We start from the raw sequence: 70,868 nt of genomic DNA, 5'->3' as shown, positions 1-70,868 counted from the left end.
TGCAGGCGGCTCAGTGTTTCATCGGTTCGAATCCTGGGCGCGGACATGGCACCGCTCATCAAGCCACGCTGAGGCAGCATCCCACATGCCACAACTAGAAGGACCCACAGCGGGGAATATACAGCTATGTACCGGGGGGCTTTGGGGAGAAAAACTAAAAAAATAAAATCTTTTAAAAAAAAAAATTAAAATGGCATGGTTAAAAATTGGGGATGACAATGCAATTGACAAGGAAATTTGGTTATTTCTGTAACATACAACATTTTAAGATAATAACTAGAATTATGACTGATAACATTATATGGGGACATATCAGATTTTTAGGAATTTCATATCATTTTCAGAATGCTTAATTAATAACATACATGCATACAAAGATATCCATAAAGGAAGCTTAGCATCACTTATGTGACAATGCTTCCCATGCAATCTAACATCCCAAATAAGCCTAATTAGTTTAATATCTCCCTTTTTATCGGAGGAGAGAACAAATTCTTTGAGAAGTCTCAGGGACTCACTGGAAATTCTCAAAGTTACCTTTGGGTCAAAAAAAGACCTTTATTTTTGAAATTGAATTTTGGGAATTTTGTCAAAAATATCAAAAGGTTTTAAAACACTTGGTCAAATAGGACCAAAGTTCACTGTGAAACAATGCTTAGCTATCCATTTAACCAAAGTGACAACAGAAGATTTTAAAGACAAACACAGAGTTAAGCAGTTTTTATTTATTTTTTTATTTTTTTGAGGAAGATTAGCTCTGAGCTAACTACTGCCAATCCTCCTCTTTTTGCTGAGGAAGACTGGCCCTGAGCTAACATCCATGCCCATCTTCCTCTACTTTATACGTGGGACGCCTATCACAGCATGGCTTTTGACAAGCGGTGCCATGTCCAAACCCAGGATCCGAACTGGCGAACGCCAGGCTGCCAAGAAGCAGAACATGGACACCTAACCTCTGCGTCACCAGGCTGGCCCCTAAGCAGTTTTTAAAAACCTTAGCTTTCTTAATAGAGATACTTCAGCTTTTTGAAAATAGGAAATTATTTTGACAAAACATAAAACTTTTACCTTTTAGGTAGACTTAATCAAAAGTCAAGAAAAACTTTTCATAATTTCTCTATCAAGAGCAGACTACAAATCCAAGGAAACTGTCCTTTAAGAGAGAAGAAACAAATTCTAATTTTGCGCCAGCTTACTTTTGATATTAAAACTCATTTATTTAATTAAATTCATTTCAACCTTAGCCAACTTTGTCATTCACAAAAGTCTTTTCTCAGGGTTCCTCTTCCACAAATCTTCTATAGCTTCTTTTCACATTCAGAATTTGTCCTTTCCTCTTTCCTATAACCAGTTTTACATTGGGACAAATTTACTTTCTTAACAAGCCAAACAAAAAATCTCCATTCATTATACCTTCTTTACTGAAAACACACATTTTCTCATAGCATAATTTTTTTAATGTGGCACATGTTTACTATACACCCAAGCATCCTTTGTTTCGGTGTAATAAGAAGCCAAAGGTAGATAAACCTATGTTTAGTGATTAATGTCTCAATTCTTATCCTCTTTGGAAATAATCTAGATATTCAATAAATTTTTATCCTTTTACTTAACTTAACAAAACTCTAAGATTTCAAGTTACCAATAGGTTTCAAAGTTATTTTTAAGTACATATAGTATAACACATAATTGTTGTTTAAAAGTTCACCAAAAAAATTTAGCTTACTTTCCTTTATTTAGTTTCCTTGTTCTCAATAAGTACGTTTAGATGGCCTACAAAAACTTCATGAGGCATTAGACAAAATCAGCTATCATTCTAAGTTGTTATTTTTATAGCTGACAAATTTTTTAACAGAGATAACATGAGCTTATTTGACTAATAAATCCAGGTAGAATAAAGGCTGTATGTCTGCATCATATCCAATACTAATAACTCTGGAAATGTGCCTATTTCAATCAAACCAACAAACTCGAGCTTTTATTTACCAAGGATTATTCTATATCACATTAACTTGAAAAATATTTGTCTTAGGTTCTGTCATATTTGTTTTTGAGAGTACCCTCAATTTATATAACACTCATTTGTTTTTAAGCCAATTAAACAAAGCTCTAATAAACTAGACTTGATAATACTATCCAGAGGTAGAAAATACATGCATATATAGACACACATAAACACACAGACAGATGAAACAGAGACCTTACAGCCTCTTTTTTAAAATTTTCCTTAGATTTTTTGGGCTGGGGTGCTTCCATAGCAGTCTGCATCTCCAAAAGCATCTTTCCTCCCTTGTTTTCCCTTCAGTCTTAGGAATCAGGGATGGTCTAGATAACAGTTCCCAGAGAGATTACAAGCTTTTTAAGACAAACAAGAGAGGTTAGTTGCTTATCAAAGGACTGAAATACCCATCCAATTACGTTATCCTTAATTTGTTTCTTTGCCTCTGGGTACATAGGTTTATTTTAGCTTAGGAAGGAAAACCTAGGGAAAAAATCCTAGCAGGCTCTGAATGTCAGCATCCAATTTGGCCAAATTTCTGATCATAAGTTACTAAATCACTTCAAATATCTTATCAAGTCTCAGCTGGGACAAACAGTAAATATTTCTGGCAATATTAAACAACTCCATTAACTTTTAATTTTAGTTTCCCCTTGATTGTTTAAGAGAATAATGTAGGGGCCGGCCCAGTGGTGCAGCAGTTAAGTTCGCACATTCCACTTTGGTGGCCCAGGGTTTGCCAGTTCGGATCCAGGTGCAGACATGGCACCACTTGGCAAGCCACGCTGTGGTAGGCATCCCACATGTAAAGTAGAGGAAGATGGGCATGGATGTTAGCTCAGGGCCAATCTTCCTCAACAAAAAGAGTAGGACTGGCAGCAGTTAACTCAGGGCTAATCTTCCTCAAAAACAAAACAAAACAAAACAGAATAACATAGTAGTTTACAAGAAAATCTCTCAGAGTCTCGTTAACTCCCAGAGAGGCCCACACAGGCTCTCCTTTGAAGGTAGATATGGGGCGTCTCTGTAAAGGCTTAACATAATGGACTTTTGTATACTCTTTTCTTTTAGGTACCTCTTACATCTTAAATTGTCATTAGTTTTTTGCAACAAAATTTTCAATAAGGCTATTTTGGAATTTTGAAGTCTTTGATTTTAAGTGCACTTCTTAAATGATTCTTTTCTAATTGGAACATTCTTTCTAATGGTCATGGTCATGGTCATCTAATGGTCAGTTTTTTAGGATCCTAGCCACAAATAAAGATTAACGCCCATTTCTGCCCAGCCATGTCTGGCCACAAATGGGGTGCAGCCCACATATCTGTCCGGCCATATTTTGGGGCCCCCAACTTGATGGCTACCAAGCCAAACTCTCAGGATATGAAAAAACTTTAATAAGATATTTCTGTTCTTTGTATACATTTACAGCTTCTGGGACTATAGTTTTTAAGCAGGTATGCTGGAAGGTGTCACACTTCATTCTTTAGAAATTAAAGATCTTATTTATGGTCTTAAATCTGCAGTTCTCAAATTTAGTGTGCAAGAAAGAAAAGTTTTGGAAGCTCAAAAGAGCCCCAGAGTGACCAATGTAATTTTAAATCATCTTTAGAATTATCAGTCCACTGGGACAAAAATTTACAAGAGGAAGGACTGTGGTTCTTAACTATAAACCAAGCTGGCATTCCCAAGGGAGGAATTTCTGGGGAACTTTTAGAAGTTTTACAAGATGAAATTCCCATGTTAAAGCATGCCCAGACAAAGAGACACCAGAGCAAGCTCCAGGTTCTTACCTGTGCATCTGACCCACTGGCTACAGCTGTTTGGACAAACAACACAAAGACAGAATTTGAGCACTCACCAGATGCGGAATAAACCCTCAAACAGCAGCAGCAATGACCAGCTCAACAGAAAAGCCCTTCCAAATGGCAATAGCCATGAGCCGCCATAAGGTGGCCCAAACAGGGAAACTCTTCCAGACGGCAATAAGCGTGAACAGGCTCGAAGACAATTGATTCCTGGTTGATCGACCTCAGATTGGGCTGTTGCCCCCAGAATCCCAAAAAAAGGCAATGACTTCAACCAAAAGGGAGGGATGTCTGAACTTAGAGGAGCTGCTGGCTGTCCATGGAAGCAGCTGGGCACACAGGGGGCTCTTCTTGGTACCAAACCTGTTTCCTGGGGATGCCAATCCATGAAAGGGAGACCTAAGTGGTCTCCCTTTTTGATGTCATATGTCAACCTGCAGAAACAGAAACCACTTTAAGAAGCAAAGCATTTATTGGGGATCAAAGAATGGCAATTTTGGGAGAACAGATTCGGGTAGAAACCCAAAGAGTGTCCTGTTAGTGAGTAAAAGTCAAGGGTTTTTGGGTCTGGCCCAGTGGTATAGTGGTTTAAGTTCACATGCTCCACTTCAGCAGCCCAGGGTTCACAGGTTCAGATCCCAAGAACAGACCCAGCACCACTCATCAAGTCACACTGTGGCAGCATCCCACATAAAATAGAGGACTGTTGGTACAGATGTTAGCTCAGTGACAATCTACCTCAAGAAAAAAGCAGAAGATTGGCTCAGGGTCTATCTTCCTCACCAAAAACAAAGCCAAGGGTTTTTAAAGGCATAGACGAGGAGTGATGTCAGCATCATGGCAGAGTGAGTTGTTCCCTTTGTCTCTCCCCTCTAAGTTATAACAGGTAAGACATCCATTGACTGACAAAGGACCCCCTGCACAGTGTACCACAATGCCTCAGAGATCCATACATCTATAAATCTGAAGATGGGTGGACTGGACCTCCAAGAGGCAGTGGAACTAGGGGAATAGTCCCCTCTCCCTCCCCCAGTGGCAGCAGTCCAAAATGCACATACTCCCAACAGTGGCGGTGGTGCCATGACCTGATGTTTCAAAAACTGTACTAGTGCTGGAGACCAGAGGTTGCAAGAGCAGCAAAAGTACTCACTGTTTAGCCACTCCCCCTCCCTCAGCAGTGGTGGAAAGTGGTGCCCGTGACCTGAAGCTTCAGGAAATACAGTGGTGCTGGCACAACAGCCGCCTCCCCTCCCCCAGCAGTGGTGATCCAAAACATAGATGCCCCAGGAGTGGCACTGGTGCCCTGAACTGAGGTTTCAAAAAGTACACTGGTTCTGGAGACCAGAGACTGCAAGAATAGAAGCAGCACTCACAGCTCAGCCCCAACCCCTTCCCCAGAAGTGACAGGTGGCATCTACATGCTGGACTTCGGAAGCCACAGCAATACCCATGACCCAGCACCCAGTGGTGGCATGCCTGACACTAGCCCTGCTAGCAGCAAGAGCAGCATACAAGACCCTGGGCCCCAGACAGCAGTAGCCACATCCATGAACCCAGCTCCTCCAGCAGCAGTGCTGTAAACACCCCCAGATAACCCAGAGGCAGCAGTTCAGGTGGTACATGTGGTAGCAGCACCTGAGCCTATGGAGAGCCCATGGAGAGCCAGTGGCAGAACACAAGACCCAGGGGACCCCAGAAGAAGCAGAGGAGCTCGCAGCCTTGTGATCTGCCTGGCCACACCCGTGACTGCAGTGACATGGTAAGCACCAAGGCACCAGCAACCACAGGGTCACAAGCAGCACAAGGAGGGCACTGACAATGCCTCTAGCAGAGGCACTGGAGGGTAGAAGGTGCAGCTCTCAAATTACAACCAGAAGCAGCTCAAAATCAAAGTAACCAAAGCCTTACCAAAATAACAAAGGTGGTTACTGCCACAAATGTGTCAGCAAAGGATAAATTCATCAAGCACCATGAAGAACTAGAATAAAACAGTAGAACAGAAAGAAAATGACAACTCTCCAGAAACCAAACTTGAAGTCACAGAAGATTGAGATCTAACTGACAGAGAATTCCAAACTGGCTGTCATGAAGGAGCTCAACAAGTTACAAGAGAACTCAGAAAGACAGTTCAATGACCTCATGAATAAAATTAATGAACAGGAGTACTTCACCAAAGAGGTTGAAACTCTAAAAAAAAAAAAACCAGAAATCCTGGAGAAGAAGAACATAATTAATGAGAGGAAAACAAAGTAGAAAGCATTGGAAATAGAGCAGACTATAGGGAAGAGAGAATTAGCAAGCTCAAAGATAGAAATCTGAAATGATTCAGGTGGAAGAAGAGAGAGAGCTAAGATTTTTTTTAAATGAATAAATTCTATGAGAAATATCCAACTCAATTAGGAAAAGCCACATAAGGATAATTGGTATCCCAGAAGGAGAAGAGAGAGAGAAAAGACCAGAGAACTTAGTCAAAGAATTAATGGCTGAGAACTTCCCAAACCCGGGGAAGGAAGTGGAATGCAAGTATGTGAAGCTAATAGAACTCCTAATTACATCAATGCAAAAAGACCTTCTCCAAGGCACATTACATGAAAACTGTCAAACGTCAATGACAAGGAAAGAATAATAAGGGCAGCCAGAGAGAAGAAGATACTGTACAAATGAACCCCCATCAGGCCATCAGCACATTTCTCAGCAAAAACTCTACAGGTTAGAAATAAGTGGAATGATATATGCAAAATGTTGAAAGACAAAAACTATCAGCCAAAAATACTCTATCCGGGCAGTTATCCTTTAGATATGAAGGCTTTCCAACACAAACAAGAGCTGAGGGAGTTCATCACCACTAGACCTGCCTTACAAAATGTCGAAAGGAGCCCTCCTACTGAAACGAAAAGGCAAAGGTTTACAAAGCTTTGCACAAGGTCATAAATAGACAGAAAGAATCAGAAAATTGCAACTCTATATCAGAATAGGTTAGTGAACAATTATAACATAAAGGATAAAGGGAAGGAAAACAGCAAAAGTAACTATAACCAAGGAAATTTGGTCAAAACTCACAACACAAAAAAGAATAATCTGTGACAACAAAAAATAGGAGGTAAAGAGGAAGGTGAACTTGCATCGGCTAATGGAGATAAGCAGCTATCAGCAGAAAAAGGACTATCTCATCTATGCGATCTTTTATACATAACACATGGTAACCACAAAACAAACAAATCAGAGCAGGGTTGCAAGTCATAAATAAAGAGGAAACTGAGAAAAACATCAAAGAAAACCACCAAACTGAAATGGCAGACAGACATAAAAGGGGGAAAAAATGGAAACACAGAACAACCAGAAAACAAAAGATAAAATGGCAGAACTGAGCCCTCTTATATCAATAACCACTCTAAATACAAGTGGATTGAATTCACCAATCAAAAGACATAGAGTGACTGGATGGCTTAACAAACAAGACTAAACAATATGCTGCCTCCAGGAAACCCATCTCAGCTCTAAAGACAAGCATAGGCTCAGAGTGAAGGGATGGAAGATAATACTCCAAGCAAATGGAAACCAAAAGAAAGTGGTTGTAGCTGTACTTATGGCTACATACTCAAACAAAATAGAGTTCAAGCCAAAAAAGATAACCACAGACAAAGATGGACATTACATAATGATAAAAGGGACATTCCACCAAGAAGACATAACACATTAACATATATGCACCCAACATAGAAGCATCAAAGTTTATAAAGCAACTATTAACAGACCTAAAAGGAGAAATTGACAGCAACACGATAATAGCAAGGGACTTTAATAACCCACCTACATCAGTGGATAGATCATCCAGACAGAAAGTCAACGCAGAACATTGGCCTTAAATGAAACACTAGACCATGTGGACTTAATGGATATACAGAACATTCCATCCAAAAGCAGCAGAAACACAATATTCAAGAATTTTGTGAATCATTCTCAAATATAGACCATATGCTGGGAAACACAACAATCCTCAATAAATTTAAGATGATATAAATCAGATTAAGCACCTTTTCTGACCACAATGGCATGAAACTAGAAATAAATTACAAGAAGAAAGCTGGAAAAGTCACAAATATGTGGAAACTAAACAACATCTTACTGAACAATTATTGGATCAATGAAGAAATCAAAGGAGAAATCAAAAAACACAAGGAGACCAATGAAAATGAAAATACAATGTGCCAAAACTTATGGGATGCAGCAAAAGCAGTACTAAGAGAGACGTTCATAGCAATACAGTCCTACCACAACAAACAACAGAAATCTCAAATAAACCCTAACACTGTACCTGAAAGGACTAGAAAAATAAGAACAAACAAAGCCCAAAGTCAGTAGAAGAAAAAAATAATAAAAGAGCAGAAATAAATGAAATAGAGACTAAACAAACAATAGAAAGGATCAATAAAACTAAGAGCTGGTTCTTTGAAAAGATAAACCAAATTGACAAACCCTTAGCCAGACTCACTAAGAAAAAAGAGAGAGGAGACTCAAATAAATAAAATCAGAATGAAAGAGGAGAAATTACAAAGGATACCATAGAAATACAAAGAACTATAAGACAATACTATGAAAAGCTATATGAAAACAAATTGGATAACCTAGAAGAAATGGATAAATTCTTAGAATCATACAACCTCCAAAAACTGAATCAAGAAGAAATAGAGAATCTGAATATACCACTAACAATTAAAGAGATTGAAACAGTCAGCAAAAACCTCCCATAAAACAAAAGTCCAGGACCAGACAGCTTCTCTGGTGAATTCTACCAAACATTCAAAGATGTAAAACACCCATCTTCCTCAAACCCTTCCAAAATTTTGAAGAAGATGGGTCTGTTCCTAACTCATTTTATGAGGCCTACATTACACTGATACCAAAACCAGACTAGGACAACACAAAAGAGGAAAATTATAGCCAATATCAGTCTTAAACATACATGCAAAAACTTTCAACAAGGGTGCCAGCCCTATAGCCAAGTGGTTAAGTTCACACACTCTGCTTCGGCAGCCCAGGGTTTTACCAGTTCAGATCCTGGGTGTGGACCTAGCACTACTCATCAAGCCATGCTGAAGTGGCATCGCACATAGCAGAACTAGAAGGACCTGCAACTAGAATATATGACTATGTACCGGGGGGCTTTGGGAGAAGAAGAAAAAAAAAGCTTCAACAAAATACTAGCAAATTCAATACAGCAATACATTAAAAAGACCATACACCATGATCGAGTGGGATTTATTCAAAGGATGCAGGTAAGGTTCAACATTGCAAATCAATGTGATATACCACATTAACAAAATGAAGAATAAAAATCACATGATCATCTCAATAGATGCAGAGAAATTATTTGACAAGATTCCACATCCATTTATGATTTAAAAAAAAAACTCAATAAAATGGGTATAGAAGGAAACTACCTCAACATGATAAAGGCCATATATGACAAACCTACTGACAACGTCATACTCAACTGTGAAAAACTGAAATCTATTCATCTAAGAACAGGAACAAGACAAGCATGCCGACTCTTGACACTCTTATTCAACACAGTATTGGAAGCCCTAGCCAGAGTAATCAGGCATGAAAAAGAAATGAAAGGGATTCAAATTGGAAAGGAAAAGTAAAACTGTCACTATTTCAGGATGACATGATTCTATGTATAGAAAACCCTAAAGAATCCACAAAAGAACTAATAGAAATAATTAATGAATACAGTAAAGTTGCAAGGTATGACATCAACAGACAAAAATCAGTTGCATTTCTACACACTAACAATGAACCAGCAGAAAGAGAAATCAAGAATACAATCCCTTTTACAATGGAAACAAAAAGAATAAAATACCTAGAAATAAATTTAACCAAGGAGAGAAAAGAACCATACACTGAAAACAGTAAAACATTATTGTTAGAAATTGAAGAAAACATAAATAAATGGAAAGATATTCCATGCTCATGGATTGGAAGAATAAACATAGTTAAAATGTTCATATTACCTAAAGCAATCTATGGATTCAATGCAATCCCAATCAGAATCCCAGTGACATTTTTCATAGAAATAGAACAAAAAATCCAAAATTTTTGTGGAACAACAAAAGATCCCAAACAGCCAAAGCAATCCTGAGAAAAAAGAACAAAGTTGGAGCTATCATACTACCTGATTTCAAGATATACTACAAAGCTATAGTAATCAAAACAGCAGGGGACTGGCAGAAAAACCGACACACAGATCAATGGAGCAGAAATAAGATCACACATCTTATGGACAGCTAATTTTCAACAAAGGAGCCAAGAACATACAATGGAGAAAGGAAAGTCTCTTCAATAAATGGTATTGGGAAAACTGGACAGCCACATGCAAAAGAATGAAAGTAGACTATTATCTTTATACCATATGCAAAAGTTAACTCAAAATGGATTAAAGACTTGAACGTGAGACCTAAAACTATAAAACTCCTGAAAGAAAACATAGGCAGGACTCTCTTTGACACTGGTCTTAGCAGTATCTTTTTGAATATCATGTCTCCTCAGGCAAGGGGAACAAAAGAAAAAATAAACAACTGGGACTACGTCAAACTAGAAAGCATCTGCATGGCAAAGGAAACCATGAACAAAATGAAAAGACAACCCACCAACTTGGAGAAAATATTTGCAACTCATATATCCAATAATGGGTTCATATCCAAAATATATAAAGAACTCATACACCTTAACAACAAAAAAACAAACAACACAATCGAAAAATTGGCAGAGGATATCAACATTTTTCCAAAGAAGATATACAGATGACCAACAGGCACACGAAAAGATGTTCAACATCACTAATTATCAGAGAAATGCAAACCAAAACTACCATGAGATACCTCTTCACACCCATCAGAATGGCTATTATTAAAGATTAGAAATAACAAGCATTTGAGAGGATGTGGAGAAAAAGGAACCCTCATGCACTGCTGGTGGGAATGTAAATTGGTGCAGCCACTCTGGAAAACGGTATGGAGATTTCCGAAAAAAAAATTAAAAATAGAAATACCATACAATTCAGCTATTCAACTTCCAAATATTTATCCAAAGAACATGAAAACACTAATTGGTAAATTATGTTCATTGCAGCATTATTCACCATAGCCAACTCTTGGAAGCAACCTAAGTGCCCATCAATGGATGAATGGGTAAAGAAGATGGGCCCATATATATACCAGGGAGTATCCCTCAGCCATAAAAAATGATGAAATCGTGCCATTTGCAACAACATGGATGGACCTTGAGGGTGTTATGCCAAGCAAAATAAGTCAGACGGAGAAAAGACAATTACCATGTGACTTCATTCATACGTGGAAGATAAACAAACAAACACGTAGATATGAAGAACAGTGTGGTGGGTACCAGAAAGGAAGGGCATAGGGAAGGGTAAAAGGGGTAAAGGGCCACATATGTACAGTGACAGATGGAAAGTAGACTTTTGGTGGTGAACACGATGCAGTCTATACAAAAGTCAAAATATAATGTGTACACCTGAAATTTATGTAAGGTTATACACCAAAGTGACCTCAGTAAAACAAAGTTTAAAAAAATAAATAAAATTAAAATTAAATAATTAAGAATACTAAAGGCAAAGAAGGGAGGTTATATTAGAAAGACTTGTCATTGCGGTTGGTGGCAGAGAGCTAGTTTTGGCTAAACATTGATCGACTGTTGGTTCTATCTTCAGAAAGGCCACAAGTCTCGGTCTTGGTAATCAGGATGTCCGTTCCCCTGCTGACTTCTCAAACAATTGCCTGTAAAAACAAGTGCCATTTTGGCCCAGTCCAAGTTGGCCTGGTCCAAGGTTCAGGACAGCAAAGCAGTTTCTCTGGAAAGGCTCCTCTATAGTCACTTTTGACAGCGCGCTGGGCCTTGGGATTTTCTGTCACCCTCACCATCACAGTGGTGTTGGTGATGGAGAAGGGGGTAGGGAGCTCTCACCAGAATCTGTCAACCAGGGTTCTTTACTTGTCTACCATGTATCTCTGAAATGAAACTGGAGTTGTAGGCAGCTGTCTAGCTGCTCACTCCTGCCAACCGCTGATCCTCTTCTGCCCCGCCTCCCTTTTTACTTTCATCCTGAGTCCACACTAGATGCTCACAGCCGATGGCTCTGCCGAAAGGGCACTCCTGCATTTATTCATTCAGCAAATGTCCGTCCAATGCCCACCGAGCCAGGCCCTGGCTCCGTCCTAGGACTGCAGAGCCGAGTCAAGCAGCGTCCCTGCCTGGAGGAGCCACAGCAGAGCAGAGGATTCACCCCGCAAAGTCAACAACTCTGGGCTGAGCAGAGGTTACACACCATCGGCCTTCATCACACTTCGCTCGGCACACACAAGGCTTCATTGTCAATGTTTTGATTTTCCTTTAAAATTACTTGACAAATTTATAAGTGGGACTTTTCACCTAAAAATTTAGATTTCCTGGACCTTCACGAGGTCCGGCAGCTCCTGGTCCACTTTCACGCGCTCCCGCCTTCTCTTGAGGCTGACTGCCGGCTGTCCTTTCAAGTTAGGACCACTCCCACTCCCCACAGCCTCCACCACTCCCTAGTGTCCCCAACCCAAGGCCCACGTGAGTTGCCACAAGCCACCCTCCTGGTGCTGCTCTTGTTCTCGGGCCCAGCCAGCTTCACCAGTTTCCTCCAGGCGCCTTAATCCTGCACGCTTGCCTCTGAGTTCCTTGGTCCACAGTGAAACGCGCTTCGATAGAGGCAGCAGAGGGCGCTGTGGGAGCACCCAGGAGAGGCGCCCCAGGCATCTGCCAGGACTGCCTAAAACCACAGAGATCTCCTAACAGCCTGAGGAGGGGGCACTCAGGATCAGCTGCTTGCCTTTGTCCGCACTTCCTCCATTAATTAGCTCAAATGATGGAGGGCTGACCCCTCAGGGAATGCACCTGAAGTTTCCTTTCAGGTATTGCTGGGCTGTGCCTGCACTGCTCATTCATTCACAGATGATTCCCTCTTTCATTCCAGCATGGCTTCAGCAAGCATTTCTTCAATACCTGCTGTGTGTTGGCACTGTGCAGGTCTCGTCCTCAGCTCCCCAGAGTTTACGTGGGATTTGAAATTCGGGTTATAAGATTGTGTCTCCCCCATGTATTGCGACTCTCTCACCAAGCTCCCCCAGCATCTGGCATGAGTGTCTGGCACATGGATGCTGCTCACCGAGACTTGTGTAAACGAATGAAAAGATAACTAAAAATAATACCTCTTATTTACTGAGTTCTTCCAGCTTTACACGTCTCAATTCTCAAGGTAGGTCCTTTTATTTTATTGATAAAGAAAGTGAGGCACGGAGTGGATAAGTAAATTGCCTAAGGTCACAAAGGCAGTCTGACTCTTAACCTCTTCCATGTGCCATCTCACAATGCAAGGCAGGACTTTTTCAGGGCCAAGGTGTAGCACACAGAGGGGCTGCCAGAGGGCAGAGCAGTCAGGAGTCGCTGGGGCAGCGAGGAAAGGCTTCATGAAGACTTGGAGAAAAAGACCAGTAGAGGTGGAAGAGGAGAACATCTTCCCTGACGGAAGGGGAGAGGCAGGAGGAAGCAAGAGGTTAAGGGAAGGTGCCTATAGTAGGTCCTAATACACACTTCCTGGGTTGAGGGCAGGGTGCCAGTGAGGAGCTGATCCTCCAGCAAATGTGAGGTCTCCCATGGGCCAAGCCCAGGGCCGTGTGCTGGGGAGGATATGAACGTAAATAAGAACTCCCCTTGAGGATCTACAGGCAATTATCAGACAAAAGCAAAATAGGTCGATAACTTCACTCCAAGGGATGTGGTCGTGCGGGAGCAATTGTCCAGGAGGAAGAGATTGTTTCCAATTGGGAAGAACACCGCAGGCTTCCTGGAAGAAGTAACATTCAAACTGAGCCCATAAAGGGTGGGCAGGACTGCACCCTAGGGTGGGGGAAGGCACTCCTGGGGGGAGAGCACCAGAGACAGAGCTGGAAATGCACGGTGGCAGGTGGCCCTGTGTGCCCCCAGGACGGAGGGCTGGAGGGGAGCCCAACTGAGCGGAGAGGGGCATTCCCAGAGGCTTGTAGACTGTGCAAAGCACCTCAGGTTTCTCCCCTGGAGAAGGCCAGGTCTTGCTCACCAAGAAGCTACAGAAAGAGAGTTGTCTTTTAGGTTGTACCTTCCTCAAGGGCGTGTGTGCCGAGTTGGGAGCAGGATATAGAACAGTAACACTCAGAACCTCTAGAAACACATTTGCCCTGGGGATCTCTGCCCAGATGCATGAGGGAGGGGTAATCCGGATGGCCCTTAACAAGGAACCAGGATACTCAGCCCTATTCCTGCTATATCATCAACCTTGCTCAGGTCCCTCTCTGGGCGTCAGTTTCACATCTGCAATACAAGGGGGTCGACCACCTGCGAGGGCCCTTCTAACCCCAACCGATATCCTATGAATCTGAGAACCCAAACCAACCCCTCGCCCTCTGAAGAGCACTTATCACGGAGCCAGGCAGGCTCAGAAAGGCTCAGCCATCCTCGTCGGGCTGCCCACGGGGGAGGCAGAATGGGTCGGGCACCCCAGGAGTCCACAACCCACCGCCAGCCCCAGGAGACCACAGGTGGGAAGGCACAACCTCAAAGCAGGCAGGCAGAGCGGGTGCCAGAGGAGAGGCGGCTGGCTGGCTTGCCCAGGGAGGGCAGGGTTCTAGTGGAGGGGAGGTGAACTAACCAACCAGCTTCCTCCCAAACCAGCTCCAGGCCAGGCCAGGAATTTCACAAAAAGGCAAAAGGAGCTATGTGAACATTTCCTGCCCTGACCCAGTCCTCTTCCTGCCAGTGACAGAGAGCTCAAGGTTACCACACTGCTCACCTATGAAGCAATCTTCCTGTAAGAGGGCTGAGTATCCAAGCCAGGGGCGGCCTATAAATGCAGGGCCCGCACCGCGCAGTCCAACCCTCTGTGTGGCTCTCGGCTTGGGTAAGTGAGCTGCCAGCGACCTTGGGCAGGAGGCAGCCTGCCTACTTTCCTTACTCCTCCCCCATCTTCCTTTCAAACCCTCTGCCAGGAAGCCCTCCTTGATTGACCTGCACACTCTAAAGCCTCCTTCACATTTTCTTAGGTCCTGTTCTGCTGAATCGTTCTGTCCTCAAATGCTCTGCTTCTTGGCATTCTCCAGATATTCTAAACACCGTTTCTCCGTGTGTGGACAGGGTCATCTCCAAGCTCAGTTGTGGCCCACATTTTCTTTTTTTCTGTGTCTACCCCTTCATTTCCTGGAGCAGCCAGTAGGAGGTGTCCAGGAAGCTTGACAGCCTTTTCTTCTAAGAAGCTGAACCCTTGCTTGTCCATCCTCAGACAGAGTGCAGAAAAATGGCGGAACTGTCCCAGATGGAGCGCGACATAGAGACCATCATCAATGTCTTCCACCAGTACTCTGTGCGACTGGGGCACCCGGACACCCTGAACCGGAAGGAATTCAAACAGCTGGTTCAAAAAGAGCTGGCGAACTTCCTCAAGGTAGGGCTGGACTCCTGGCAGGTCTGACCCGGCCTGGTGAGAGTCTGGGCTGAGCATGGAGGATGGGGTGCATCTGCAACTATCAAAGAGAAAATTCCAGCTCCTTCCACCCCTCCTCCAGAGGCAGCGGGGGCCCTGTCACTGGAAGTGCTGGAAGTTAGACTCCCGAGAGGGTCAGGAAAGACTGACTGACTGAGCATGTGCTCAGTGCTAGGTCTTGTCCTGGGCAGAGGCACATAGTGGCGAACAGAGACCCACTGTGCTGATGGGAGAGACACACAGCAGAGATTGTGACCAATGCAGAGCACAGATAAACCCGGTGCCCACCAGTGCCTGAAAGAAAACAAGTGAGGGTGCTGTGGGTGATTGGGGCTGGATGGGGAAAGGTGACTCCTTTGGTGGACAGGAAGGGCCCCGCTGAGGAGGCGACATTTGAGCTGAGAGGGGAATGCTGAGGAGGGAAGCAGCTGAGGACGACCCTTGGCAGAAGGCAAGGAGATGCTAAGCCTCAGCTGGGACCTGAGGAGAAGACCTGAGAGGGCTTTCTCATCCCAAGGGTCTCATGGGAATCACACGCTGGGGGAAGGACCCAGCCCAGCACTGCATGTACAAAGCACTCAGTACCCGTGAGTTTATTTCCCTGGTCTGAAAATGGTTAGGCAGTTGTAGGACAAAGGAGGATTAGTTCCACTGGATCTTATAGTCTTCTTTACAAATGTGGGGACTTTGGGGAAACTGAGGCCTGGACTAAGAAGGATGGGACATTGGGTCCCAGGCTCAGTTCGGATCCTGGAGCAGGTCAGCTTTCCCTGGAACCCCTCCCCACCTTGGAAAAGGTGGAGAATGCAGCACTAGGAGGTCTTGGGGATGCTGACAGCACCTATGAGGGGGCAGCTCAGAGAGCAGGACACTGGCTCAGGGCAGACAAGAGAGGGTACAGCCAAGAGGTTGTGTGGGCATGGCTTTCTGCCCTGTGACCCCTTCACCCGCCCCATCCCCCGACATCCTCTGCCAGAAGCAGAGTGACAGGCCCGGAGGGGAAGCTGGGACCTGGCCCATGGGCGGCTCAGGAGTGATGCTCTTCCTTGCAGCCATGGCTAAAGTGCAGGAAAGCAGAGCGTGTTGAAGCGCGGCAGGAGGGGAAGGGCTGCGCGATGAGCTGGCACCCCAGGTTCTGGGGAGGGGCCCTAGCTGAGTGTTACCTGCCAGTAGGTGGCAGACTTGGAACCAACTGGAGCTCCCTTCTGCCACACCTCAACCCTTCACCTCCTTGCGCCACCTTGCGTACTTTATCAGAGCCTTTGGGGTCAACGCAGCACCCACACTGCTCTCTGTCCCCACACAAGTTCAGAACCATCTTGTTTTCCTCAGGTGCTCCCCACTGTGCAGGTTGAAATGTGTCACTAATTAGTGACCCCAAGGGGGCAGGGAGGGGCAGGGACGAGGAGGGAGCCAAGTGGACAGGAGTGCGGGGAATGGGACCAGACCAGGCTCGAGAGTGGGATCAGAATGTGCATTTCCACCTTCTGCCCCCAAGCCTCGTCAATCTGCAAAAGCTGATGACCCTTCCAAGACAGTTTCCTCACGTCTTCCTTAAGGAAGATGCCAAGTCTCTGTTAACGTCATTATGAGGACCAAATGAGGGGACGTTTCTATCCTTACTGATTGTGTGACCTCGGGCAAGGCGCTTGACCTCAGTTCCTCTTCTGTAAACAGAGAGAATCACGGCGCCTGAGTTGTCTGCAAAATGAGCAGGAAAGTGTCCGGCACATGCTCAGTGTCTGCTACGCTGTGGGCGCTCAGCCATGGTCAGTTTTAACTTTGGAATTGAGGCCTAGGAGCCAGGTGTCCCTGTGCCTTTGCCATTGGGTCATCATTTGTGTTCCCTGTCCCCAGCCCTGGCCACATCGTGCCCTGACTGTCCTGTCTCCCCCTCCCCACAGAGTAAGAAGAAGGATGAGAAAGCCATAAATCATATCATGGAGGACCTGGATACCAATGAAGACAAGCAGCTGAGTTTCGAGGAGTTCATCATCCTGGTGGCCAGGCTGACGCATGCCTCCCATGAGAAGATGCACGAGCATGACCAAGGCCACGGCCACTGCCATGGGCCAGGCCTTGGGGAGAGTGGCCATGGTCACAGCCATGGTGGCCATGGCCACAGCCACGGAGGCCACGGCCACAGCCACTAATCTGGAGGCCAGGCCACCCTGCCCTGCCCAACTAGGGCACAGTGCTGTGTGCCATACACCTTAGCTGAAGGATGAAATAAAGTCTTCCTCCAAGCAAGTGTGCTGTGGGCTTCTTCTACCATCCCCTTCCCAACCCGGCCCTGCAGAGGTCTGGGACTTAGACAGCCCGGCCCCTTTACTGGGGCTCAAGCCCTTCCTTCAGTAATAACAAATGAGGAGCAGTGACAATGTGGGGCTGTCTTGAGCCCCTTGGGCTCACCTCCCCGACTGTTTCCTCAGCTGTGACTTCAGGTCCTAGTCACCCCGCCCCAGCTCAGGACAACCTGGCCAGCCTGTCAAAATGCCCACTGTCATCATAGAAAGCAAAATGAGAGTATCCTTTCCTCTCGGTTTGGGGCAGCTAAAGACTGCCAGTCATCGAGCCCCTATGTTCCAAATGAGGAAAGCAGGCCTGGAGTGGAGAAGGCACCAGTCGAGAGCCCACAGTGGTAGAGCTGGTCACGATGGCACAGAGAGAAAAGGGCGTGAATCCACCTTCTCCTGGGGCTGGATCTCCAGCTCCTTCTCCGGTGCTGAACGTGAAGGAAGGAGCAGCTGGCACGTTTCAGCTCTCCCACGCCGCCTGGTTTGATCGGGGCCCCAGGCTGCCTACTGTGGACCGAGGGGGTCCCTGTTCTGAGGGCGCAGGGCTCTGCTGCGGGTGCAGCAATTTGAGGGCTCTGACTCGAGGGCATGAGGGTGTTTCCAGGAACCACTAAGTGGGGAGCTTGGGGAGCGGACTTTAGAAGCCCCCAGGCCCTCCCCTGACTGACTTGGGGATGCAACCGCTGGAGAGACTCACTCTGACAGCCCTGTGCCCAAGCCTCATGTCCCGGGGTGGTCACCCCTTCTGCATGCAGCTTGGTACAGGGGGAAGAGAACTGACCAGAGACGGGGGAGCCTGGGTTCTTCCCGTGGCCTCACCAGGACGAGATGCTTCCAGTAGGGTGGGGAGGGAAGGTCCCCACCCCTCCCCCCCCACCTCCGCCAGCCTACTGATCACAATGTGCCCTAAATGTTCGTGATTCTGCCTCCCCACTAAACCAGGAACTCCATGAGGGCAAAGTGGGATCTGTCTTTGCTTTGTTCCCAGCACCTAGGGGAGTGGCGGGTAATGGCAGGTTCTCAGCAGCATTGCCGGTGCAGGTGTTCTGAAGCTCCCTCATCGCCGGGCTCAATTGTCAGGAGCAGGTGTGGAGAAGGAGGGAGGCAGAGGGTGGGCTCAAACCTGCAGATGGAAGGCTTCTGGGCACCATCACGGAACCTCAAACTGGAGGAGGGGCCGCGAGGTGCTGGGAATCCAGAGCCCCCAGGCTTTACTCAGTCCTCTGGCCTTCACGGTTGCACAGAGAAGCTTCTATTCCAAGAAAAGGGCTTGTCTTGAAAAACATTTCAATATCTTTGATTTAGCTCAGCCTGTCCCACCCCTATGACTCAGTGATTCTCCCCAGCACTGCCTCCGTGAAGTCTGCCCTGACCACCTCAAGTACATGGGTCATCCTCCTCCTCCAGGCCCCTAAAACTCTCTGACACGCCTACCATTGCACTTCCAGTGTGGAATTGTAACCCCTTATCTGCAAGTCTGACGATGGCCCTGAAGGCAGGGACTGTGGCTGACCTGCCCCATATCCCCAGGTGCCAGAGTGGAACACGCTCTCAGTGAGCTTTCTGGATGAGCAAGTGAAGTCGGGTGGTCCTAGGGCCTATGGAGCTGGAGGCTGTGTGGTGAGAGTGTGAGGTGGGGCAGTTTGGGCATTAGGAGGATGCCCTCAGCCTGGCCACCTCGAGGCTGGGAGAAGGTGGAGCAGCTGAGCAGCAGGACGACAGGCACAGAGCTTCTGAGATGCCAAGCTCTCCATCTGCCTCCTCTCTCTGCTGGCTCAGTCCCAGAGTAGGAGGTGGTTCTAGAGCCCAGGGGAAGGTCTGGCCAGAAGCCACTCTCACAGGCCCTCTGGGATCCCTTTAAACATAGTTCGAGAGAGCTGGTCAAGTTGACTTAACCACTGCCATCCCATTAGCCCTTCTGTTCCAAAACTCGGGTTCTGTTGAGTAGAGGGGAGCCGGCTCCACCCTGGGATGAGGAAGGAGAGTGTCGGTGTCCAGTTCGGATTCTCACTCCAGGTGAGAATGGCTGAGCACCCCTATGGTTCTTGAGTCCTTTTGGGAAGAAGACCTTTGGGGGATTCCCCGGCATCCTGGTGACTAAGGGACAGAGAACCTGTGGTGCATGCCGGCTTCCCAGTTCCTCTAAGGGGCGTTGCCCTGCTTGGCAGTGGAGCCTGAACCTCTGGATGCCTTTGTGGGAGGGGTGAGGAGGAACAGTGGCAGCCAGAGCTGCCAGACTCTGCCCAGACACCTCACGAAGCTCTGACTGTGCTCTGGGGCCTGGGTGTTGCGAGATGCTTCCAGAACTGGGGGGAGAGAGGAATTCTCTAGTCATTCACCTGTTTGTCCACTCATCCACTCACTCAACAGACATTACTTGTGGACTTACTGTATATGGTGTGTCACAGAGCCGTGTGAGGGGTGCCCAGGAGAAGTCAGGCCCCACCCTGTCATTAAGGAGTCCCAGGCCTGCAGGGCAGACAGCACATTCCTCAGATGATTCCAACGTGGAAAGTGAAAGGCCAGAGAGGGGTCACGTTTGGTGGGACTGTGAGGTGGGAAGGCTGTCCTGGAGTTGGGCTGCCTCCCCAAGGGGGCGAATATTCGAGCCCCATCAAGGCTGGTGGTGCTGGTGCCACAGCATCAACATGCAGGCGCCTGAGAAAGAGGAGGGCACGTGTGTAAAGGCCTGGAGGGGGGCAGATGTGGGGCTGGAGCAGGATGAGGAGCCCAGGGGCTGTTTGAGGGGGAGTCAGGAGATACAGAGGGGAGCAGGGCAGACCCCAGGCCAAGAGCCTACGCTTTCCGCAGGAGAACGGGGGGCAGAAGCACTGGAGCTCTTAGGGAGGACAATGATAGAGTCACACTTGTATTTTAGGAAAGTCTCTGCATCAGTGGTTTGTGGAACGGCTTTGGGGTGGGACTGAGACCACGGGCACTAGGCCCTGCAGCGGGCTACCACCACAGTCCCGGTGAGAGCCAGAGAGAGACCGGGGCGGCGCTTCTCAGAGAAGCCGAATGCAGCCAGATCCCAAGGTGCCCCAGGCCCATCTCAACTGGCAGGCGTGTCCTGCAACCCGACAGGAGAGAGGGAATTTGTGTTACTTGACAAGACCTTGCCGGGAAGAAAGCCCTCAGCTTTCACCAGCCCAGTGAAGCAATCTTACACAACCCTGACACAAGCCTGCTCTGAAGTAAACTTCAGAATCCAATCTCAATGTCCTGCCTCCACCTAAAAAGTTGTTGAAAACTTATGTTTTAGAAAGCTCTGTGTCATGGATTTTGACATTTCAGTTACCAAAGTGACAACGGGACTGAAACAACTGGTTGCTTAACCTGTTACCTCTGGGCCTGAAACAACAGGCCTGAACCAACCTCTCTGCCCCAAGCCTCACGTCAGCCCCAGGGCCATGTGGACCCAACCCCCGTCTTCAGACATCCCACCACACAAGAGACAGGGAAAGTGATCACCCAGGAGGGCCGGGGGCCTCTCTCTGTGAGCACCCCCAGGATGTCCCTTTCTACTGCGAGGTCTCCCATTTTTGCCCATGTGCCCAGAATTGACTGTACAGTGAGGAGGGGTTGTTGCCAAGCTGAGGTGAGACGAGGAGGACGGTGGCCCAGCAGCAGGCTCAGTCGGGTAGCAGGACTCTGGCACATGGCGTGGGGCAGCCCAGCCCAGTTGCAGTGTATTCCCTCCCTCTCCACTCCCTGCTCTCTCCCTTTCCTTGAGGATCTGTCCCCGTCTCTCCTGCCCTTCCTGCATTCTCTCTCTGAGCCTTTCCCTCACTTGCTGCCTTCTGCCCTCCTGGTCTTGGTGGTGAGGTGCCGTCCCAAGTAGCTGGGCTCCTTCCAGGGACGGAAATGCCTTTGAGAAGAAACTCCGGTCACATCTGACCAGAGATGCCTCTTCCAAATCAGAATTGGCTCAGCTTCCGAGGCACCTGTTCATAGTGGAAGGAGAACATCCCAAGGGGAAAATAGTAGAAGGGCCGAGGGTATCGAGTCTGGAAAACAGAGGCCAGAGGTCATGACAACTGCCTTCAAATATTGCCGAGGTCTGAGGAGAGGGGTCTGCTCCACAGCAGGGTCTCCCAAACCCTCTGAGGGCTCATCTGCTTCCCGCCTGGTCCCCCACCGACCCTACAATCATCTCACTTGCATTTTGTATCAGCTGTTCATTCCCTCAGTGAGAAAACAGTAACTCAGTTCAATTAAACCAACATGAGGCAGGTACTCATTCAGTCGGCTTATATTCCTGGAGGACCAAGTGCACGCAGGGCACTGTCCCAGGTGCTGGACCAGCGAGACAGGGCAACTCCCTGCTCTCTGGGAGCTTACATCTAGGGCAATGTCGGGCAGTAAAGAAGCCATGGAATCAAGACAGATAATTTCAGATGGTGACGAGGTCCATTAAGAAAATGAAAGCGGACTGACTGCTGGGTGAGGTGGGAACCGAGACAGGCCCTCCCCGGGAGGTACCAATGGAAATGAGGTTGAGGACAAGAAGCTTGGGAAACTTCTGGGGCATTTTAGCCAAGTAAGTGAGAATGGTATGACTTCTGTTTGGAGAGGATCATTCTGCTGCTGTGTGGAGCAGGAGTTGGGGGACCTGGAGCACAGGCTTGGGGACCAAATAAGATGCTGTTGCAGGATGTATGGAGCCTGATCTTTACGTCAAACACGAGGTCCCCTGCCCTCAAGGAGCCACCAGTCTAACAGGGACAACTGATGCTAAATAGATATTTTCTATACTTTGTTGTGGGCAGTGGTAGGTGATAAGCACAAGACGCCCTGGGAGCATGGGCAGGATGGGTGCTTTTTCCCCTACTTCATGGCTAGGGTGGAGGTGGGGTGGAGGGAAGGAGGGTTGAGGAAAGTCCCCAGATTAATGCTGTGTTGAGTTTTGAAAGGGCCGGTGTTGACCATCTCTACGCCCAGCGCTGTTGTAGGTAATGAGAGAAATCAGAGAAGCAGAGAAGCCAGGGCCTCGTCCTGCAGATCGTCACAGTCCAGTTGCTTTCCTTCAACTTTGAAGGCGTCGTATGTTGGCCAAGTTACAATGGCCAGTCCTAGCCGTTCTTGCCCCAGGGGCTTCTTGTAGCCATCCCATTGAATCCAGATCCTTCACCAGACTTCCAAAGCCCCAACAAGCAAGTTATCTTAGCTTGCCAGCAGCCTGCCTGAAATGTCTTCCTGAAGGGCAAGGTGTTGCACACACAGCAGCCAAGAGTGGCATTGTTGTCCCTTATCACAGAATAATGCCCTTGCACAGAGGGCTCTGTCAGACCAATGTCCCTGCAGGAGCCCGAGAGTGTGACAGGCAGGTAAGCCCCAGCATCCTTAAGTTGAAATCTCTGGATGGGAGGTGGCAATATGGTGGGTGGGTGAGATCCCTGGAGGATGTGACCTGTGGGTTGGGCCTTGGTGGACAAGCAGGAGTCCTAGAGCTAAAGGTGGGCCCAGCAGCCTGGCGGCTACAGCAGAGTAGACACTTCTGAAATGATCGTGAATGAGGAAAGAGAGGGCACTTCAGACAAAGAGAACAATGGGACAGCAGGCGCAGCATCTGAGAAGTCTGGAATTTCATGGGGAAAATGGAGCACATTCTGGAATGCTTGGAGACCCGGGCTCGTGGTGCACAGGAGGCTGATGGAGACGCTGGAGAGGACAGGTCCAGGCTCTGAGATCCTGTGCTTCTTACAGTCCTTGTGTCCATCTCCTTGTTTCATGGTTCTGCCGTGGTCAAGGGACAAGGCTCCGAGGGACTAGAGGTGACATAGCCCACATATGCCCTTTACAGATGGAGAGAAGGAGGGCAGAGCAGGGAGGGCACCTGCTCCAGCTCTCTGAGCCGTGAGGCAGGTGAGCTGGGCGTCTAGCCAAGCACAGTGGATTCCAAGCTGAGGACTCTCTTCCTGGCCTCAGGTGCCTCTGAGTGATACATTTTGACCAAGTTTGGGGGCCCTTACAATCTTTCTAAATATGATTTAAGTTCAATTTGTGGTTCATTTGGCTATTTTGAAACAAAATCGTGGCTGGTGAATGTTTTCCCAAATACTCTGGGTCTTGTTCTTGTTGGTTGGTTGTTGGTTTTCACCATCTGGAATACTATACACCTATCAGCAGGGTCACAGATATCTGTGAGGCATGAAGCAAGAACCCAGTTTGCAGGAAACAACTGGATCCAGTTTAAAGGTGTTTAGAGGACGACAGAGGCTCACGGCCCTGAGTTACTTGTGTAACACCGGTCAGCTCTAACCATCCAAGTTAGCCCTAAAAGTAACCTCAGTCTTTGCTTTGGTTTAAAATAACTTTTCCCTGTTGTGGCTGCAGCAGAGAGAGAGCTGACCCACTCTCACTATTGCCTCCTACATAAAGTAGTGTCTACCTCTTAATGCTAATGCTTGTCGAATGCTTACTCAGCATCAGGTGCTGTACTAAGTGCTTTCCAAGTGCTGGTAGATGATCTCATCTTCACATCAACTATAGGAGAGAGGTGCTACTCTTGTCCCATTTTATTGATGGGGAAACTGAGGCTTGGAGAATTTAAGTAACTTTATCAAGGTCTCACAATTAGAAAGTGGTAAAACTAGGATCTGAACCCAGAAATATAGCTTCTGTCCTCATACTCTTGGCCTCAACTCTTTAAGAGCCCAGGAATACCCTCCTTCCTACCCTTCTAGATCCTACTCAAAGTTTTCCTGTGTCCCATCCAAGTATCTAAGAATGTTAACACTGATGACACCTGGGTGTTCACCTACTCTAAACTCTTCAAAATGAATTTCTTGAATTCCTTTGAACTCTTCAAAAAAGAAGAAGACAGAGGTCCAGAGAGGCAAAGTGATTTGCCAAAAGTCACTCAGCAAGTGAGGGCTTTCCCTGAATGCCACCATATTCTCATTTGGTGATGGAACACTTCCAGGTTTGAGCTATTCCAAAATCACCTTCTCTGGGTCTTGAATTCCTTCATCTTCTAACAATCCCACTTCACCACATCTTCATCCTTTCCACCTGGCCCCACCCCCACGAGAGGGGTCTCCACAGGCTCCTCTTCCTCCTGTACTTTCCGTACTTCCCTCCTGCCTCGGCCTTGTCTCGGATCCACATCTCAGATGCAGTAGTTTCCTTGGGTGGGTGGTCCAGCAGACCTGCCTCCCCAGGCCTCCATGCTCAAGATTTGTCACGTCCTGTCCTCAGTTCTGAACTCCAGCCTCCCACGCATCATCTCCATAGGGCTTTGCACTCAATAAAATGAAAGACAAACCCAGTCCCTTCCCCAAAATAGAGCTCCCCTTCTCAGTTTTCCTCATTTCTGTCATACCTGGGCTCTAGCAAGTTACCTAATCTTTCTTAAATTTTGTCACAAACCTGCCCTCTGGCCTGTTCTTCCAGCTGAACAGGAGCCAGGGGGAGCAGCCACTGGAGGGTTGTGCCCTGGCTGCTGTTTCCATGGTGTCTTAGTCGGTTCCAGCTGCTATAACAAAGTGCCATAGACTGGGTGATTTAAACAACAGACATTTATTTCTCACTGTTCTAGAGGCTGGAAGTGTGATATCAGGACGCCAGCATGGTCAGGGTTGTGGTGAGGTGGTCTTCCTGGCTTGTGGACGACACCTTCTTGCTGTGTGCTCACATGTCCTTCTCTCAATGTGTGTTCATGGAGAGAGAGAAATCTTTCTCTTCTTCTTCATCTTGTAAGGGCACTAATCCCATCACAAGGGTTCCACTCTCATGACCTAGTCTAAACGTAATCATCTCCCAAGGCTTCATCTCCAAATACCACCATATTAGGGGGCTACGGCTTCAACATATGAGTGAGGGGAACACAAACATTCAGTCCTTAACATATGGGTACACTGACATCCCAACTAAATGGAGTGTGACCCCAAATGGTCACCCCACCTGTCCCAGAGCTGACTCAGCACCAGGCAGGGGTTGGAGGGCAGGAAGGCCCCCGATGACGTCTGCTGAATCAGACTGAATGCACCCATCACCAGGGCACACTGACCCAACACCTGTTCGTTGGGAAGATTATTCCTACCCTCGGAGGCCATGCTCCTTCCTCTCTCCCCCGGGACCATTTACAGGAACTCAAACCAATAGCCATATTGATTTCCATACGTTCATTCATGTAACAGATATTTACGAAAGCATACCGCATGACAGGCACAATGTTGATGCTAGTGACACAGCACCTGCTTTCAAACTCCCTAGTCCACTGGCAGAGAGAGACATTGCACATACATCACATCAGTGGCTACAGACTCACAACTGGAGAGCAGAGCCAGGAAGAAGAGCAGCGTGGTCCTAGGGGAACATTTTCCAAAGAACCTGGCCTAGACCAGAGTGGGGAGGAGGCCTGGCCAGAGAAGTCTTCCCTCCCCTTACCTGTGTTGCACAGAGCCAGCACTCTCTTCCCTCCTTCTGTCTCCCCTGTTCCTCCCAGTTCCTTCCTGTGCCTACCCACCCACCACCTTGAAAGAACCAAAGAAAGGCAGTCTTTACCATCCCATGCCCACGGAGTGGAAATTCTGCATCACTTTCCCCCTTTCAAAGTTCTACCCAAATTTCATAACCAAGTGTCTTCTCCTCCAAGACACCTAACTGACCCCATCCCCCAAGGCTGGACCACTTTCCCCTTCTCCACAACACCCTGTGCTTACTTCTGCCAAAAGACGCACGACACTGTACAGGGATTTCTGCTGACCCAGGTTCTCCTCACTGGAGCTGAGCATCTTCTTAAGGCAAGGACTTGGTTTTTCATTTCTGTATCTTTAGCATCCAACTCAGTGTCTTAAGGAAAAACCTTTGGAATAATCCTTGATTTCTCATTTCCCACCTTCAAATGTATCCAGAGCCTGACTGCCCCTCACCACCACCATGAGGACCACGCTAGCACAGCCCCCTCATCTCTCAGATGGTCTCAGGCTACACTTGAGTACTATCACTGTGAGCCACCTGTGACTATTGCCACTTGGAATGTGACCATAAGTGTGAGGCATGCTGTAAGTGTAAAATACACATTGGCTCTTAAAGGCTTGGACGAGGAGAAGAAATGCAAAAAATAACTCAATGATAATTTTTACATTGTTGAAGTGATGCTGTTTCTATTGGGATTATAAAATATATTGTTAAAAATAATTTCCTCTTCATTTTATGTTTTTTAATGTGGCTGAAAGTAAGTGTAAGATTATGTCTGTGGCCCACGTTGTATTTCTCTTGGCCAGCACTGCTCTGGGGAATCCCCTCGCTGGCCTTCTCGCTTCCTCTCTTCCCTGCCCCCTACAATCTCTTCTCCACAAGCAGCCTTTTGTGTTTTTTTTGTTGTTTTTTTTTTAAAGATTTTATTTTTTCCTTTTTCTCCCCAAAGCCCCCCGGTACATAGTTGTATATTCTTCGTTGTGGGTCCTTCTAGTTGTGGCATGTGGGATGCTGCCTCAGCGTGGTTTGATGAGCAGTGCCATGTCCGCGCCCAGGATTCGAACCAACGAAACACTGGGCCGCCTGCAGCGGAGCGCGCGAACTTAACCACTCGGCCACGGGGCCAGCCCACAAGCAGCCTTTTGAACCATAAATGAAATCATCTTGCTCCCTGGCTCAAAATCCCCCAGTGGCTCCTTAGCACATTTAGAATGAAGTCCCAAGTGCTCCCCAGGTCTGTAAGCCTCTCTCCCCTGCCCCCTGTTTCCTGCAGGTGCACAGCTCCCACCCCTCCGCATCTCAGTTGCCGACATGGCCTTTGCTGCTGCTCTTTGAGCAAGTCAAGCACGTGCTCCCCACAGGGCCTTAGCCTCTCTCTGCACGAACTTGGTCCCTAGAGCTCTGCAAACTGCTCTCCTTCAATTCTTTCAGATTTCTGCTCAAATACATTCCATGTTCCTCCCATTTAAACCAGCAGCCTTCTCCTCCCCTTTCCCTAACCTTATTCCCTACTGTAGCTGTCTTCATATCACTCATCGTCACCGACCATGTATCATATGATATATTTTTATTTGTTTGCTATTTGTTTATTTTCTATCCCCTCCCCAATAGAACGTAAGCCCCAAAGGACAAGGACTTTATGTCTTTGGTCTCCAGCTATCATCAATGCTCAGTGAATATTTATTGAGTGAATGAATAAATGAACAAATAGTAGACATTTAATAAGTAGTTAGTGAACAAATGAAGAAACAGAGCAGGAGGTCCCAAGGGTCTGAATGAGGCCCATCAGAACAGCACAAGGGAGGTGCGATCAAGCTGGGGACCACGGGCATGGAAAGAACAAAGTGCACAAACCCTGTAAAAAACATTTCAAAAGTACATTTATTAACGCTCACGTCCCTCAGGTGAGTCTGGGCTTTGATGAGGAGAAGGAAACATCTTCTTGGGGACATTTCTGGGAAAAAGCCTCTCAGAGCTTCTTACTCCTTGTGGATATCCTCGTGGGCAGTCTTCAGCACCTTGCACACCAGGACTACGAATTCATTAAAGCTGACCTGGCCATCTTTATCGGCATCCAGATCTTGGAATATTTGGTCAATGGTAGCTTTATCTTTGGTATTCTAGGAGAAGGGGAGAGCACAGACAGTGAGCTCAGATTCTTCCTCCCCTTTTCTCTGGAGCTCTCATTCCTCAGAGCTCAGCTTAGGGGGGCCCAGGAACACTGACTCATCCAAAACTGTGCTGGAGAATCCAATGTGACAAAACAGAAGATGGAGAGAAGCAACTGTCACGAGCCATCCTAGAATCATATAAGTCTTGACCCGGAAGGTGCTCCACAGCTCACTGGTCAGACCCTCGACTCCCTGCCCTGCCTCTCGCCACTCTACCAATGGGGAGCAATTCCAAAGAGGGGAAGTGAGCAGAGCCTAAGGTGATAGAATGAGTTGTTGAGAGGGAGGCGGAGGCCCTGTCCCACAGCAGGGGGATAACATCCTGGGAGCTCAAACTGGGAATAGCCCCACTCCAGTCCTTGGCCCACTACCGTCCTTCAGGCCTTGACACTGATCTCGGTGCAGGGGGTTGGGCAAGTTTGGATGAGAGGAGCATCACCTACCTTGATGGAGTTTGCAAGTTCCCTTGTGATCAGCTTCTTCAGCTCACCCTTGGAGAGGGTATCAAAATGCCCCACCCGAACTGAGTACTGGTGGAAGATGTTGATGACTCCCTCCAGGTGGTCTTCCAGCTTAGTCATCTTCTCAACCTCAGGTTAACCTTCAGGAGACAAACGGGTTCTAGGGCAGTTCCTCCCCTACCCTCTACATCCCCACTTTCCTCTATTTCTGCATCAAGGGTTAAATAAGGGATGACTTCTCCTATATCTGTTTTGTGTTCTCTCTGCTTTGCATTTGACCAGTGGTGAATTTTTCCTTTGTAGGTAGGATGGGGAAAGAAGGATATAAAATACTATCTAAAGTCTAAAGGAATCAGCCTCAACTGTCACAGTGTTCCTTGTCCCCCTATCTCCTAGGGAGTATGGTTTGGAAGGTATTGCTCACTCAAGCTCACGTGGGAAGGGTTCTGTGGTTGGCCAGGCTGTTCCCTTTCCTCAGGTGATGATATTTTGGCTACAGGTCCCTTACAGACATTCACCAGCCCACCCACCTTCGCCACCCTAGGTCCTGAGACTGGGTCCACCTAGCACAGCAGGAGCTGGTCTCCTTGGAGCCAAAATGCAGTCATCCCAGAGGTGCTCCAGCAAGTGGAGGGTTGTGGCTCCCTACAGCCTGCAAAGGGGCCACCTGCAATCACCTCCCTATGGACCCCCTGAAGAACCAACCAAGGAGAGGACACTTACCCCTCAATGCACAGGAGAGTGGAGCTGTAGCAAGAAGCCAGCACTGGTGAGGAGCGCTGAGCCAGAGAGGTTTTTATAAGGCACTCCAGGCTTCTCCTTCAACCTCGAGTGAAGAAATCTCTCTGATTCATCTTGAGGCAATTGCTGGGTGGTGCTCTATTGCTCAAGAGAAGCTTCAAACCTGTGACTTTTCCTGCACCCCGGGTAGCTCAGCTTACACCCATCACACATGCCACTCTCCTGCTCAAGCTGAAACAGAACCCCCAATCCCAACCCACTCGTACATACAGGTGCTCGACACATTTCTCAGCTCTGGGGCAGGATGTACTCTGTCCCTCCTTCTGAAGAAAAGGCTAAGGGAACAAGTTTTATTGCCTGGATGGCAGCTACCTGGAAAGAGAAGGATTGGGGAGAGGCATTTGCTGAGTGTCTCACTACAGCAAAAATGATAACGATAATAAAAACAATCAAAATGAACATGTAATCCTGGAACAGAAAAAGGACATTGGCTTAAAACTAAGGAAATCTGAATAAAGTATGGAATTTAGTTAATAACGGAGAGGATAGAGGGGAGTGTGGATTCTTTCACCCAGCAAACACTTCCTGGTCCTTCATATCTGCTAGTCACTAGCTGGCCAGGCACTGGGTGAAGCAGATGTGAGCAGGACAGACACAGCCCCACTCACCCTGAGCTTACAGTCTGAGGGAAAACAGAGTCTGAATATGTCACCAAGGGAGGTCCCTAAAATATTTTCCATGTCTAATGCTTTGTTTTTAATTTGTGCTTGCTTATAGGAACCAAGGCAGAACAACTCCAGGTAGCCAAACAGCAGAACTGGTCCTAACCCGAAAGATCCAAGATGGTGATGGGGTGCCACGTGCAGCAAAAGGAAATGTGTGCAAAAGGTGCCGTGTGCAAGAAGGGAAGATCTGTACATGCCCCAAATGCCCCACCCCAAGCCATGATGTGGAGACCCGTCCCCCTTCACATCCCATAAGAACCCTGCTCACCTTCCCTTCAGGGAGGTGTTTTAGAGCACAAGCTCTGCCTCCTCCATTCATTGATCAATGAACAACGTTTCTGCTCTGCTGTTCTGAACCTGGTCTCATTCTATTGGCATGGATGGCACCTGGCAAAAGGACCCAGTTGCAAGTCACCAGTCCCTTGGGGTTCAGTAACAAATAGGCTCCCTGGTAAAGTGGGAGACACAGGCCACACATGCTTGGAGCTATAAACAGTTATGGCCCCAGTGGGATTCCCTACAAACCTGGGGAGACTACCAATGCTGACAGATCCTGTGCTCTAGAAAGCTCTTGGAGAAGGCACTAGAGCCCAGTGATGCACTAGGCAGGCCAAGTCATGGTGGGCCCCCCTTGAACAAAGGGCTCGGTGCCGAGGGCTTCCAGTTCTCCTGGAGTCACTGACGCTGATTCCAGAAGGGAGGAGAAGGCTCTGGTCCATAGCAAGAGGGAAAAGAGAGAGGGACACAGCTCTTTTGAGAAAGTGGCTAAGGGTGAAACCGGGGCCAACTTACTTTAGCTATACTCAGTTGTCTGTTTGCAGAATTAGTTAGATAATGCATTACTAAACCCACCCTATAGAGAACATCTCTGAGGCTTGGGTCACCATGGTAATGGGTAGAGAGCTTGAGTTTTTCAAGAACTTAGAGTCGACCCCTTGTGCAGTTCAGGCCAATCGAGAACACCAACCCATGAACTGGGCCTTTGCAAATGCTCAACAAGTGACCTTTTTGACGTGAAGGAGCTAAAAACTCCACCCTCAGGTCGTGGTCATGACGCCATTTTGTGAACATGTGTCCTATACGCAGATCATCAATTACCTCACTTCTTCCTACCTCCAATCATCTATTCCCACACTTCAGACAACTGCGCCCCTTTATCCCATAAATATCCCTGAGTCCCCATCTTTGAGGAGGCAGATCTGAGATTGATTTTCCTGCCTCCTCACTTGGCCACCTTTTGATTAAATCTTTTCGCTTTGCAAACTCATCATCTTGGTGATTGGCATAATCGTGCAATGAGCAAAAGGAGGTTCTGGCTTGGTAACAAGGGCCCCATACAGGCCAAGGCACCAACTGGGACTTTGAGTTTGTCAACTGAAATCAAGAGTCTAGGTGATATTAGTGAAAGAGTTGATTCAATAATCAGCATGAGGAGTTCAAACCCTGGGAAAACAGTTCAACAGAGCGCTGTGATGGAACTACTCCAAGAGGTGTGAGTGTAAGGGCAGCTTATATCTCTTTCACAAAACAGTGTATATGCAGGGAAAAGGAAAAGAGAAAAACACAACTAGATTTCATATAAACAAAAAGACGGATGGAGAACATCTGGGCTTTTCTCTAGATGATACATTGAAGGTAACATAAACAAGAATGTGTTGGTTATACATCAAGCAAGTTCAGAGATGCTGACATTATCTATGTGTGGAGGGAGGCAAGGACCAGGGTCATTAATTATTCCCTCAATCTCTAAGAAATGCAGCTGCGAAATGTGAGAGCGAGGTACCCCTTTATCTTTCCCTGGTGTGAATCTGTCAAGCCGTTTTCTTCGGTCATGAGGTGTGCGGTTGCAAGGTCACCTTGACACAGGCTGAAGACGGCCTGCACGGCTGCTCCACAGCACAGCACGGATTATTATTGTACTCACTGAAAGCCTGTGCGGTTTGCTTGTTAGATTCACCTGTTAGACCAGGGAGAGGGGTTCCAAAATTCTGTCCACAATCCCGCCTTTTGGTCATTTTCAGCCCACGGTTGCATTCATGAACAGTGAGGTGTTCGTTTGGTTTTTCTCTGACCTGGTGAGGTACCCTTCATTTCCTTATCTGCTTCATACATCGTGTATTAAAAACACATTCCAGATCACTTCTGCCTTCCTAGCTAACAAGGTCTGACCTTGCCCTGTTGTTGCCTCCTTCAACACCTAGTATAACATTGGAACAGCGTGATAATTAAAACGATCAAAATTACAATCATGAACACAGTTTTCATAATTTCTCTCCAAAAAACGTCCCCCAGCAGAATTTCCCTGGAGGTTTTCCCCAGGGCAAGCCCTATATAATAAATGTATCCTGTGAAGTTAGAATTAGGAGGAAGATTTAAAACAGGTCTGTGTAAGATGGATCCTAGACTCTGGGTTTTGGAGTTCAACATGAGTGTTTGATTTATGGGCTCACTAATTGTGAGGTAGCTTCCTTAGCTGCCTGATTTGTTAACTTGGGTTTTTTAGGGGGATTTTTTGGTTTGTTTTTTTAGTTTATAAAGTGCCCACCTTAGAGTGACCTTGTACTTTAATTATTGTCAATTTCTTAGGGAGTAAAATGGCTTTTAAAAGAGCAGCCACATTTTTCCCATTTTTTAATATGTTGTCCAGTAGAGGTTAAAAAAACCTTTGTTTTTAGAGCATTCCAAATGTGTATCTATTGTCAGTAAAAATATTTGCAGATTCCTTTAGCCAAATGACAGGCTCTATTCAGCCCAACAAGCTAGACTTGTTGCACTGAACGAGCCTCAGGCAAGGGAGCACTCTCAAGGACGAGACTGGAGAAACCACAGCACATCCAGCCTGATATTTCCTGGCAGGCCCTCGAAAGCATGAACCATCTGTGACTAATATAAAGTCAACATTGGTTATAGGACTTTCATGTAAATCATCCCTCAGGGTCAAAGCAGGTCAGTTAATTTTATGTAGTCATGATCAAATTTCATTGATTTGACGTCATCTGGGAGCGAGGTGGTGGGATTCAGCCTGTTATACCTAAGCAAAGTTATATTAAGAGAAAACAAAGCAATTTCATAAGTTAACCAACTTGCAGAATCATGTTGAGTGTGATGAGAATTTAACAAGTCTTCAACTGAGTGAGGAGCATAAATAGTTAAAGGAGACCCCATCATCACTTCTTTAGTAGCCTTGCCCAAGGGAGCTGTTACTGAAATAAACCTCATTCACCGTGGAAGTCCTTTTATTACCAAGTCTAAATGCTGACTATAATATCTTACAGGTTGATGTGGATCTTCATGTTCTTGTGTTAATGCATGTAAGGCGTTTCCTTTATCCTTGTGTACAAAGAAAGAAAATGGCAAGTTGAAATTAGGGTGACCTAAAGTTGGTACCTGAGCCAAGATGGACTTTACAGTGTTTCTCCTTCTGGTTTTCATTTAATCAAATCAGACCAGTCTGACTTAAGCAGTGTATATAAAGGGTTGATCCGTGAGTGAAAAGTTAGGCACTTAGTTCCTGCTGTATATGGTCAGTTCTAAAAAGAATTCCCCCTCAATTGTTTTCTGTTAGCAATTTATGAAGACATCAGTTTCTCCATTATGGTTCTGTTTTTTTTTAATTTAGTTTAGTTTTATCATCTCAAAGTTTATCAGAAACCTGTATTTTAGAGTAAGTGTCAGAATCTCTCTGAAGATGAAACGTATTTGCAAAAGCATCTGGGTAAAACAATGTGTCTGTAAATGACGACTTAAAAGTGGCAATTGACAAAGAAATTTGGTTATTTCTGTGACAGATAACATTTTAAGATAATAACTAGAATTATGACTGATAACCAGGACAAGTCAGAATTTTATGAATGTTATACAATTTTTTTTTTAATGAAGAAGATTGTCCCTGAGCTAACATCTGTCACCAAACTTCCTCTTTGTGCTTATAACTTCTAAAACACTTGTATTAATGACATTTACTTATGCAATATAACCTAAGAGGGTTTATCACCACTTATTAGAAAATGCTTCCCATATAATTTAACATACCAAATGAGTTTAATTAGTTTAATATTTCCCTTTTAATTAGTTTAATATTTCCCTCTTAATAGAAAGGGAGAACAAACTCTTTGAGAAGTCCAGGGCCGATTGGAAATTTTTAAAGTTCTTTTTCAAGTCAAAATAAAGACTTTAATTTGGGGAGAATTTTGTCAAAAATATCAAAAGGCTTTAAAACACTTGGTCAAATAGGAAAAAATGTTTAGTTATCCATTTAATCAAGGTGACAACAGATGGTGTCAAAAGCAAAAAAAAAAAAACCTTAATAGAGGGACCTCCTTCTTTTTGAACATAAGAAATTATTTTTAACAAAACATTGATTTTCTGTCTTTTAGGTAGACTTACTCAAAAATAAAGAAAAACCTTTTTATAACCTTTTTATCAAGAGCAGACCAAAAGTTCAAGATTATCCTCTTAAGAGAGAGACAGTCAAATTCTAATTTTGCGCCAGCTTACTTTTTTTTTTGAACTTGAACATTTTATTTGACTCAACAGAGTATTTCTACGCATTTTATTTATTCCTCCAACATTCATCTGAATTTAGGGTAAATCTCACATTATCTTCAGAAATAAGGAAATTAGGGCTCAGGTGATTACATTTTGTTATGATGGCATAACAAAGCAGTTAAACATTACTGTACATCTTTTTGAATTATGTGTAAAAGGAATCATGTACTATATACTCAATTTTTGTATGGTTCCTTTAATATTTTTAAAAAATATGCTTTAAATATGTGCAGTTTATTTTATGTAATTAGTTAAGATTTTAACATTTTTGCTGGTGCATGGCTCAGGGTGGGATCTAGGGCACAGGTAGCTGAGTCACACCTAAAAGTGGTGCAAGATATCTCTTCTAACTGGGAAGAAAGAAAAATGTCTTATATGAATATAGGAACAGTGGAATTAAAATAAAGTAATTAACATTTGACAAACCCATTTTTTCCATAAACTAAAGACTAATCTTCAGATATAAAAGGAGTGAAATGAATGAAAGTGGATGAAGACAGAAGAGCACCACAACTGCACACACTGTGGATGCTCCTGAGAAACACAGTAAAGAGACTGCCAGCCAACAAGAAGCCTGCGAGGAGCTCATCAGAGCTCAGAATAACTTCTCCTCATCAGTTCTCATTTGAGAATAAATGCATTACGTTAAACTATTTGCTTTTGGTATGACTTGTTATGCAGCAACAGCTACCTGATACAATAATCAAAGTGAACAGAACTGAAGGAAATCGTAATAATCTCTTACTTCACAGTCTAGACATTTGTTCTGATATTTGAAGATAGCATTCATGATCACTCTGTTCTTCAAGCTCACTTCATATAATTCTATTAAAAAGTGACTCCATGGAGGTTCCCTAATAAGGAACCAGAGAGGTTGAAGAGATATGCAGATTTTTACAAAACCCATGACTCTGAGTCACAGGATCGGACAGGAATTCACGCTCTCTAGTGTGTCATCCTTTGATCGTTTATATGTATGTAATCATTTGCATATATTACACTATAGAAAGGACATATATAATGGATGATATTGATAGTGTTCCTTCACTGCCCATTTAGTGTTTATGAGAAAATTTAGGACAAGGGGAGATATTCATGTAGAGCAATGGAAGGAAACATATTTGTAGGCGGTAATGGAAGTTCTCAAGCAGAATTTAGAAGGTAATTCAATAAAAAACACAATTACACCAAACAATCCTGCACTTCAGTGATAAACTGCTTTACACATAGACACCAATCTTACGTACATTAATAAGTAAATGTACACCACAAAAATAGTTCACATAGTAATAAACTTATAACTTAACATTTTGCTTTGTCATATTAAGGCGGTATCTGACTGTAAGACCATATTAAGTTGGACTATTTGTTGAAATTTTTGTTCCCACATAGACTACAATTGGAGACGTGTATCTAGTTATCAGTTTTACCAGTGACTGTGGTGATGTGGACATTGAGCTAAATAAGAGAAAAGGGTCCTACTGACAGAGTAACACCCAACGATCTGTTAAAACTCACTATGTGTTACAGTCCACATTTTCAAGAAGAGCAGCTACTGTAGCAATACAAAGCAACAATGTACAAAAAAGTGATAAACTGTGGTCTCATATTTTCCTCTCCTATGAAATTATATACATGGCCTTGGTTGCCAAGTGCAGTGGGGTTTTTTCCATAGGAGTAGTACAAGTCATGATTATTCTTTTCTTAATACAAAATAAAAATTACTCAATATTATATATTTCATTTCAGAAGAAATTATTCTTAAGAAATCCATGTAGTCTCATGAGATACATGGGAATTTCCAAGTATTTCTTCCCAGGTTGGAAATCTGGTGGGCTCTGGGGACATCTTGGTGAGAAGAGGGACCTCTCCGGAGACTGAGACATCGTTGGGGGCCATTGTTCTGAGCTGGTCCAGGCGGGCTGACACAGACCCCAGTGAGTGCCCTGCGCCAGCTTACTTTTGATGCTGAAACTTATTCACATAATTAAATTCATTTTAATCTTAACCAACTTGACCACGCACAAAACTCTTTCTTCAGGGTTTTATTTCCACAAACCTTCCGTCACTTGCTTTTTACATTCAGAATTTGTCCCATGCCTTCTTTCCTTTTTTGTTTCCTAGAATGTTAGGACAAACTTCTCTTTCTTAACAAAACAAACAAAAATGTCTCTATTCTTTATACCTTCTTTACTGAAAACATACATCTTACTTCCCTTGTATACAGAAATGTGTACTTCTCACAGAAAATTCCCCAGCATGGCACGAAACTTGTTCTTGAATAAATCCAAGTGTCTTCCAGTTCCTCTGAAATAAGTAGCAAAAGGCAGACAAATCTATGCTGAGTAATTAATTTTAACATTTTTTCTTATGTGGATATGACCTAGATACTCCATAAATTTTTATCATTTAACTTAAGTTAGCAAAACTCTAAAGTTTTAAGTTACCAAGAGGATTTTGAAGATATTTTAAGTACACACACCATAAAACATAATTATACTTAAAAAGTTCACCCCAGAAACTTGTATTCTTTTTACATCCATTTAGTTTACTTGTTTCCAATAATTATATTTAGATTGCCTGCAAAAACTTTATGAGACATTAGACAAAATCAGCCGTCATTCTGTTAATATTTTTGTTGATAAACTTTGTGACAGAAATAACATGTCTGTATCGTATCCAATGTTGATAATTCTGAGAACATGTCTATTTCAATCAAACCAGCAACTTAAACAAGGTTCCATTTACCAAAGATGATTTTATATCACGTTAACTTGAAAGACTTTTAGGTTAATTTCTATTATACTTAGAAATAATTTATAAAAGCACTTACTTTAAAGTAATTAAATAAAGTTCCTTTAGAAATTATACCATCCAGAGGCAGACAGAGAGAGAGAGAGAGAGACTTACATATATAAACATACAGACAAACACACACAGATCTTTAAAATTTTAGCCATGTCTCAGGTCCAAAACTCAAAAGAATAGTTGGATTCAAATTGTTTTTCTGGCAGATGAACTAAGTTAAATTTATTTGCTCAGATGGCTAAAGATTTTTACTAAAGATTCTTTTCTTTTTTTTCTGTAAGGATCCTTTTTAGAGCAGTTTTTAAAGTTATTTTTTCCTTTAGAAGCTTCTACATATTAATCAAAGAATGCATTCCATTGTTTCTGAGAGGTTTATGAACCCTCTCTCTCTCTCTCTCTTTTTTTTTTTTTTTTGGTGGGGAAGATTGGCCATGAACTAACATTTGTTGCTAATCTTCCACTTTTTTTTTCCCCGAAGCCCCAGTACATAATTGACTATCCTAGCTGTAAGTCCTTCTAGTTCTTCTGTGTGGGATGAAGCCACAGCATGACTTGACCAGCAGTGCGTAGGTCCGCGCCCAGGATCCAAACCAGTGAATTCTGAGCCACTGAAGCAGAGTGCACGAACTTAACCACTACGCCACCAGGCTGGCCCCTTGAATCCTCTCTTTCAAGGGTGACCCTTAAGGTAGACTTATCTGAAACAAAAGTTCCCCAGAATGGCTATGATAGAGTGAGATGTTCTTTAGTAATATTATTCCAATTAGGGAGCCATTTGAGAGTTTGTGCTCTGTAAGTATTGAACACAAAATTGGCCAGACTACCAGCTGGTGGCTGGCTGTCAGATGTCCCACAGTTACCATGTTTTGATGGGGTTTTTTTCTCATTCTGGTTCAGCAAGTCAAACTAGTGATTTACTGTGGTGGGTTGGAAGTGTGTTGCTTTTGGGCGTAGCTCCTAAAAGTGTCACCAATGAGCCAGTTCTGCCCTCTTATGTGCCTTGGTTTCTCCTGCCAATTGTCTAACAAAATCGTAGGGGCTAGGAGCACTGATCATCAACCGGACAACCCAAATTATTTAATTACGTGGTTTGGAATTTCCCACGGGACCACTACGCATCTTGATAATTGATCTCAGACACCTCTGCTTGGCCCCTGGTCACCCAGAGACACTAGCCAACACCAGCCAGAGGGAGCAAGTGTCCCTTTTCGTTGGAGTTAGCTTAAACTAATCCTCATTTGTGGGAAATTTTTTTGGAGTTGGCTGAAGCTGGCCCTCATTCATGCGAGTTGGCACGCTGACCCAGTGTCTGATTTTCAAGAGATCCAAGAGGGGAAAACTCTGACGTTAGCCACCAACTATCCTCTCTTTTATTTCCCTTGGCTCAAAAGACCAGAAAACCTGAACACCAGGTTTGGGATTTCCTGCTCTGTGAACACAGAGGACAACCTGTCCCACCCGGGTAACTAGAAACAATTATTGAATAAACTCAAGCACCTTCAACCATTAATCAGGAGGTGTGAGACCCAGGAACAACGTACTTTGCTGCGGCTGTAGCTCTGGGGAGCCAGCTGGGTGTTAAGGGCCCTGCTGGTACCACAGTGCCAGGGCCTCTCAATTCTCCAGGTGGTCTCAGGCAGTCTCTCTGGTTCCCTTTGTGTTCTCCGATTTGTCAACTGATATAAAGAGTCTAGATATTGGTGAAGGCATTTATTCAGTCATCAGGGTGAGGAGTTCAAACCCCAGGAAAACAGTTCAACAGAGCGCTCTGATGGAACTGCTCCAAGGGGTGTAAGTGTAAGGGCAGCTTATTATCTCCTTCACAGAACAGTGTGCATGCAGGGAAGAGGAAAAGAGAAAAACACAACTAGATTTCATATATGTCCAAAAAAAGGGATAAAGTATATCTGGACTTTTCTCTAGATGGTACATTGAAGGTATAATAAACAAGAATGTGTTGGTTATATCAAGCAAGTTCAGAGATACTGATGTTATCTTTGTGTGGAGGGAGGCAAGGACCAGGGTTGTTAATTATTTGCTCAGTATCTAAGAAATGCAGCCGGGAAATGTGAGAGTCAGGTAGCCTTTTATCTTCCCTGTTGTGGCTTTGTCCAGCTGGTGTCTTCGGTGTGAGGTGTGGGGTTGCAAGGTCATTTTGACACTGGCTGAAGTTGGCCTGCACGGCTGCTCCACAGCACAGCATGGATTTTAATGTACTGATTTAAAAGCCTATGCAGTTTGGTTGCTAGATTTGGCTGTTAGACCAGGGAGAGTGGTCCCAAAAATCTGTCCAAAGTTCCACTCAGAGCATCAATCCAGTGGGAAATACTAAAGCTCTGAAGGTCTGGGACAGGGACCCAGGGCCTGAGACAACCTCTGAGAGCCTTGAAAAAACAAAAATGGCCGTTCTTTCACTTTACCTGTGGGAAAGACAGCCATTTTCTGGTGACCAGACCCCATTCTGTGAATCTGCCTTCAGCATTCCAGAGACTAAGGCTAATGGCCACAGGAGACGAGAGCATGGAACTCCCTGACCCACAAGGATTCAGCTTAGTTAACACAAGGGCCTCCACCTGCCCCCAACCGCAGAAACACTAAGGGAAGGTGGTAAAAACTCAGAGGGGGAAGAAGTGATCAGACACCTCCTCCATGGGCATCCCAACAGAAGTCAGTGGAAGTCTCTGCTCCCCCAGCCTGCGTCCCGCCACAGAGAACGAGAGGGAGAGGGTTTCCTCCATAGAGAACAAGGGCCGCCCCTTCCCAGGGACCCCAGAACTGGGGAAGCCCATGACCCTGCAGATGAGAAGGCGTGGGTGACGACTTGTTCTGGGGATCAGCCCACACTGTGTCCAAACCAAATCACCACACCACTGGCCTAAAGCTGAAAACAGGAGCTGTTCACCCCCAGGGCAGCCGGGACCGTCGGAGACACCACTCGACTGAGTGGGAGCCCAGCCAGAGCCCGGGCCCTGGCTCTGAAGTGGCAGCTGTTGGGGTTGGTGTATCAGTGTAAGCAATTACTGGCCTGAAGGAGATGGCAGGAAATCCACTCCCCATCCGGGTTCCCTGTAGGGCTCCTGGGTGCCCCTGGAGAAACCACCCCCTCAGTGAGCTGCCTTCCAGGAAGGCATGCCTTTCCTTGCTCTTGAAGAGCAGACTTTGTTAAGAGCTGACCATCCTCTTAAAAGGACTGCTAACACTTTAAATCGGTGAATTGTGTGCTATGTGAACTAGATCTCAATAAGGCTGGGGTGTTTTGGTTTTTTGTTTGTTTGTTTTTAAAGGACTGCATAGACATTTGGGGCCAAGGAGGTTTATAGCAGAGATTCTCTACTGGCAGGTGTAAAAAGATGCTTGATCAGCTGGGAATGATTTCGAGGGTGAGAGAACTGCAGCAGGTTTTTCAGAATAGACAAGGCAGAGAGTTATCTTGAAGCAATTCTGTTTTGCTCTCTTGGGCGGTGGTGTTGAGATGCCTGCCCTCTGACCCCTGGTGCACAGTTAGTCATCAATGTTTTTGGCCAATTTTGAGGAAAGACATCTCCTGGAGAGATGAGGTAAGAGAGACACATTGGACCACCTGGATCTGTGGGCAGGAAAGGTTTTCTGAAGTCAAATTACCATGAGGGAGTTGGAAGACCATGCCAGTGACAAAGGAGACTCAGGGGCAGTAAGAGCTGCTGCTGGAAACTCTTACAAATCCAGCCTTCCTGTGGGCTCTGGGCAATAGTACATGAGCATCAGAATAGGAAATAAAAAGAGAAGAACTTGTTTCCTACCACAGAGCACCACTGAGTGAGGGCTTTATAGAGGGCATCTCAGCAGCTTGATGGACAGGCATCCTCTACAGAATTGTGCAGATGGCCTGCAACATCCTATAGGAAAAGGAGCAACCACAAGAGGCTGCTGCTGTCTGTCCCCCGGTTCATGAGAGCAGAATTGATGCCCAGACCCCCACTTGCCTGAGGGAGCCCTTGGCTCAAGAAGGAGATATCAGCCATCTTCCTAATAGGAGATGTGGGAGCATGAGCATCTAACTGGGAAGTAAAAACACACGACTATAAGTGATTAATCAAACCCTACTCATTGCATTTAGGGGTTCTGTGGAAGACTCCCACTTGTCTCACAGATCAATTGCTCCGCCAGAGTTGGAGCCAGCTATTTTTTGAGACACTAGCTATAATGGTGTCACAAGTTTGGTTGATAAGGCTGGATGTGATGTTGACCATCAAATGTCAGTGCTGGGATGGGCTGAGCTTGAAGGATTCCTACAGGATACCTTCAAACTCTTGGACAGCATAGAGCAGTTGGCAGAATATTCTTGAGGAAAATGAAGGCAAATAAAGTGGTTTTTGAATTTGTTGAAAAGTTATTTCTCTCTGAGACCCAGAACAGATAACAGAAGAGGAAATTGCATCAGAAATTATTTTTGAGGTCTCTAACTCAGACTGTAAATTTCTAAATCTCTGAGAAAGGCACAAAGATGTGGAGACTAAACAACACACTACTGAACAAGCAATGGATCATTGAAGAAATTAAAGAAGAAATCAAATATTATCTGGAGACAAATGAAAATGAGAACACGACATACCAAATCATTTGGGATGCAGCAAAAGCAGTCCTAAGAGGGAAATTCATCACAATACAGGCTCACCTCACTAAACAAGAAAAAGCTCACGTAAGCAACCTCAAACGACACCTAACAGAACTAGAAAAAGAAGAACAAACAAAGCCCAGAGTCAGTAGAAGGAGGGAAATAATAAAAATAAGAGCAGAAATAAACGATATTGAAACAAAAAAGACAATAGAAAGGATCAATGAAACAAAGAGTTGGTTCTTCGAAAGAATTAACAAAATTGACAAACCCCTAGCCAGACTCACCAAGAAAAGAAGAGAGAAATCGCAAATTAATAAAATCAGGAATGACAGAGGAGAAATCACAACAGATACCAATGAAATACAAGAGATCATAAGAGAATACTATGAAAAACTATATGCCAACAAATTGAACAACCTGGAAGAAATGGACAAATTCCTAGACTCCTACAATCTCCCCAAACTGAATCAGGAAGAAATGGAGAATCTGAATAGACCAATCACAAGTAAGGAAATAGAAACGGTAATCAAAAACCTCCCCAAAAACAAGAGTCCAGGACCAGACGGCTTCTCTGGAGAATTCTACCAAACATTCAAAGAAGACTTAATACCTATTCTCCTCAAACTGTTCCAGAAAATTGAGAAAGATGGAGAACTCCCTAACACATTCTATGAAGCCAACATCACTCTGATCCCCAAACCTGACAAGGACAACACAAAGAAGGAGAACTACAGGCCGATATCACTGATGAACATAGATGCAAAAATCCTCAACAAAATTTTGGCAAACCGATTACAGCAACACATCAAAAAGATTATACACCACGATCAAGTGGGATTTATACCAGGGACACAGGGATGGTTCAACATCCGCAAGTCAATCAACGTGATACACTACATCAACAAAATGAAAAACAAAAACCACATGATCATCTCAATAGATGCAGAGAAAGCATTCGACAAGATCCAACACCCATTTATGATAAAAACCCTCAGTAAAATGGGTATAGAAGGAAAGTACCTCAACATAATAAAGGCCATATATGATAGACCCACAGCCAACATCATACTCAATGGACAAAAGCTGAAAGCCATCCCTCTGAGGACAGGAACAAGACAAGGGTGCCCACTTTCACCACTCCTATTCAACATAGTACTGGAGGTGCTGGCCAGAGCAATTCGGCAGGAAAAAGAAATAAAAGGAATCCAAATAGGTAACGAAGAAGTAAAACTCTCGTTGTTTGCAGACGACATGATCTTATACATAGAAAACCCCAAAGAATCCACAGAAAAACTATTAGAAATAATCAACAACTACAGCAAAGTAGCAGGGTATAAAATTAACGTGCATAAATCAGTAGCATTTCTATACACTAACAATAAACTAACAGAAAAAGAACTCAAGAACTCTATCCCATTCACAATCGCAACGAAAAGAATAAAATACCTTCGGATAAACTTAACCAAGGAAGTGAAGGATCTATACAAGGAAAACTACAAGACTTTCTTGAAAGAAATAGGCGATGACATAAAGAGATGGAAAAACATTCCTTGCACATGGATTGGAAGAATAAACATAGTTAAAATGTCCATACTACCTAAAGCAATATACAGATTCAATGCTATCCCAATCAGAATCCCAAGAACATTCTTCACAGAAATTGAACAAACAATCCTAAAATTCATATGGGGGAATAAAAGACCGCGAATTGCTAAAGCAATCCTGAGCAAGAAAAACAAAGCCGGCGGAATCACAATCCCCGATTTCAAAACATACTACAAAGCTACAGTGATCAAAACAGCATGGTACTGGTACAAAAACAGGTCCACAGATCAATGGAACAGAATTGAAAGCCCAGAGATAAAACCACACATCTATGGACAGCTAATCTTCGACAAAGGAGCAGAGGGCCTACAATGGAGAAAAGAAAGTCTCTTCAACAAATGGTGCTGGGAAAACTGGACAGCCACATGCAAAAGATTGAAAATTGACCATACTTTTTCACCACACACCAAAATAAACTCAAAATGGATCAAAGACCTAAAGATTAGGCCTGAGACAATAAGTCTTTTGGAAGAGAATATAGGCAGTACACTCTTTGACATCAGTTTCAAAAGAATCTTTTCGGACACTGTAAATCCTCAGTTGAGGGAAACAATAGAAAGAATAAACAAATGGGACTTCATCAGACTAAAGAGCTTCTTCAAGGCAAGGGAAAACAGGATTGAAACAAAAAAACAGCTCACTAATTGGGAAAAAATATTTACAAGCCACTTATCCGACAAAGGGTTAATCTCCATAATATACAAAGAACTCACACAGCTTAACAACAAAAAAACAAACAACCCGATCAAAAAATGGGCAGAGGACATGAACAGACATTTCTCAAAAGAAGATATGAATATGGCCAATAGACACATGAAAAGATGTTCATCATCGCTAATCATCAGGGAAATGCAAATCAAAACTACACTAAGATATCACCTTACCCCCGTTAGATTGGCAAAAACATCCAAAACCAAGAACGACAAATGTTGGAGAGGTTGTGGAGAAAGAGGAACCCTCATACACTGTTGGTGGGAATGCAAACTGGTACAGCCACTATGGAAAACAGTATGGAGATTTCTCAAAAAGTTAAAAATAGAAATACCCTATGACCCAGCCATCCCATTACTGGGTATCTATCCTAAGAACCTGATATCAGATATCTCAAGAGTCCGTTGCACCCCTATGTTCATCGCAGCATTATTTACAATAGCCAAGACGTGGAACCAGCCTACATGCCCAGAAACTGATGATTGGATAAAGAAGATGTGGTATATATACACAATGGAATACTACTCAGCCATAAAAAAAGACGAAATTGGCCCATTCACAACAACGTGGATGGACCTCGAGGGCATTATGTTAAGCGAAATAAGTCAGTCAGAGAAAGACGAACTCTATATGACTCCACTCATAGGTGGAAATTAGTATATTGAGAAGGAGAATCTGATCGGTGGTTACCAGGGAAAAGGGGGGGTGGGGGGAGGGTATGGAGGGGGAAGTGGCGTACCCACAACATGACTAACAAAAATGTACAACTGAAATCTCACAAGGTTGTAATCTATCATAACATTAATAAAAAAAAAAAAGAAGAAATAAAAAAATACCTGGAAACAAATGAAAATGATAGCATGCCATACCAACTCATATGGGATACAGCAAAAGCTGTATTAAGAGGAAAATTCATCGCAATACAGGCACATCTTAACAAACAAGAAAAATCCCAAATAAGCAACCTTAAAGCACACCTAACTGAACTAGAGAAAAAAGAACAAATGAAGCCCAAAGTCAGCAGAAGGAGAGAAATAAAAAAAATCAGAGCAGAAATAAATACTATTGAAACGAAAAAGGCAGTAGAAAGGATCAATGAGACAAATGGCTGGTTTTTTGAGAAGATAAATAAAATTGACAAACCACTAGCCAGACTTACAAAGGAAAAAAGGGAGAAAGCTCAAATAAACAAAATCAGAAATGAGCAAGGAGAAATAACAACAGACTCTGCAGAAATACAACAGATTATAAGAGAATACTACAAAAAACTATATGCCAACAGAATGGATAACCTAGAGGAAATGGACAAATTCTTGGACTCCTACAATCTCCCAAAGCTCACTCAAGAAGAGGCAGACAATTTGAACAGACCAATCACAAGGAAAGAGATTGAAACAGCAATCAAAAACATCCCAAAGAATAAAACCCCAGGACCAGATGGCTTTCCTGGGGAATTCTATCAAACTTTCAGAGAGGATTTAATACCTATCCTTTTCAAGCTATTCCAAAAAATTAGGGAAGATGGAACACTTCCTAACACATTCTATGAGGCCAACATCACGCTGATACCAAAACCTGAAAAGGACACCACGAAAAAAGAGAACTATAGGCCATATCACTGGTGAACATAGATGCAAAAATTCTAAACAAAATTTTGGCAACCAGAATTCAGCAATTCATCAAAAGAATCATACATCATGATCAGGTGGGATTCATACCAGGCACACAGGGATGGTTCAACATCCGCAAATCAATCAACGTGATACACCACATCAACAAACTGAGGAATAAAAACCACATGATCATCTCAATAGATGCAGAGAAGGCATTTGACAAGATCCAACAGCCATTTATGATAAAAACTCTGAACAAAATGGGCATAGAAGGAAACTACCTCAACATAATAAAGGCCATGTACGACAAACCCATAGCCAACATCATACTCAATGGGCAAAAACTGAACGCCATCCCCCTGAAAACAGGAATGAGACAAGGATGCCCTCTATCACCACTCTTATTTAACATAGTACTGGAGGTCCTGGCCAGAGCAATCAGGCAAGAAAAAGGAATAAAAGGAATCCAAATAGGGAGGGAAGAAGTGAAACTCTCGCTGTTTGCAGACGACATGATCTTATATATAGAAAACCCCAAAGAATCCATTGGAAAACTGTTAGAAGTAATCAACAACTACAGCAAAGTTGCAGGGTATGAAATCAATTTGCATAAATCAGTAGCATTTCTATACTCCAGTAATGAACCAACAGAAAAAGAACTCAAGAATACAATACCATTCACAATCGCAACAAAAAGAATAAAATACCTTGGGGTAAATTTAACTAAGGAGGTGAAGGACCTATATAATGAAAATTTCAAGGCCTTTCTGAGAGAATTGGATGACGACATAAGGAGATGGAAAGACATTCCATGTTCATGGATTGGAAGAATAAACATAGTTAAAATGTCCGTTCTACCTAAAGCAATCTACAGATTCAATGCCATCCCAATCAGAATCCCAATGACATTCTTTACAGAATTAAAACAAAGAATCCTAAATTCATATGGGGCAACAAAAGACCCCGAATTTCTAAAGCAATCCTGAGAAAAAAGAACAAAACGGGAGGCATCACAATCCCTGACTTCAAAACATACTACAAAGCTACAGTAATCAAAACAGCATGGTACTAGTACAAAAACAGGTGCGCAGATCAATGGAACAGATTTGAAAGCCCAGAAATAAAACCACACATCTATGGACAGCTTATCTTTGACAAAGGAGCTGAGGGCATACAATGGAGAAAAGAAAGTCTTTTCAACAAATGGTGCTGGGAAAACTGGAAAGCCACATGTAAAAGACTGAAAATTGACCATTCTTTTTCACCATTCACCAAAATAAACTCAAAATGGATCAAAGACCTAAAAGTGAGACTTGAAACCGTAAGGCTTCTGGAAGAAAACGTAGGCAGTACACTCTTTGACATCAGTATTAAAAGGATCTTTTTGGACACCATGCCTTCTCAGAGAAGGGAAACAATAGAAAGAATAAGCAAATGGGACTTCAGCAGATTAAAGAGCTTCTTCAAGGCAAATGAAAACAGGATTGAAACAAAAAAACAACCCACTAACTGGGAAAAAATATTTGCAAGTCATATATCTGACAAAGGCTTAATATCCATAATATATAAAGAACTCTCACAACTCAACAACAAAACATCAAACAACCCAATCAAAAAATGGGCTGGAGACATGAACAGACATTTCTCCAAAGAAGATATACAAGTGGCCAATAGGCACATGAAAAGATGCTCATCATCGCTGATCATCAGGGAAATGCAAATCAAAACTACACTAAGATATCACCTTACACCCGTTAGAATGACAAAAATATCTAAAACTAATAGCAACAAATGTTGGAGAGGTTGCGGAGAAAAAGGAACCTTCATACACTGCTGGTGGGAATGCAAACTGGTGCAGCCACTACGGAAAACAGTATGGACATTCCTCAAAAAATTAAAAATAGAACTACCATATGATCCAGCCATCCCAATACTGGGTATTTATCCAAAGAGCTTGAAGTCAGCAATCCCAAAAGTCCTATGCACCCCAATGTTTATTGCAGCACTGTTTACAATAGCCAAGACGTGGAAGCAACCTAAGTGTCCAGCAACAGACGAATGGATAAAAAAGATGTGGTACATATATACAATGGAATACTACTCAGCAGCAAAACAGAACAAAATCATTCCATTTGCAATAACATGGATGGCCCTTGAGAGAATTATGTTAAGTGAAATAAGCCAGCGAGAGAAGGATAATCTGTGTATGACTCCACTCATATGAGGAATTTAAAATTATGGACTAAGAACAGATTAGTGGCTACCAGGGGAAAGGTGGGGTGGGGGGTGGGTACAAAGGGTGAAGTGGTGCACCTACAACATGACTGACAAACATTAATGTACAACAGAAATTTCACAAGATTGTAACCTATCAATAACTCAATAAAAAAAAAAAGTAAAAAAAAAAGTCTAAACCTCTGAACCTTGTCCTAGAAGAGGGGACTCAGAGTAGCTGATGTCTCCAGAGTCCTCTCGTAAGGTACCATCTATCCTGCCCCAAGCCTGGTGTTCCAGATGCAGGCTGTGGAGAACGCAATTCAGCCTATGAAGAAAACTGAGAGTTACCAGCAAGTAAATGTGTTTTCCAGTAAAGACATTGATAGACTCAGGGGAATAATGAAGTCCAACTTGGCTGGGGCACGTTCCTAAAAAGTCTGCAAAAGTAGCAATTATTCAGAAAGAGAAATGAAGGAGGCAATGAAATACAAAAACGAGAGTGCCCAGTGGGAAATTCATTTACTTCACAAGCCCAATGCCTCCAGGGCTCCCATTACTTCTTTATTTTTTCTTGTCTTATAACACTGGCTGGGACCTCCAATACAACTGCTAAATAGAAATGGTAATAAAGGTGTTGGGGCTCAGGGCAGGCTGCCCCAAGATGTGCCAATTGATTCTTTGGAATTAAAGTTACTTGAGAAACAACCAGTGCAGAAAGGGCACTCCGACCTCCTCTGTCCCCATGAAAGCAGTTGTAAGTCTCCCAAGTGAAAACGCGCCCTCCCTGCACCAGGAGGGAGAGAGACATCCTGAGTGCCAGAGATGGGGAATTCGGGGCCAAGGAGGCTGTGATGACAAGCTCTGCTTAGATTCCTCGCTAGTTAAGCACAGAGGCCTAAGTTTCTTTGTATTCTCAATTCTTCACAAATTTATTGTTCTTTGTCTAAAAAGTATAATAGCTGCTTGCCTTGGTGACTCTTAGATCCCATTTCTGTGTGACCTCTATAAGAAAAATTAAATTTGGGGTTTTTCTCCTGTTAATCTGTCTTGTGTGACTTTAATTATTAGACCAGCCAGAAGAACTCCAGAGGAGTGGGGGAGAAATTGCCCCCTCCCCATCAGCAGCATCCTGTCTTATTCCTATCATTAAAGAGAAATGTCCAACATTCCCAATTAAGCATGATATTTATGATTACGTCTTAATAGATACACCTTATCATGGAGGGTTCTAGGACCAAAGCAGAAAAGAAATCCACACCTCACACTCACCAGTATGGCTATAATTAACAAGACAGGAAATAACATGTTTTGGAGAGGACATGGAGAGAAAGGAACTCTCATGCACTGCTGGTGGGAGCACAAACTGGTGCAGCCACTAGGAAAAACAGTATGGAGATTCCTCAAAAAATTAAGAATAGAGCTGCCATATGATCCAGCTATTCCACTGCTGGGTATTTATCCAAAGAACATGAAAACACGAATGCATAAAGACACATGCACCCCTCTGTTCATTGCAGCATTATTTACAATAGCCAAGAATTGGAAGCAAACCAGGTGCCCATCAACGGACGAATGAACAAAGATGTGGTATATATAAACAATGCAATACTACTCAGCCATAAAAAAAGATGACATCTTGCGATTTGTGCAACATTGAAGGACCTTGAGGGTATTACATTAAGCAAAATAAGTCAGAGGGAGAAAGCCAAATGCCACACTATTTCACTTATAAATAGAAGATACAAACAACAAAAAACAACCACATAGATACAGAGATTAGATTGATGGTTACCAGAGGGAACTCAGGAGGGAGAAGGGCGGAAGGGGTGATTAGAAAATGTGTATGGTGATGGAATATAATTGGTCTTTGAGTGGTGAACTTGACGTAGTCTACACAGAAATCGAAATATAATGATGTATGCCTGAAATTTATATAATGTTATAAAGCAATTTTACCACAACAAAAAAGAAAAAGAAGAAATCCAGAGCATCCCAGTTTTGTTAGATATTTTGCTCTAGAAAACACAGGGGAAAATGGGCCATAGCAAAACAAGCTGCTGAGAAAGGTGTCCTGGATGGAACCTTTGCTGTGCTGGGTCCATGAAGAGCCTCTGCATGTGCTCTGGCTGCAGGATAGCTGCATGCTTTCTGCTGCTGACTAGACCTATTTAGGAGGCAGAGGAGGAGGCTCCTGTCCGCTGCAGAGGGATGGGTCCAGATCATTTGAAAGAGTTCCTAACGATCTATGCCTTGATCTTAGAAGGCAGTTCAGACCATGATTTTGCAAATCACAAATTGTTCACGTGGGAATTCCCACAGCTCCTAAGACTGGAAGGAAGTCTCCCCAACCAAGAAGGGAGGGGAATTATTACTGAGACAGTGCCTAAGAGCTTAGGGAAATCAGAATGCCAACCTTCCTGTTGTATGATTGTTGACTGGAGGATTGCTCACACCAGGAAAAAAAACCCACAGTAATCGGGGCGTGCCTGGTGAAGTCCTGGACAGAGGAAAGGACCCTAGAGGGAAGTTCCTGCTGACACCTGCTGTGCCTTGCTCCTCACCTGTGGATGGCAGAGACCCTGCAGGCGGTGAGGACGAAGAGGCCAGAAGGGCTGCGAAGGAAGCCAGGACCTCGGCGCACAGGACAGAAGCCGGCTGGAGGAGAGCACTTTGCGTCGGAACCAGAGTTTCTTACCTGGAGACAGTGGGGGATCTAATCCCAGCACTGCCACTTGCCACATGAGTAAACTCGGTCAAGCTTCTTCACCTCTCTGAACCTCCTCATACGCAACGGAAATAGTGATTACCTGTCTCAGTGGGTTGATACGAGAAATAAATAAGACAAACTATCCCAAAGTCTTGTGCCAACCAAAAAGCAAAATGATCAACAAACAGTGGGCCCATGTCAAAATTCTTGTTTTAATTCATTAATAAGAGAATCGGGAAAGAAGTTTTTTTAGAAACTAGTTTGAAGAATTTTTGAGGATATAGAAAGACAATCAGGAAAGGAACTCCGAAGTAAAATTAAGTTAGATATAAGACTCTTAACTTTCAACAGGGCGATGAAAACCATAACATTTAGGGGTTTAACATCTCTACAGGCTATGAAATCATATTACCCCATCAAGCAGATAGAAACTGTCTACTGGACGCTCCACTGTGACTTGTTAATCAAATACACTGTGCCAACCATATTCCATTTCCTAGAAGTGTCAGACGATGGAAGATTAACAAGTAGCAAGGACTTGATTCTATTCAGACAGATTCTAGCATGAGATAAAAGATTTAAGCCATCACCATTTTGTCTTTTTCCAGGTTTGAGATGATGATTGCCTTTCACACTTCCATTCAGCAGCAGCCCAATAAGTGTTTGTAGCTACCTCTCCCCTCTTCAGCCCATTTGACTTTAGGCTGAATTCTGCACATTAGGAGGCCAGAAGATAGGCTAGTACCTGCACCCAAGCAGAATGGTTCTGGCTGCCAAGTGGAGGGATGTACGGGGAAGTCTTTTCCACTGGCATAAGCTCTTTTCTTTAGCTGCTAAGCACCAATTGCCCAATTCCAGATCCTCTCCTTGTGCTTGAGGACTTTTGTCACAACCATGAGGAACTTGGCTGAAGGCAGGAGCCTTGGGGAGAGAAGCAGCATTTCATACAGGTCCTCTTACAGTCCCCGGAAATCTCAGTGGCCGGATCTGCCTGGTGAGCCAAGGTCTCTTTTGTGGGCTCAAATATTACATGAATTTTCCTGCTAAAGTACTAATTTCTCAACTTCCCACTGCCTTGTTCTTCTTTTGCAGCTGGTGAAATAGGAAACCAAATCAACTTGCTCTGGGCTACAAACCCTGTCTGACTCTGCCCAGGGCTTCCTGTAATAGGCACACTCTTGTTTGTAAATTACAGTCTCGAAGCCTGCTTCCTCCCTCACCTCCGCCTCTTTCTCCAGGCTGCCAGTGCCAGCTGGGCCACCCCACCTATCCAGCTAGCTCAGGTATCAACTGTTGATAGCTCGGGATCAATGCAATTCTTCAAAACCAGTGACCCATCACTGACGGTGAAACTCAAAGGGCACTCTCGGTCACCTTCCTCATGGTCCTTCTGAGGGGGCTCAGAGAAAGCAGACTCATTGGACTTCCAGCTAAAGGCAAACAGAATTAACAGTGGTAAATTTCCCCCCAAAGAATCCATTAACAGCAAGTCCTACAGTGCCTTGTCAAGGAGATTCAAAGGCACTTGGATTTGTTGGCCCCACCCCACCCCAACACACATACATACACATACACACACCACCATGTCACACCATTTGGATAAGTGAGAGGCAAAATCAGGTTGCTCTCTCCTTTTGTGTATTCTCCCATTAAAATCCCTAAATGTTGAGTAAGGCCTGGGATGCAGCTTGGTGAGCCCTGTACACCTTTTCCATCTTTGCCTGGGCCAATTTGGGCCAGCAGCTCACCTTTAAAAATGGCTCTCAGAACTGCATAATCTCCATTTCTGCAATGCAGAGAATGCATTCACGCTCCTGCCTTAGCTGGAAGCACTTGCTTTCAGGGACCGATAAAGCTATCCTTCAGAAAACTGAAAAGGAAGCCATTCTGTCCCCGAGCCTTCCCACTTGCCCAGCAGGAGTCCATCTCTGTGTTTGATGGCAACACTCCTCCATCCCATTTTAGGTCCCAATCCTAATTCTCCACTGGCTGCCAACCATTTTCACTAACATGTTAGCTGACAATAAAACAGCTGGTAATTAAAGCCTTGGTTGGTGAATAAAGATTTAAGCTGTTACCTTTCCCTGCTCGTTTGCATTTTTATGATTAAGGACTACCACAAACAAAAAGCCCATGATCTAAAGTGAGTAATCTTCAGCATGGAAAGCCAGTTAATCTGAATTGCATTTTGTTGGAGGGTAGGAGGGGCTTGCTCCTCCTGAAATCCTGGGGGTGTTGGCCACCCCCTCTTCTCTTTTCAGGCACGAAGCACTTCTGGATTCTCCAAAGAACCCCTCTCCCTCCTCAACCCCCGGAGTTGGGTTCCTCTTCAGCCCAGGCTCCTGGGGTCAGAAGCACACAATCATCCCAGACAGGGTTGAAGGGTCCCTGCTGTGTTGATGCAGCCACTCAGTGCCTCATATGTGCAGAGAGACCCCAAGCCAGCCTCTGTCTCCCAGGGCACAGGGCACCCCCAGTTCACAGAGCAGGAGAGTTAGAAAGGGGTACGGGCAGCAGGAGGAGAAATTGATTTAGTCCTTAAGCAACACACTTCCGCTCAGAGTCCAACCACACACAAAACAACGGTAATAGAAATACTTCCCCTTTCATTAAAACCCAGCAGCTAGGACGAGTGTTCCTAACCTTTCAGGGGTCTTTGGACCATTTTGAGAATCTAATGAAAGCCATAGAGGAATGTGTTTATACACATGCATTCAAAATGATATGTTCAACTTCAGTTCCATTTCAGAGATATATAGAAGATCAAGCGAAGAACCCTGGTTGAGAGATTCTGGTGAGAGCTCCCCATCCCCTTCTTCATTACTAACACCACTGACCCATCACCTAAGTGAGAACAACAGGAAGTTTTCCAAGGCACAGCATGGAAACTCAGATTGGGGGTTGGGTTCTGGTGAGAGATGCCCATTCATCTATCTTCTGGCCTCCCCATTTCACCAGGTCCTTGGACAATCCAGAGTAATGATAGAGAGGTTATTTTAGATAATTCACTCATCACCAGAGCATTCACCCCACAGGACAGCATTGGAGTATCCTGTTCTCTGAGTTGACTTTTATTAATGCATCAGCCTATCTGCCCATTCCTTTATTATTTAATGAGTTTGGGAGTAGAGAGACGAGGAAAGCTTCCAAAACCTCTAAGAAGAAATTACAAGTGTGGGCCACACACACACACACACACACCCCTCTATGTAGTTATCTCCCTAATTTCCCAAGAGTGGCATCTAAGACATTTAGCTGGAAATCAAAGTTTATTTTAGAGAACACTATGAATTTCCCTACGTGTCCCTGTTCCCATATCACCCATTTGGGACAAGTTGGAAAATCATCAGCTACAGTGTCTTGGACTTTTCAGAATCCTTAAGTCCTGGAACCAATGACTCAGGACCGTGAGGCTGGAAGAGACTCGGGAACAGTTTGGGGAGAACACGGGGAGGAAACAGGCAGCAGTGGGCACTGAAGGTTCCCAGAGATGGGGAGTGGGAGACAACACAGGCCTATTTTTCTTCCTTTGGGTTTTCCAATTCTCCCTCCACCCGCCAGGAATCTCATTCCGCCAGAGAAAAGCAGGAGACCAAGAGAGGCCTGAGGTATCAACTACTTTATTGTTCTGCAGGGACAAGTCCAGGGGCCAGCCCCAGGGGCCATAGCTCTGCTACTCCTTGTGGATGTCTTCATGGGCCAAGAGGCCCACCTTGACCACCAGGATGAGGAACTCCTGGAAGTTAACAGCACCATCCTCATTGATGTCCAACTCTTTGAACCAGGCGTCTGCATTCTTTTTCTGTCAAGATTGAGGAGAAAGAGGCCAGAGTGTGAAGATCTCAGGGAGAGCTGAGGCCTGGCTGTCTCCACAGAGCAGCGTGGGGGAGCAGTGACTCAGGGCCTCCTCAGAGCCTGGCAGAGAACCCCAACCACACCAGCCCCTCCTCACCTTCAGGTACTGAGGACACTCTGTCTCTAACAATTTCTTCAAGTCGTCCCTATAGATGGCATGGTAATTCCCTTTAAGCAGGGAGTAGTTGTGGTAGACATCAATGAGGGAGTTGATAGCATTCTCCAGATCCGTCAGCATGATGCCCAAGGAGTTGCCCCACCTGGAAGAGGGAGTACGTGGGGATCCCAGGGTGGGGATGGTGGCTCTGCCCACAGCAGACTGAAGACTAGGGGGATACTCAGAAGGTTCATATCCCAAGTGATGGCTTTGTCCTGGCCTGCACCACCAAATAACTAAACCAGCGATGGTAACGGCTAATGATGGGAATGGGTGGGACAATATAGATACAAGTGTGGGAGGGTTAGGGTCACACACACACACACTCTCAAAGTGCCTGTTAACTCTCCCTATGCCCTCATCTCTGCCCAAGAAGGGCCTTGCCTTGGAAACGACGGTGCCCTCACCCAAAAATGCTAGAGGACTCAGCTCCTTCTTTGTCCTCTCTTTGTCCCTCCCCTCCTCTGGGAGCTCTGGATTTTGGTCCAGACCTCCCTGAGTTTTCTCTCACCATCTCAGAAAAGGCTGTTCCACTCCCCGGCCCTTCCCAGGGGGAGCCTAAAGTATGGGGCAGACAGGGATAATCCCACTTACCAGGTCTCCCCGAAACAGAATTGACAGAGGACATGCACGCCTGAGTGCTGGCTCCGTTTTATAGCAGCTGGGCTTGGCCAGCCCCGGCGCCTCAGACCAGTCAGAGGCAGCTGCCCCCTTCCAGAGTTGCTACAGCTTCTGGTTTCCCAACCAGGTGAATGGGGCAATCACTGCACAGAATGAAAATTTCTGACAGGGGGTATATTGGTGGCGGGGGGTGCGGGGGGGGCATTGAGAGGAAGACAGAAGGCGTCTGCCAGGCAGCAGTGCTCAGCAGGAGAATCCAGGAGGAGGCCATGGTGCAGACTCCTTTTGTGGGCTGCTGGCATCCCCTGGCTTGGCCAAGCAGGATGCCCACTCCTGAGTCCTCCCTCCTGGTGATGATTCTAATCCCATGCATTGTGGCCTGTCTGTGCATCTCTGAAATGGAATTGAAGTTGAATGCAGCATTTTGAGTGTATATATATAAGCACATTCTTCCATGGCTTTTATCAGGTTCACAAAGGATCCAAAGACCTATAAAAGGTTAGGAACACTCGTCCTAGGGGTAGTATTTCTATTATTGTAGTTTTGTGTGTGGTTGGACTCTGAGGGGATGTGTGTTGCTTAAGGATTAAATCAATTTCTCTCCTGCTGCCCATACCCCTTCCTAACTCTCCTGCTCCATGCAGCTGGGGGTGCCCTGTGCCCTGGGAGACAGAGGCTGGCTTGGGGGTCTCTCTGCACATATGAGGCACTGAGTGGCTGCATCAACACAGCAGGAACCCTTCAACCCTGTCTGGGATGATTTTGTGCCTCTGACCCCAGGAGCACAGGCTAAAGAGGAACCCAATCTAGGAGTGTCGGGGCTGAAGTGAGGAGTTCATTGGAGAAGCCAGAAGTGCATCCTGCCCAAGAGGAGTAAAGGAGGTGGCCAATTCCCCCAGGATTTCAATAGGAGCAAGCCCCTCCCACCCTCCAACAAAATGGCACTCAGATTAACTGGCTTTTAACGCTGAAGATTTGTGGAGCATTTCTCTTGTTACAAAGCACTTCACATCCATATACTCTAAGAGCCGCAGAGCACACTTATCAGGAAGGCAGGGCACAGAGCCCACCCAGTCGAAAGACACGGAAGGTGAGGCTCAGAAAGGTGAAGCGGTTCACCCAGATTTCCCAGGGCGGATGTGTAAGAGGCCAGACTGCATCCCAGAGCATCAAGCTCCAGTGCTCTGACAAGAACATGACTCTGCTGAGAAAACTCCACTCTTCCTTTCCTCGGTGCATTCTACAAATATTTACCCTGTGCTTCCCCAGGGCCTAGGCCGTCATTGCCTCCTAGAGGAAGTAAAAGGAGTTAGCCTCTCTTTCCATGATTCTGCAGCCCTTTGGGCTTTATCACACATTAACTTTATAGCTGTGTGCCTTTGGGCCAATTTCTTACCCTCTCTATACCTTAGTTACCTCAATTATTAAGTAGAGATTTAACACAGAGTCTACTTTCAACCTACAGAATGGGAGAAAATATTTGCAGATCATATATCTCATAAAGGGTTAACAGCCAGAATATCTAAAGAACTCCTACAACTCAACAACAAAAAACAAACAACCCCACTGAGAAATGGGCAAAGTACTTGAATAGACATTTCTCCAAAGAAGATATACAAATGGTCAATAAGCACAAGAAAAGATGCTTCACATCGCTAATCATTAGGGAAATGCAAATCAAAACCACAATGAAAAACCACCTCACACCTGTTAGAATGGCTACCATCAAAAAAAAAAAAGCCAGAAAGTAACAAGAGTTGGGGAGGACGTGGAGAAATTGGAACCCTTGTGTACTGCTGGTGGGAATGCAAAATGGTGCAACTGCAATGGAAGACAGTATGGTCGTTCTCCAGAAAACTAAAAATGGAATTACCATATGATTCAGCAATTTCACTTCTGGTATATATCCAAAATAATTGAAAGAAGGGTCTCAAAAAAATATTTGTACATCCATGTTCATTATTCACAATAGCCAAAATGTGGAAGCAACCCAAGCATCCATCCATGGATGAATGGATAAATAAAATGTGGTTTATCCATACAATGGAATATTTTTCAGCCTTTAAGAAGAAAGGAAATTCTGACACATGTTTTAACATGGATGGACCTTGAGGACATTATACTAAATGAGATAAGCCAGTCACAAAAAGACGGATGTTGTATGAATCCACTTACCTAGAGTAGTGTGGGGGATTGGAATTGGCCACGCCAAGATATGTCTCTTTGGCATAAGGATTATTTTGGACTGGTTAATTTTTTTTTTTAAAGATTGGCACCTAGGCTAACAACTGTTGCCAATCTTCCTTTTTTTTTTTTAAGGATTGGCACCTGGGCTAACAACTGTTGCCAGTCTTTTTTTTTTTTTTCTCTTTTCTGCTTTATCTCCCCAAACCCCCCCTGTACACAGTTGCATATCTTAGTTGCAGGTCCTGCTAGTTGTGGGATGTGGGACGCCGCCTCAACGTGGCCTGACGAGCGGTGCCATGTCCGCACCCAGGATCTGAACCTTGGGCCGCCACAGCGGAGCGTGCAAGCTTAACCACTCGGCCACGGAGCCGGCCCCTGGGCTGGTTAATTTTCAAAACTGCAGACATGAGAGGAACTCTGAAAAGTAGAAGTTGCCCTTTGTAAAGAGACATTTACATTTGTAAAGGAAATTTCCATCTGTAAAGGTGTCTCCTTCTCTACACCAGTAAGAAGGGGGATGACCTTACCTCTAGAAACTCTTAGCAATGCGGAAGGCATTATAATAATAATGTTACTCTTGTTTACTGTGCTTTTCTGGTAATCTCCCATAACTGACTCCCCCCACCCCCAACATCCTCCTTTGCCTTTAGCTGAGGATGGTATTTAAGATGAGAACCTCTGCCATTTTCGCGAGTTACTCAGTTTTCCTTAGTCTCTCCCATGTATACAAGTTATAAAGCTTTGTTCAATTTTCTCCTGTTATTCTGTCTCAAGTGAATTTAATTTGTAGCCTAGCCAGCAGAAGGACCTAGAGCCAGTAGAGGAAATGTCTTCCTCCTCTACAGTAGTCAAATTTGTAGAGACAGAAAGTAGAATGGTGGTTGGCAGGCCTAAGGGGAAGGGGGATGGAGGTTGTTATTTAATGGGTTAGAGTTTCAGCTACAAGAGGATAACAGTTCTGGAGATTGGTTGCACAGCAATGTGAATGGACTTAACACGACTGAACTGAACAGTTAAAAATGGTTAAGATGGTCAATTTTATGTGTATTTTGCCACAATTAAAAATTTTTTAAAATGTTTAATGCTTCTGATAAAGATCAAGGCTGCCCCAGGGAGAGAAGCCCGCCGCGTCCTGCCCTACCCACTGATCTAGATCATCCTCAGGAAGCACAGGACGTCCTGGCCTGATCAGACCTGATTCCTATCCAAATTTATAGGACCACCCAATAACCGGACCTCGTCTGCACTGATACCATTTTAACAATTTTTCATGATCTTTCCTTTGTCTTGTAAAGAAGTAATTCACATACCCATGCCTTATAAATTTAGCCCTACCCTCAACCCATCGCAGCTCTTCACTGCCCATGGGTCTGTCCCCGTGCCATTCTCTGAATAAAGGAGCACTACTACTAGACCTTGAGAGTCCAAGAAATCTTTCTTTCAACTCCTTGGCTTGCCAAGCCCACATCACTTCCATCTTAAAAAAAAAAAAACATAAAGAATCTACCTTATAGAGTTGTGAGGATTAATAATATATGCAAAATATTTATGATTTGTGGAAATATGTATTATATTTTAATAAAAAGTTTACATAAAACATATGTAAAGCGCTTAGAGCAGTGCAGTTAGCAAGCACTGAGTGAACAGAAATCGTGATTACTGCCCTGGAAATGTGCCTGGCTCCCCAGCTGGACTGTGAACCCTCAAAGATCCAGACTAGACCATCCACCTCTGTCTCTCCAGGACCCAGCACAGTGCCTGGCAAACACAGTAACAGCAACAACAATCAACTAATAGCTAAGATTCACTGGGCTTCTACCACAGGCCAGGAACCGTTGTAAATGCTTTACTTATATCAGTCGATTTAATTCTCACAATAATCCTATGAGGTATGCACCATGATAATGCTCACTTCACAGATGAGGAAACTGAGACTCACAGAGAGACACAACATTCAATGCATCAAATAACCAAAGTGACTTACGACGTGATGTGACATCATCCACCTCTTTGCCAGTAAAGTCCTCCTCGTGCCTCCTGATCCAGTCCAGGCACCATCTGCTCGAAGTCCATCCCTGACGCTCCTTCCCCTACCCTATCAACGCTGAGTTAATTCCTGTCTCCTCCATGCTACCCAAATCCTTACACATCGCAGCGGTGGCCCTGCTATGTTATGACTCCTCTGTTTATTGTCTGCCTTTTCTTTGGGACCAGGTGCCCCTTTAAAGCAGAAACCACATCACACCCCTAGGACCTCGTACATACTGCGTGCTTAATTAATACTTATTGAGTGGATACGTTAATGCAGAATTGAACGTTTGATCTATTCCTTATCCACTGCAGAAATTCCCTTTATCAAACCCAAATACATGAAATCGTTTTTGGAACAAGGCAGAATATAAATCTATCAAGTAAATGCAATCTAGCTTCCTTGGCAAGAGGTTAGTGAAGCTCTTGACAGGAAAATAGGGAAAATTCTGACATATAAGTTTCAACCAATGATCAAGTGCTTCGTGCACACCTGTTACTCACCAGGTCCTCTCCTGCACGACCCAGGATAATAGCCCCTTACCCCAAGGAGCACATCATACTTTCAAAGTGTTTTTTGCCTCCGTTCACTCATTTGATAACCCTGTGAAGTGGACATTACAGGTACAATTATCCTGTGACAGATGAGGAAACTGAGGCATGGGGAATTACTCAAGGTCCTTCCTATGGGCATGTGTTCTGCTTTGTCTTGATGCTTAGGTGCCAAAAAGCACACATTAGAACAAGCAAGGTGGCTTTCCTGAGACTCTATGTAGGATTTGTTCTCCAACCAGGGATGGAGCTCGTGCTGACCTCTCTCAGTGGGAGTGGTGATGAGGTTGATGGAAACGACAGCTTCCCCAGACCCTGACCCTTCAGGAGACACCTCTCTTGAAGTCACTCCCTTGAGAATGGCCCTGGTGGAGACAGCTCTCTTCTCCAGAAAGTAAGGGAAACAGGCCCCAGATCCAGTGAGGGAAACTTATGGCAGACATGAGCCATGACCTCCTCCAGCATTGTGTGCTTGTCAGTGGAGCATGCTGACCAGCGAGGCCATGAAACATCACCCCCAGAGATGCTCCCCATGAACAGACAGCCCTAGGGGCTCCAGGGGGAGCAAGGGCCAGGTTGAGCTGATCTAGCAGAAGAGGTTGTCAGGAATTGGGTAAGCGCATTGGGAAAAAGGCACAGCCTGTAATCAGACTGATGGACGGACGTGGGGCAACCCAGGGGGAGTGGAACCCGGTCCTGTTTACAGGAAGGAGTTCAATCCCAGGTACATGTGCCAACAGGTCCCATCAGGTCGTGCCCAAGGCTGAGGAAATGAGGATAGAGCAAGCAGAGCCGGTGGAGAAATCCCCCACAGGCAGGGGCAGGAGGAAGGCAAGGAGAACCGGGCTGAGCTGCCCGCTTAGTACACAAAGGCCTGTGGACCCCGCTATGTTTTAGGTGAGACAGGCAGGAAGAATCCTCCCCTGCGTCTGGGGGAAGGGTGACCGGAGTCTCCCGGCCAACTCTCTCCATGTCTGAACATGACCACCAGTAGGAGGCAGCACCGACCTGGGTCAGCAGATTTCCAACCCACAGGCCCTGTTCCTGAGTCCCTTCCTCCAACACTCACTGGACCCCTGGGCACTCGGAGATGACAAGGCGTGGTCCCTGGCTTGGTGGAGGACACAGACAGTAAAACCCAACAACGGGGCAGCAGGACTTGCACCTCCAAAGGGGAAGTTCAGACCCCATGGAGCACGTAGGAAGGTCCAGAGGGAAACAGGTGGGCGCCCAGCTGAGTCCTGAAAGGCAGGCATTGGTGGACTGGCACCCACCTAAGGGAATCGCTGGCAGGCCAGGCCCAGGAAGCAGCAGGGTCAAAATCCTGCTTCAGAGCCTGACTGATCGGAAACCAACGTCGCCCCGCTCAGCCCACAGGGCGCTGCTCCTCTTCTTTGGCACACAGACCCAGTTGGGAGAGGGAACCGAACCAAGTCCCTTAAGTGACTCCCCCCCAATCATTTGCACATGGGAGCCAAGCAGAAAATCGCCCATCATTCTTTTAAAACTCATCACTTCTATCACAATAAGCTCAGGACATGGGTTCCCAGGCCATCCTCAGAGAAGAAACCCACCAAGATGGGTCCCAGCAGGCAAAGGACACATTCCCAGAGAGATTCTGCATAAGATTCCTGGGCTCCCAGGGTGAGAGAGAGAAAAACAAACACCCGAGAGAGAGGACAAGGGGAGGATTCGGATCAGTGAGTCACAAATAGCCCCAAGTTGGAGTAACGCCCACATCCATGATCATTTGTCATTAGTAAAAACCAGACCCAACCCTTCTCCTCTCCAGGAAGCCTTCTCTGATTGGCAGTTCCCAGGTTCCACTCATGGCTCTTCCCCATTACAGGCTGGCTTGTCAGGTTTGCCTTTGTCCCCAACTCTGACTCAGCATGTGTAAAATCCACCTCGCAATCTTCCCTCACACACTGGCCCCCACGACCTCCACCCCATGTCAATCACCAGATCATCTTCCCCACCCATCCTGACCCGTTCCCAGGCCCAGGCCTCTCCACCTTTGCACACTGATTCACGGGCGCTCTCCTCCAGAGCAGGGAGACCATCAAAAGTGGGGTCCATGTCCAGTGTGCCTCTGCCCTCCTGGCTCCTGTCCCGTATGTCTGTGGAATAAAAGAGTGTTGGAAGCATTACTAGTGAGTCCTAGCCTCCTTGTCAGAGAGCAGGCTCCCCAAGAAAAGAGAGTGCTCCTCTTAGACGGAAAGCTGAGGGCAGGGGCTGTCTCCCCTGCCAGACAGGGGATCCTGGAAGCAGGAGCTGTCTCTCGCCCAAAAAGGATGATCTCCATGATCGGACCAAACCTCCACTTTCTGGTACCATAGCAGATGCCCAGATCCACGAACTGAACAGACCCGGAAACATCTACGGTGTTGCTTTATTCTCTTCCCTCACAGCTGTCCTTTCCACAGACGTGTACATGCACGTGCACAGATGTGGGCACACACAGACACGCACAGCAGAGCTCTCCATTCAGCTGCCCGTAGTCAGGTTACACCTGCTCCTCGGGACAGGCTCCCCAGGAGGCTGCCTGTGCTCCCTCTAGTAGAGGCTGTGCTGGGAGCAGTAGTGGGCGCATAGCTGCTGGTGGTACTGCAGGTGGTAGTCCTTCAATAGCTTGCCCAAGATGTAGAGGAACTCATCAAAGCAGATCTGGTTGTCCTTGTTCTTGTCTGCTGCCCGGAACAACTCGGTGATGTAGTGCGGCTCCTTCCGGCCCTGAGGAGCGGGCAGAGGGTCAACCGCCGGCCCAGGCACACAGCCCCCCGGCAGATGGCCAGGCCTCCACCACCTACTGGTGGGAGGATGGGGTGGGGTAATGGTGGCATGGCCCTGCCTGCAAGAGGCTTGCAGGAAACAGCTCATCACTCAAACAGTTAGTGGCCAGGACACCATGGGCTGCAGAATGAGGCTGAAGAGGCAGAGGTGTGGGAGGTACCTCAGCTAAGTGGACCTGGGGCCGTGTGGGCAGACAGAGGGTACAGGCTGGGCACCACTGGCTGGCTGTCTGTCTGTCTACGGTTGCTGAGCAGGGCTGAGGCGCCTGGCACCTCCTGACACAATTCATGTCTGTCCACGTCAGTGGCTGTTTAAGCCTGTCTTTCCAGCTGAACTGCAAGCCACCTCTCCCACACCCCGTGGGGACAGCTTAGCCCAGGGTCTTTGAGATGGAAGGCTGTGCCTTCAGCATTCAGAGGGGGAGTTCCCTGGGGCCAAGCCCACCCGTCCCTCATGTCTGCATCTCCAGCACTATTGTGAGGCCTGCACTAAATAGGCTCTATTATTGGTGATCAGCAGTTACTTGTGGCACTCTGCCTGTGTCACCTATAGAAAGTGCAGAATGAGGAAAAAGACAAAGCCATGGGCCCTGGAGCTGTCCAAGATGTTCCAGGGCAGGTGGCCCTGAGGGCTGAGGACTGGGCATGGTATAGGCGAAGAAAGGAGCATTTGAGGTGGGAGGGACAGCAGGAAGGAAGTCAGGGGTCACAGCACAGCGAGGGGAGTAGACAGGTGAGGAGGGGAGGGAGCGCTCCCTGGGCAGTGGCAAGGAAGCAGGTTGCAGCAGGATTCAGCCAGCGGGCTGAGGGGCCCAGTGTGGAGCCGGCAGAGAGCCTCAGGGGAAGGAAGTCCTCGCATCTGCAAGCAGCTGTGAGCCTGGACAGCAGTGGCCATCCCAGCAGGCAGATTGGCACCCTCTGTCCCCCCACCACCCTGCCATGATCCTCCTATAATCTTATCTCCTCAAAAGCTAGCTGAGCTGAGAAACGGGAGGCTACCTGCCCTGGGAAGGCTCACCTCAGGCCCCCCAGGCTGGTATCTGTCCGCTCTGTGCCCAGGTATCTGTCCCTGTATCCCGGTGGGCCGTGAGCCCCCAAGTGGCAGACCCGGGGTGCCCTTGCATAGCCCCACAATATAGGCAATTGGCCATGGAGAGGAAAAGATTTCTCTAGAAACAGAGGCCTAACCACAATCACCCTAGTCCCCCCTCTGTGACCCTCAGGGCCACGCTCTGGTAAACTGAAGGCGAGACTGTCTCCTCTGATGTTTCCCACAGGGAGGCAAGGGGGATGCGAAGTGACCAAAGGAGGCGCTTCTCCTGGGAGGCAGCAGCCTTGAGTCGGGGCAGAGACCTGCAGTCCTCTGGAGACGACAGTGCAGAGACCCCTGGGGCACGGCACCGAGGGCAGAGGGCAGTGCCCCACAGACATTCCTGCCAGCCCTGCTGTCCCCCAGCAGCACAGTGTCACAGGGCTGGGCGTGATGACAGAGAAGATGCGCACCTGAGGAGGGTGTCTGGGCCCGGCCTGAATTCCAGGGCTGGCCCCCAGGCTGGGCTGAGAGACCCTGCTAACAAGAGGTGGGAGGGGAAGCTACACTTCTACCCCCACAGCAGTCCAAAGTCTCTCCCCCAGGCATGGGCACATGGGAAGGCTTACACTAGACCCCAGGAGAAGGGGCTGGCGTGCAAAGGGCAGTCAGGGGGCAGGGTGCCCACTGAGGGGACCTACAGGCAGAGGGAAGAATTAGGACCTGTTCCCTCAGGAAGGGACAGGCAGAGGAATAAACAGGTTTGGGATTAGGACTGAGTTTCGGGGATGAGCTGTGTTTGGGCTGGAGCGGGGCCAGGCAGGGAGCTTCAGGAGAGCAAAGGAGGGGAAATGAAGCGGCCAGGCCCGTCCTCCCTCTGGCCACAGATCCTGCCCTCCACACTCCCTCACTTGCCCTCCCATAGTGGACATTCTCTTGGGAGATGGCTCCATTTCCTACACCTTCACCACTCACTTCCAACCCACAACCAACCCTACCCCCGTCCCCTGGGCCCCTCTTCATCCCCACCTGACCACAGACCCCACGCACCAAGCTCTCCATGAAGCGGGGGACATTGTCCATGAGCAGGGCCTTCAGCTCCTCCAGGGACAGAGTCTCCACGTCCCCTTCCCGGGCCGCGTACTGGTGGTAGCAGTGGATGATTTGGAAGAGGGATTCCTCTGCTGGCGTGTCAGTCATGGCAGCCGGGGACAGGGGGCAACTCTGGAGATCCAGGGGTGGAGCAGCTGGGGACAGTGGGGAATCTGGGAAGAGGCAGTGACACCTCATCTGGGTCAGCCCACTTCAGGACAGGCGCTTTCTCCAAGAATCTTCTGCCCTATCGTCCCTGCCCATCTTCCTGCACCTTCCCTCAGGGCCCCTCCCTGAGCTCTGTCTGACCCCTTACAAGTGGGGCTCAGAGTCCCTGGCCTGCAGGAGACTTTGCTGCAAACTCTCAGGACCGAGCTCTGTCCCCCCCTGAGACTTTGGCTTCCTGATGACAGGAGCTGTGTTCTCCACCTCCCGGCCCTGCCCTCAGCTTAGGAGTCACCCGAAGTCTCTTCGAAGCAAGACACTGTTTTCCAATGGAAAATTTTTTAAACCACTTGAGAAGGAAATATCTCCACAACCACAGACTATTTTATACCACAAAATATTAAAATAATTATACCACCCAGAACCCCCAGCCCTGCTCAAGTGTTGTTGCTGTTTTCCTTTCTCAGTTCAATGTACAGACCACACATGGGTCTCTGTCTTTGTCCCCACCACTCCCTGGGCACGTGACCCTCTCTGAAGGAGTCTACATGCCATCCACACAGCCCCTTGGGCGCTGAGTTTCCATGTCCCTCCCAGAGCTTCTGTGTGTTGGGCTGGTCAGTGCTGGGGAAGCCAGGGGCACCCACAGCCTCTCCTGGTCGCCCTGCAGCACCCATCCAGCGCTCTGCACACAGGGGAAGGACTGTTGCCCGCGACCTTCCACTCCCCACTTCCCACAGAGATGAGATCCCTGTTTTCAGGAGGCAGGGTTACCCTCCGGGTCAGCAGCCCTCCCTGGACTCTGTGCAGACACGAGTCATAGGGAACGCCCACCCCTACAACTCTCTTGGAAGAGATGCTGACCTGTCGCTGTTGGGGCGAAGCTGCTCCGAATCCACAGTCCTGGCCTGTGGTTTATCTTAGAGGTTCTCTGTGCTCAGGCAGGAGGCAGTGTGTGACTCAGGCAGGGGCCCCACCACCAAGTCTCACATCCTGCCCATCCTCGGTGCCTCCAATTACGGCAGCCAGTGTTGTGACTCTTCACAGGTTCTTCAGCAGCTTGACGGAGCCTTCACTGCATTCCTGAGATGACAACACATGACACGTGCTTCCTACAATTAACTCAGCTGGTTTCAGGGACCCACCTTCCCTCAGAGCTTGACCAGAAGCGTCTCAGGACATAGAAGCTAATGCTATTCATCTCCCTGCCTCAGCGTTCATCCTCCTAGCTCCAGGGCTTGGGTGGAGTCAATCACACAACTTAAATACATCCTCCTTGGATGTCCCTCCTCAATGAGTGAGCCCCCAACTCCACAGTCATGGAGCACATTCATTCATCCCACAAATATTTCTTGAGTCTCTACAGTGTGCCAGGTCCTCTCTAGGCAAGGTGAGTAAGACACAAGGCCTGCTCAGGGTGGGGACGAGTGGAGGGGACAGAGTCACACACTGGCAGGATGCACTCTGAACATCACTAACTTAGTGACACGAACAGGGTGCCTTGGGCACCCAGGAAGGAACACCTTCTCCCTGGGACATCTTCTTCCTTAGGGAGCTACCATTTGTGTTGGGATTTGAAGAAAAGATTTAGCTGCAAGGAGAAGCATGGAGAACTGGGCCCTCCAGACAGAGGAAAGAGCCTGGGCAAAGGCTTGGGGTTATGGACGAGAGCGGCCTGCTCCGGGGAGGAGGTCCGCAGGGCACATCATGAGCCGTTAGAAGAAACAAGGCTGGAGAGACAGGAGGAGACAAAACGTGAAGGGCCCTGTGTGCCAAGCTAGCGCTGCAGCTTTATCCTGTGCACAGAAAGAAGCTAATAGGGGATTTTTAAATTGGTTGGGTGATGGTTGGGAGGTGAGAGAAGTAGTAGGAGCAACTTTGTTATGAGGAAATAACCGACCCCGGTGTGGAAATGACCCTACTCTAAGGGGCCCAGATTTGTAGGCTTGGCCTCCATACAGGCACCAGCTGGGCCCTTGAGTGACAGGTTAACTGCCTACCCCCATCTCAAGCCTTCTCCCAGCCAGCCCCTTCTACCTCCCCCCACCCCACCCATGCATCTCCCCAGGAGGGTCCACAAGGCTGTGAGAAAGACTCCCAGAAGGGGGCGCCAAAGGACAGGTCATTGAACCAGGGATTCCGTCTACTCATCCCTGAAGATTTGAGAAGAGAAACACTTGAGGCAAAATTTTTTCCACTTTGCAGGGTGAACCTTCATCTACCCAACATCATGATTTCCTCAGCAAATAGTGGTTCATCAATACACTTGTATGTCTCTAAAATAAATCAGGGCTCAATTTTCTAAAGGGGAAAACAATTTGGCAATGCCAAGCTAAAGTCACAGAGAATTTCATTGAATACCTTTGATTCAGCCATTATCTCCTGGGAATTTATCCCAATAAAGTAATTAAACAGAATTTGTTTTGTTTTGTTTTTTGTGAGGAAGATTGGCCCTGAGCTAACATCTGTGCCAATCCTCCTCCATTTATGTGAGATGCCACCACAGTCTGGCTTGACAAGCAGCGCCAAGTCTGCCTGCAAACCCTGGACCGCTGAAGCAGAGCATGGGGACCCAACAACTACGCCACAGGGCTGGCCCCTAAACAGATTTTTAAAAGTGACAATAGGAAAATGTTCACCACTGCAGCATCTATAGCCAAGAAACAAAAATAAAAATTAAAACCTTGAAACCACCTAATTAACAAATTCAGTACGCCAATGTGTCCTTGGACAATCACTGGATAATAATTCATCCCTCAAAAGGCATTCCATGTTTGACCTAGAGCTTGTTGGGGTGGGGGTCATATTGTACCCCTTTTTTCCCCACTTTTTGTTCACTCTGGGACAAAAACGACTCCCCACACGGTCCCAATGCACAGTGACAATCTCCTCCCACAGCTGTACTGTAACTGCCTTTTCACTTAGTGCTCGGCTGTGGACATCTCACACTCAATCAATGCTAGTCTGATTCTTAATGAGTGCGTAGCAATCACTTGTTTGCATGTATCAAACTTTGTTTTATTAATCCATTATTGGTAGACATTTAAATTACTTTAAGTTCGTACATTGTAACCAACTCTTCTTTAATGTTGATATTTCTTCAGAACCTTGCCATGTGTGCTAGGTGCTGGGATAAGGGGGAGAAAAATGCATTGACACCCCCTTCCCCTGCCTGAGCCGCCACCGTGCACCACCCCCTCCCCCTCGCCAGAGCTGCCACCCACCTCCTATAACCACATACAAGCCCTGAAAGCCCAGCTCCACAGCCACCTCGCACACACCTGCACCCTAACACACGTGTCACCGCTGCAGCAAGCGCACCTATGTGCCAGACCCAGGAGGATCCCCTCAGCCATGACTGCCTGCTGGAGGGGAAAGGAGAACAGGAGGAGCCCAGTAGCCCTCACCACCCTAATATAAAAGTCAATAGACACCCTTACCGTGTTACGGTCATCCGTATGTGTCCAAATATTTACCTTTACCTGAGAGATTTATGCTTCCCCATGTTTTCACATTGCTGTTTAGTGAGTTTTCAGTTCAATTTGAAGAACTCACTTAAGCATTTCTTGTAAGGCAGGTCTAGTGGTGACAACGTCCATTGGGTTTGTTTGTCTGGGAAAATAAAAAAGAAAAGCCAGTGACCTAATGGCTTCATGAATGAATTCTACCAAACATTCAAAGAAGAATTAATACCAATGCTTCTTAAACTCTTTCAAAAAATAGAAGAAAGAACACTTCCAAACTCATTTTATGAGGCCAATATCACCCTGACACCAAAACCAGGGAAAGACACTACAAAAGAAGAAAACTACAGGCCAATATCCCTGATGAACAAATATGCAAAAATCTTTAATAAAATCCTAGCAAACTGAATTCAATAGCACATTAAAAGGATCATGCACCATGACTAAGCGGATTTATCCCAGGGATGAAAGGATGGTTCAACATATACAAATCAATCAAGGTGATATAACATGTTAACAAAATGAAAAGAAAAGAAACCACAGGAGTATCTCAATAGATGCAGAAAAGGCATGTGACAAAGTTCAATACCCATTCGTGATTAAAACTCTCAACAAAAATAGTTACAGAGGATCTTAACATAATAAAGGTCATATATGAAAAGCTCACAGGTAACTTCATAATCAATGGGAAAAAACTGAAAGCTTTCCCTCAAAGATCTGGCACAAAGATGCCTACTCTTGCCACTTCTTTTTAACACAGTACTGGAAGTCTTAGCTAGAGAAATTAAACAAGAAAAAGAAATGAAGGGTGTCCAAATAGGAAAGGAAGAAATAAAATTCTCTCTGTTTGCAGATGACATGATCACATACATAGAAAACCCTAAAGACTAAACAACAACAAAAAAATCTGTTGTAAGTAATAAACGAATTCAGTAAAGTTGCAGGATACAAAATAAGCATAGAAAATTATTTCTATATACAAACAACAAACTATCCAAAAAGGAAATTAAGAAAACAATTTCATTCACAATAGCAACAAAAAGAATAAAATACTTAGGAAATAAATTAACCAAAGAGGTAAACGACCTGTACACTGAAAATAACAAAAACATTGATGAAGGAAATTTAAAAAGACACAGATAAATGGAAAGACAACCTATGTTCATGGATTGGAAGAATTAATATTGTTAAAATGTCCATACTACCCAAAGTCATCTACAGATTCAATGCAACCCCTATCAAAATCGAAACGGAATTTTTTATAGAAATAGAAAAACAACCTTAAAATTTATAGAATCACAAAAGACCCTGAACAGCCAATGTAGCCTTGGGCAAGAAGAACAAGGATAGAGGTATCACATTTGCTGATTTCCAAATTCATTTCAAAACTGCAGTAATCATAACAGTAAGGTACTGGCATAAAAACAGACATACAGACCAATGAAGCAGAATAGAGAGCCAAGAAACAAATCCATACTTATAAGGCCAAATGATCTTCAGCAAAGGTGCCAAGAACACAAAATGAGAAAAGGATAGTCTCTTCGATAAATGGTGTTGGGAAAACTGGATATCCACAGGCAGAAGAATGATATTGGACCCTGATCTCACATCATGTACAGAAATCAACTCAAAATGGATTAAAGACCTGAAACCATAAAACTACTAGAATGAAAACATAGGGGGAAAACTTCTCAACATTGGTCTGATCAATGATTTTTTAGACATGGACACCAAAATCACAGGTAACAAAAGCAAAAATAGACAAATGGGATTACATTAAATTAAAAAGCTTCTGCACAGCAATGGAAACAATCAATAGAATGAAAAGGCAACAAACAGAATGGGAGAAAATACTTGGAACCATACATTTGATAAGGAGTTAATACCCAAGATATATAAGTAACTCATACAACTCAATTGCAAAAAAAATTAAAAT

The 70,868-nt window shown here is 45.6% G+C and overlaps 4 protein-coding genes across 6 annotated transcripts; 1 reads left to right on the top strand and 3 right to left on the bottom strand.

Moving 5' to 3' along the window:
* Positions 1–14,573: 14,573 nt before the first annotated feature.
* On the top strand, positions 14,574–17,614 carry S100A9 (S100 calcium binding protein A9). Of its 3 annotated transcripts, none has more exons than XM_008510807.2 (3): positions 14,574–14,785; positions 15,091–15,325; positions 17,269–17,614. In XM_008510807.2, exons 2-3 carry the CDS (start codon positions 15,179–15,181, stop codon positions 17,515–17,517), a joined length of 396 nt encoding a protein of 131 aa, XP_008509029.1. In that variant the 5' UTR covers positions 14,574–14,785; positions 15,091–15,178; the 3' UTR covers positions 17,518–17,614. The 3 variants fall into 3 exon arrangements, with proteins under 3 accessions (XP_008509029.1, XP_008509028.2, XP_008509027.2); XM_008510806.2 differs by having other exon boundaries at positions 14,630–14,785; positions 15,164–15,325; XM_008510805.2 differs by having other exon boundaries at positions 14,635–14,785; positions 15,168–15,325.
* A 10,334-nt stretch (positions 17,615–27,948) lies between these two features.
* Positions 27,949–29,578, bottom strand: LOC103566552 (protein S100-A12). Its single transcript, XM_008543013.2, has 3 exons — positions 29,441–29,578; positions 28,700–28,857; positions 27,949–28,205 (listed from the first exon to the last, which is right to left on the bottom strand). Exons 2-3 carry the CDS (start codon positions 28,835–28,837, stop codon positions 28,065–28,067), a joined length of 279 nt encoding a protein of 92 aa, XP_008541235.2. The 5' UTR covers positions 28,838–28,857; positions 29,441–29,578; the 3' UTR covers positions 27,949–28,064.
* A 25,015-nt stretch (positions 29,579–54,593) lies between these two features.
* On the bottom strand, positions 54,594–56,015 carry S100A8 (S100 calcium binding protein A8). The gene is made up of 3 exons (XM_008543014.2): positions 55,596–56,015; positions 54,942–55,104; positions 54,594–54,791 (listed from the first exon to the last, which is right to left on the bottom strand). The coding sequence occupies exons 2-3, from the start codon at positions 55,080–55,082 to the stop codon at positions 54,663–54,665; spliced, it is 270 nt and encodes an 89-aa protein (XP_008541236.2). The 5' UTR covers positions 55,083–55,104; positions 55,596–56,015; the 3' UTR covers positions 54,594–54,662.
* Positions 56,016–62,763: 6,748 nt separating this feature from the next.
* On the bottom strand, positions 62,764–66,571 carry LOC103566555 (protein S100-A15A). Its single transcript, XM_008543015.2, has 3 exons — positions 66,333–66,571; positions 65,262–65,476; positions 62,764–63,122 (listed from the first exon to the last, which is right to left on the bottom strand). Exons 2-3 carry the CDS (start codon positions 65,409–65,411, stop codon positions 62,946–62,948), a joined length of 327 nt encoding a protein of 108 aa, XP_008541237.1. The 5' UTR covers positions 65,412–65,476; positions 66,333–66,571; the 3' UTR covers positions 62,764–62,945.
* Between the last annotated feature and the right edge of the window lie 4,297 nt (positions 66,572–70,868).

This window comes from Equus przewalskii, unplaced genomic scaffold (genome assembly GCF_037783145.1).
Source record: "Equus przewalskii isolate Varuska unplaced genomic scaffold, EquPr2 ChrUn-10, whole genome shotgun sequence".
NCBI classification, from domain to species: domain Eukaryota; kingdom Metazoa; phylum Chordata; class Mammalia; order Perissodactyla; family Equidae; genus Equus; species Equus przewalskii.
Note: the sequence above shows the minus strand (reverse complement) of the source record. Positions and strands in the feature narration are given on the sequence as shown.

Coding starts and splice junctions, on each gene's coding strand:
- S100A9 (XM_008510805.2), top strand. CDS start 14,680: ATGAAGCAATCTTCCTGTAAGAGGGCTGAGTATCCAAGCCAGGGGCGG. Junction 14,786..15,167: donor CTGTGTGGCTCTCGGCTTGG/GTAAGTGAGCTG, acceptor ATCCTCAGACAG/AGTGCAGAAAAATGGCGGAA. Junction 15,326..17,268: donor AGCTGGCGAACTTCCTCAAG/GTAGGGCTGGAC, acceptor CCCTCCCCACAG/AGTAAGAAGAAGGATGAGAA.
- LOC103566552 (XM_008543013.2), bottom strand. CDS start 28,837: ATGACTAAGCTGGAAGACCACCTGGAGGGAGTCATCAACATCTTCCAC. Junction 28,206..28,699: donor AACTTGCAAACTCCATCAAG/GTAGGTGATGCT, acceptor CCCTTCTCCTAG/AATACCAAAGATAAAGCTAC.
- S100A8 (XM_008543014.2), bottom strand. CDS start 55,082: ATGCTGACGGATCTGGAGAATGCTATCAACTCCCTCATTGATGTCTAC. Junction 54,792..54,941: donor AGTGTCCTCAGTACCTGAAG/GTGAGGAGGGGC, acceptor CAATCTTGACAG/AAAAAGAATGCAGACGCCTG.
- LOC103566555 (XM_008543015.2), bottom strand. CDS start 65,411: ATGACTGACACGCCAGCAGAGGAATCCCTCTTCCAAATCATCCACTGC. Junction 63,123..65,261: donor CCCGCTTCATGGAGAGCTTG/GTGCGTGGGGTC, acceptor CCCGCTCCTCAG/GGCCGGAAGGAGCCGCACTA.